Here is a 59,101-nt window from a genome sequence, read left to right as displayed (position 1 = left end):
TCCTTTCAATGACACGTTTATTCCAACGAGAAAAGTATGCAAGCAAAGCAACTCGAACATAATATAACTAAATCGTCACGTGGGCAGCAATACGCTGAATCTTCAGGTACGATGTTGTCATGTCCTCTGTCTTGATGCAGCATTTGGCCGAAATTGCTGTTTCTTGAATTCCGCCCCACGCCTGATTAATTCAATATGCACAGGACCATACAAAAGTCACGCGCTACAACTGCGGCGTTCCTGTACTATGAGTAGCCTGCAAGCAACAACTGCGAAAATGTTGATGGCATCAGCAAGGTATTTCGGCTCGTGGGGGGCACCTCTTAGTATTGGAAAACTCGCAGTGGGCCCGAAAAACCTCAAAAGCACGTAAAGATACGTCCTGTCAATGCCCGAAGCAAACATGAAAATGCATTTTGCTCGCAAGTAGCGTGTTAACGAACAGATACAAGGGACAGAATCTGAATCTAACGCCTGCTTCACAAAGTGAAGCAGGAGTTAACCACTCCCGATACGTGGTCCGATCTCGAAGTTAGTACAACTCCAGGCCGACCTGCGGCGGAGGCGAAGCAGGCGTTAAGCACTTCCCATACGTGGGCCGATCCCGAACATACTGCATTGCCGGTCCGACCCGCCGTTGAGGTCAAGGAGGTGTTAAGCACCCTCCATACGTGGGCCGATCCCGAAGATAGTGCAATGCCGAGCGGACCCGTACTGGAGTGAAGCAGGCCTTAAGCACTTCCCATACGGGGGCCAATCCCGAACCTACTGCAATGCCGGTCCGACCCGCAGTGCAGGTGAAGAAGGCGTAAAACACTCTCCATACGTGTGCCGATCCCGAAGATAGTGCAATGCCGGGCCGAGCCGCGGCGGAGGTGCAGCAGGCGTAAAACACTCTGCATACGTGGGCCGATCCCTAAGATTGTGCAATACCGGGCCGACCCGCGGCTGAGGTGAAGCAGGCGTTAAACAATCTCCATACGTGGGCCGATCCCGAAGCTAACGCAATGCCACGCTGACCCGCGGTGGAGGTGGAGGAGGCGTTAAGCACTTCCCACACGTGGCCAATCCCGAACATGCCGCAATGCCGGGCCGACCCGTGGAGGAGGTGAAGCAGGCGTAAAACACTCTCCATACGCGTGCCGATTCCGAAGGTTGTGGAATACTGGGTCGACCCGCGGCTGAATCTGTTCGCAGTCTGTTCGCCAGTAAGTGGCCCACATTCACAGATCACCTGGTCATCCTTCTTCACAGAGTGGAAGGGCTGTGATATTTTTTTATTGTCGCTGTCTCCTAACTAAAAAAAATGTGCCATTTGAAAGCCCGTGCAATAATTACTTAGCGAAAGCGTGTTAAGCAGGGTAATTTTACGTGGTATATTTATTTACAAAATAAAAGACAAACATAATTACCACCGACCATATGCGAAGACACCTTACGAAGCTCTTAAGGTATGAGCATTACCAAAAAAATTGTATAGTTCGTCCAGCAAGCAAACATTGCCTATATTCTAAAGTGAAGGACTTATACAAACCTATGGCTGAAACATGCCATGACATTCCAAAGAGACCACATATAAATTCTACTTAGTCTACCACCGAGAAAAGCTTGTGTGTAGTTTTTATTAAAGCCTGTTGTGAAGCTAACGCTTATACATGCAAGACTTCACTCATAAGTGATGACACATAAAATCGACATTCCTCTCAAACAATGAAAACATGCATGTGTTCGAAAGTGAAAGACTCGTTAGAAGGTAACTCTAGAATATATTTATTTATTCGTGAGGCATCACACATAAGCTTTCAGTTTCTCGTAAAGAAATCATGGTGTGCATTGTCAAGTAACAGATGTTTGTGTAGTAAATGCAGAAATACGAATGATTTTTCTATAACGCACCCCACAATATATTCAGTGCGTTTCACTCCATTGTCGTGTGTAAAACGCCGTATGCACATAAATCGAAGGCGACGTTCGACTAGTCAATCCGCCATTATGTTGAGCCTCGGGAGATGATGATGCACCGGGGACTATACATACCCATATATTGTTGTAAAACGTGGCACGATACCATTTACTAACGAATCCCGGCACGTAGGACAGACACGCGCCTGACCATACTCCGAAGGAACGAGGAAAAAAGCTGCTACGTCACTGGCACGCAGGACCATTGCATGCACCGCAGTCTGTATAATACACGCTCAAGATCTCTGGCACTCTTGGAAACCAGCGCATAGTACTAAACGACGCCTTGTGGCGTTCCTTTGCATAATGCACAAGTTCCCGTGGTTCGGTGGAATACCACGCAAAGCTGACTATATAAAGTTAGTTGTGTCTTCTCTGAACGCAAGATAAGCTGCTATACCTTGTTTAGCTGGTAAACAACAAAAACATGCGGGGCCTAAAGACGAAAACATATTTTAAAGATGGTTCTGAAGTACGGTTGGCAAAATTTCACGTGTAAGGAGGGAGGAGGCACGAACTCACGTGTGTTGCCACTTTTGTTAGACACAGTATTTTATCTAGTTAGACCAGGTGCATTACTTTTATTTCCGTATTATTTAGATTATAAGTTGACTCAAGGTGCCCTTCTTGCTGAGATAACATAGAATTTCAGACAGTAATATTATGACTGAGGTCATCATTATCACCAACAGACTATTCTTATGTGCACTGCAGGAAGGAGGCCTCTCCCAGCGATCTCCAGTTACCCCTGTGTTGGGCTGGTTGATTCCAACCTGCGCCTGGGAATTTCCTAATTTCATCTGTAACTCCAATGGCCCACCAGTTATCTGCCCTACGTAAAGAATGGCCTCCGTAAATCCGTTTCTTTCCCTTAATGTCAACTAGTAGATCGACTTTCGTGGTTTTCTCTCTGATCCCCACCGCTCCCTTTTTGTCTCTCAAATTCAATCCAAACATTTTTTCGACCCATGGTCCTCTGCCAAGTCCAGAACTTATTCTAGAACTTCTTTCTTGACCTACCAGTTTCCGCCCCATATGTTAGCACCGGAAGAATGCAGAAATTGTACATTCAACTTTTCATCGATAATTGTAAGCTTCCAGTCAGGATTTGATAATGCTTGGCATGTGCACTCCAATCCATTGTTATTATTCTGTGAATTTCGTTCTCGTGATCAGGGTCCACTGTAAATAATTTACCAAGATAAACGGGCTCTTTTACAGATTCTTGCGGTTGAGTGATATTATTATTTCTCCTTGCCTTGCTAGGCTATTGAACATTAACTTTTATTCTGCATACTAATCTCCAACCCTACCCACTCTTAGACTTACTCGGAGAAGGTCCTCAGTAATTTGTTGCAGTTCGTCTCCAACGTTACTAAAAAGAACGATTTTATCGGGACAGGGCGTGTGACGGCCTGTCCTGCTGCCGGTTTTGTAACATACACCAACTAGTCCAACAAAATATTATACTTAGCCGAATGTTGAGTTATTCACTGTTAATCCTCACTCCTAAGCCTTCCCAGTCTCAGAGCTTCAATACTTCCCTCCTTCTTTCCCTCTTCCCTTTCCCCCAATGCAGAGTAGCTGGCTAGAGGAACGTACCTCAAGCCGACCTCTCTGCACGTAGTATCATTAAGCCTTTCTCCGTCCCTTCTACGCATGCAGTGAATAGCACTGGAGAAATTGTATTCTTGCCTGACCCTTTTGTTGACAGCTAATTTTCTGCTCTCTTGTGGAGAAATAAGGCAGCTGTGGAATCGTTGTAGATATTTACCAAGATGTTCACGTGTCTCCTGTGCGCCTTGATTACGCAATGCCTCCGTGACTACTGAATTAAATGCCTTTTCCATAATCTATGAATGTCATGCAGAGATGTTGACTGTACTCCGCATATTTCTCCATTGCTTAATTGATGGCATGGCGTGTACGAGGCAATGAGAAATAAATATTTAGAAAAGGACTTTTCCGGAATGCAATGAACAATTCACAATTTCAAGTAAATGCACAAGTTGAAGGTGTCGATGTTTGTGAAAATACTTCTTGCATTTGCATGAAGGGTTTAGTGTGCTTTCAAACAAGCTGTGCATATTCTTGCAAGAGATGAAAAAAGCACAATGGGAGAGAATGAACAATTCTGAAACATAAAAAGGTACAATACTTGAAACCTTAAAAATTGAAAAACTTTATTGGTAATATTATGAAGCCCCTGTTTGTCAGACGCTCGCAAATCTGCAATGATATGCGTAATTATTAAAGTAGCAGGTGCAGAATACGTTATTTCGTTCCCGAATTCGATTACTGTTATCTTGTTGTGACACAGCACTTTTGGTAGTAAAGTCGCAGGTTAACTGAAAGAAACGGTGAGAAAGTAATCAGTACAGGCACTTAACATTACGATCGCTACGCAAGTGCGGAGCAACGTAGCAGGTATAGCACTGAACGATGAAATTTTTTAAACATTTCTGGGGCACGAACTTTGTTTGAAACATTCTTTTTTCTGGAATCTCCGTCGAAGACGCCGACAAATGTTATGTTTAGTCGAGTCTCTGTCTATGAAAGTCCTGTTCTTCAATTTGTGGTGTCAGCCGCCATACTAAACTTGCGAAACTCCAGCTGTGTTATATCGTTACGTTGCAGAAGTCACACATAAAGATCTAGTTACAATATTTGCAAGAGAGACTACGATGCTTAAACAGGGTGGCTGTCGAGACCGATTCCACCTCTACACGTCAAATCGTCTTCGTCTGACTAGTGCCACTCTTGGTTGCGCCGTAACATAACGCGACCCGGTACGCGACCTTCGCGCACAAGCTTTGCAACTGAGGTGGCAGATTTCCTTTTACATGATATCATCCTCCATCACGGCGTACCCCGGCAACGACTCACTGATCGCAGCCAGACTTTCTTCTCCCGAATAGTTGAAGGACAACTTCGCTCCTGTTCTGCCGACACAAGCTTTCCACCGCCTACCACCCGCAGACAAACAGACTGACGGAGCGGCTCAACTGCACGTTGACACAAATGCTCTCTTTGTACGTTTCTTACGACCAGAGTGATTTGGGCAGCAGGTTACCCTTGTAGACTTTCGCCTATAATTCGTTCCGTCACGAGATTGCTAGCTATTCCCCCTTTTACCTTGTGTTTGGCCGCCACACTTCATTGCCCATTGATACACTGCTTCCTTCCTCGACGAACGCTCCCACTGAATATGCTCAAGACGTCTGCACCCGGGCTCACACGGCACGCCGGATTGCGGCTCCCGGCTCAATGAGTCTCAGGCCGCGCGGCAGATCCGATACGACATTTGACCTCCGGACGTTTAACTCTTGGCTCCATTGTCCTCCTATGGACACCCTGCCGCCACGTCTGTTTATCTAAAAACACGATAGTGCGTCAGCTTGGCGATGTGAACTACGAGATCGCTCCGCTGTACTCACGTGTCCCTCACGGACGTTGTGCATGTGTCCCAGCTGAAGCCTTACTTTGGCACGAGTTCACCTCCCTTATAGTTAGCGCCGAAACGGTGCCTCTGCAGGCGGGGGTTATGCTACGGCGCAACCAAGAGTGGCGCCAGTCAGAAGACGATTTGATCTTTTGAGGTCGAATCGGTCTTGGCATCCATCTTGTTTATGCATCGTTATGTCTCATGTAAATATTATAAATACATCTTTATATATGACTTCTGCAACGTAAAAATATTACGCGAATGTGAACCGAGCAAAGGCCAAGGCCCCGTTTAGCTTGTGCCTTTCTGCAAGATATATCCATTATGCTTTCCGTCATAAACTCCTGTACCCACTGTTTACTATGAAACATTGAGAGGCATTTCAGCTAGAAGTAAATATGTTTTACTGGCATATGACCTCGGGAGATCCGAGCAGTGAAATAGATGTTTCAAGGTTTGAAATTCTTTTGAGAAGTTTCAAATTTCTGACCCAATTATTCTAGTTGCAAAGACGACTTAGCGACTAGTCAATGCCTTTGACACGCTTGGTTCCGTACAGCATCAGAATCCAGAACGTTCTACGAAATCTGCATTAGTAGTTTGCCATACCATCGCTCACGTCAATATTCATTCGGCTTCGTGTCTTCTCGTATACCATGCAAAACGTAGAGTCCTTGTGGCACAAAGCAGTTATGTTAATTTCGATAGGTATTTTACACAGCAGCAGTCTCCTAGTCGGCAAAATTTTATTCGTTGGTCGCAATACGTAGTTTGATCAAGGCGCAAATCAGGACTCATACACGCCTTAACAGTCTTTTTGCTAATGGCCAAATACTACCATAAACCAATAGTAATTAGATTAAATGAGGGGGATACATTTTGAATAGGGTACCTTCTTATTGCCGTCCGATTTTTCAACACCCGCGAGTTTACACAATGTGCTTTTTGTGCGCAAATGTACCGAAGAGGCCAATATATTGTTTATCCAAACATAGCTTCTGTAACGAAATTATTGGTCGGTAAATTCAGCCATAAAAACTCTTTGGCCTGGACAGGAATTTACATTTATCACGTTATGAACAACTTGCAGACTAGGAGTAAGTACTGGCGCACCAAGGTGTACGACCCTGTCTATTTCGTTTGGAAGCTTTACAACTCGCCTGATTACACTTTTTCTTACAGAATAAACTCAAGACGTATACGCAGCGCGTATTGCATTCAAACCGGTTTAATTTGTATATGTCTGCCTTCTCCCAATTGGTAACCTGCTTTGACTTGAAATAAAAGTTGGAATCACGCTTAATGTTGCTGTTAAGTTGCCCATGTCACGAGCGACTAGATAATATAGATTTGAAATTAGAGAAGTACTGGAACTTTGAAAATGTACTGAAGGTAGAAAAGAAAATAAAGAATCTCACCTAGAAACACGGAGAGAACCGATAAAACGCGCAGCAGCTGAAGCTGCGACACCGGTGGGTTGCACTCACAGGTGGCGGTTGTTGTAATGATGGGCGCCATAACCGTAACCACTGCTGTAACCGTTGTTTCCATAGTTGTAGCCGAAAGGATTGTAGCCGTAGAAACCGTAGCCGTAAGGATTGTGGCCGTAGGAACCGTAGCCGTAAGGATTGTGGCCGTAGGAACCGTAGCCGTAAGGATTGTAGCCATATGAACCGTAGCCGTAGGGGCTGTAGCCATAGCCATTAGCTTGTCCAAAACCTTGATTCCAGCCATGAGTTGGTGCGTAACTTCCACTCCAGACTGAAGGAAAACCTCCTCCTGCAACCATGATTAAACTCCAGTTTATTACACAAACTACAGTACAACGGAAGATAAAGGAGCTTACGGAGAAGAGAGGATGAATCAATACAACTACTGTATTGCGCCTTGAACTGGCATTCTTAACTGAAGTGCTTGAACGCCAAACTTAACGGGACTAATAGGTCATCTTAGACCGACAAAAGTTTTCTTTGAGAACTCTCTTTTCATTAACACTTTTACGACGCCACATATAGATACCCGAAAACAAGTGAGTGCGTATTTTCGATCAAAATGTGTAAAACAAAGCAACGGTAAGCCTAATGATCGAAAAGAAAAAAAAATATGTTGTGGTAACGTTTTCAGCAATAGCGGGAAAGCAGTAGGCGGTAAAGTGGAAGTGGGCGTAATCCCAAGCTTTTTATGGCTTCGTTCGAAATTTGTAAAGAGAGCCAGCGTCATGTGTACGTCATACATGTACATTTCACTGCTTTACATCAAATATGTGACATCACTGCAGCTGCAGGCCTTGCATCGATCTGCCTCCTCTCAACGTGCTTTCACATGAAAGCGAGTTACGCGCCAAACTGTTCTTGCTGATTCTGTGTTTCTACTCCTAACCATGAAATGTCACTTGATGCCTGTTATTATACATTTAGCAAAGAAGTTCGTACTCAATATCGAAATTCAGCGAGGTAATTAAAACAAACACATTCGGGTATGTTGCATGTAGGCAACATTCGCCAATGAAGAGATCACTTCCCAATAATAATTTGTTTATTAGAATAGAAAATAAAGGTGAAAGCTCCACGTTTCGAATTTCGCGCCGTAACCTCCGCGCTGGTCTGTCAGGTTTACATCAAGGATTTCAAAGGATTTTTCTTATTTGCAGCTCGTTGCGCTGAATAAATGCTCGCGAAGCTAGCCAAGTGCAATCTTTATCTCTTTGGGAAAACAAGACCAAGAAAGTACGAACTAGGCCCATGGAGACGCCATCAAGTTTTATGATGTCAAAGTGAGCTGGTGCGGGAACTTTATGGCGGCACCACTGCTGGACTTCAGTTTCCGTAACTTTTCAGGCTTAGTAAACCTCTTCTAATGCTGACGATGATAGGCACAGAACAGAGGACAAGGCACGGAAAAGAACGACGGAGACTAGTGCCGACTTCCGATTGAACTTCATGATGTAAACACGCATATATGGCCCTAGCACATGTGATCAGAACCTAAACTGGCGGTGCATGATCTCAAACCAGAAATGCGTTTCAAATCTTTCACGAGCAACACCGTGAATTAAGGCGGCGCACCACGTGGTATTTCGCATTGTACGTAAGAAAGCTTATTTTTGGACCCAAGGACCGAAAGTTCACTGACACCATCACCTTCGCAGTCACGGCTTCCATATCCGTCCTGGCACTACAACTTGCGAGCCAGCTATTACTACGCTCTAATTAAACGAAACCGCGCAGCCACATTGACTAAATGTAACGCAAAGAACCCATACTTCCCTTTCTGCATTTTGAGACTACGTTCCAGTAATCTTACGCTCAGGTATCTGTTAGGCAGCCTCCCTCGATGTCTCATGACATCGAGCCTTCCTCTCGATGTCATGCACCACGCCCAATGAGCAATCTACGAACCACTTTCTGTGTGTTGCTTTCTACATCTGAGATTCGTAATCTACGGAACACGTTCTGGTGCACTACTCAGAAAGTTTATCGGAGCCTAAAAGGAAACAACACAGAAAACTACGCATTCCATTCCATACCTACATGGTATCTCGCATAGACTGAATATTGGACGGGAGAGCAGGGATTCCTCTCGTTCTTTTAACTGCTGCTGGAAACCTTCACTCACCTTGTCCGAAAAGAAACTCCATTATCTAGAATGCGCAGTAGCATGTGCGACGTCTTAAGTTGCGTTGTTGCATCTCCAAGAATTTAGAGGCCGTTTAGCTTTGACATTATGCATCGAAGTTTAGGTCATAATCAGGTGCGCTAGGATTATATACATGGTGTTGCAGCGAACACTTTCAAAAATCATTAAAACTTGCCTGTGATAGATAACACAATTCTAGTTCATGAGCTGGTCTACGCGAATTGACAGACAATACTTGCACAATGAAATGAGACGCAAAATTGACTAATTAATAAAAAATTGATGAATTAAGTTTTTAACTAATTACATTGTGGCCCATATTGCAATTTACAAATTCTAGCTGTCGAGTTGGCAAGATGGATCCACTTGGAACTAATTTTCCAGATGACACCAGTTTCGAGATATAAATTTCAGAACATTGCAGCAAATTTCATTGGCGTTCCAGTTCATTTCTTAACAAAACGTCGTTTCATGCACTGAAGCACACAAGTAAGCACACATTTATGTTTAAGAACAGCGCTACCGAAGCAAGACACAGAAAATAAAAAGAGGGTTAAAGACAAGGCGCTGTGTGTGTCGAGTTCTCTTTTCTGTGTCCAGTGTTGGTAGCGCTATATTTAAACATTATGTAAAACTGTTGCCTATTTGATCACCAGCGCTGTGACAGTGCATTATTAACAAAAAATTTTGACCGCTGATTTCTCTTGTGATCAAACGAAAATTATTATTTTTAAAACAATATTTTACCTCGACCGCAATACTAGAGCTACGGGTATGTGTCTCACTCCCGAAACCAAGTACGCCATGGGCTTGCTCGGACGGCTCTCACCTCTACGCACATGCAACGATGAGTAATTCTAAGAAAGGTAACCATTTGGGCACTTACCCTGGCCTCCGAGACCGCCGCCGACAGTGCCTCCGAGCGTTATGGTGGCGCCCGGAGCTCCACTGGGACCAACAGATTCGACTCCACCACGCAGGTTCCCTATCAACGCACCTCTTGTGTTTGCAGCGCTCGCGGCACGTGCATTTGCTGCACGGAGTTCCCGATTTTGGGCGCTACCAAGGGCCACTGAAAACGAAGCAGGAGCATTACATTTGCATCACATGGTGGCCACAGAGACAGCATGCCCAGGAGCGTGTACGAACTGTACTATCCGGCTTCTTACGAGAAATCATTATGTTTAAGCGCTTAGACGACTCGTCAAATATAAGTGTGTTAAACTAAATAAAGAAACCGAGAAAGCGAACCTGGTTCCACTAGAAAAGTGTTCAAGTGGAAAGGTTAAGCAGCAACTCGTCGTTGTACCGAAGATAGTATTCCATACAACAAAGAATAGACAATTTGGTGGGATCGGCCCGCAACTGGTTCGGCAGCTCCATACCCTCTATATCGTTTAGTTAATCTGTCATTAGCCGTAAAAAGATAATCGAACCCCTCATCTGCCTCTATACTATCTTTGACAAACAAGTCAGGCAGTCAGTCCCTTCGAAACGCGCTAGGCCGAGTTCATGGTTAAACCTTCAGGAAGCAAACGTAATGACTGCATGGCTTTTCTCACCAGTAACTAAGAAAAGCCACGCGAGCCTTAATGACTTTCCCATAGTCGACCAACCTGGGAAGGCATATTGTAGCTTCTATTCTGTATATCGACTTTCCGTACTTTTGCCCTTTCATTTGTTCATTCAATCACTCACGCCCTTTTTGCGGTGCAAGATGGGAAACCGGACATCTGTTTGTTTCACCTCCCTACCTTTCCCTGTTTTATCTCTCTTTTCCATAAGCAAATATTTGTTTGTTTGTTTTTCGTTGCATGTATTTAAACACCTGACAGAAACCTGCTCCGAAAGAAATTGTAAAACGGATTGCTCAAGGCCTGCAGGTGCGAAAGTCAGTGGTTCCCGGACAAAGAAATCCTTCAGTGCGTAAAACATAGAAAATCTGACATCTTTTCTGTAAACAGAGTTGAACTCATTTTATTAGCCTGTCCATTCAAAGCCGGTCTATAAATAATAATGATTAATTATTATATTGGGCCTGGCGCATCATGGCTTTCGTCGCTTTTGCGCCATTAAACTCGAATTAACAAACTATTATACGCTTCTTTTATGCCCGTGCTAGTTTTATATCTTTTCTTGGCCAGTTCACTAATATACTACGTACGATTATCGTCTCCTTAACCAGCAAGCTTGCATATAGTTATAAGCGTGATGGCGGCATTACGAACGTTTTCGAAGCTTGCAACATCAATAACAAAAGTTCATAGTGCTGTCGGTTAGCCACATCACTTGCGATTATACATTATTTGTTCTGTGGTGAAGTGGGGGGGGGGGGGGGGAGACAGAGAGAGGGTCTTCGTATTTCGGAAGGTGGGTAAAGTGGAGGTTTACGGACATGCTTGTGACTTGTTACTTCATAATACTGTTGCCAATGAACTTTACTGCATGCCGAGTGAACAACCGATTTGGACCATACAAGTTAGCCAGCAAAAACAAATGAAGGTGTAAAACCTGCCGAAACAATTCGTCCTATGAAGTCAATATTGCCCAATGTCGCCCATCAACGTATTGTGTCACCTAGAAAAAGCAAAGTTTGTAAACGCAATTTCGACAAAAAAAATAATTACTGAAAACTATAAAGGCTTTAAAGGAAACATTCTCGGAAAAAAATTATGTTTTTCAAGAACTCGGCGTATTCTTTGCACGTACGCTTTGACGGCATGACGAGTGCTGGCGAGTTGTTACACAACGTGTCACACATAAAGCCTCAAAATCTTCTGGAGATCACTTGGTACTGTTGCCGCGCGTACTGCGATAATGTGAGTGGATTTTGCACTCTAAGGATAAGCATGCGAGTGCTTCTTCCCGTTGTAATCCGTCAGATGGGTGTTCTGATATAGAATGGAAAATACATTTGTGAATAAATAATTTACATGCTCTGGATGTCTATAATTAGCCACCCTGCGACGCCGCTGTTCTATAGGATGAGTCATTCCTCCCTGCCGCCTGTTTCGAGCCAGCATGAAGACGACGAACTGTTGGTTTAAATACACGCTACAACAATTACAGGGGCAGTAAAGTGGCTCATGTCCGAGTATGTCAAGAGAGCTCACAAAGAGATCTGTTTTACAGCGAAGCTGTATATGGCTAGCTGATTCGTCCGTCCACCCGTCCGCCTGTCGCCTGTACGCCGAAAACTCCTCCGGTGCCACTACATGAGCATGCGCAAAAGAAAAAAGAAAAAGAGAGGCACGCGATTTGCTGCGCCAGTAGTGTCCTCGCTACTCTCTCTCGCAGCCGAGCGCGTGCGCCGCAGTTTCTCCGGCTCCGAAATGGGTAGACCCCGCGTCAAACGTACTCCTGAGGAGCAGGCAGCTTTCGATCAACAACGCCGCGAGCATAACCGGGAAGGAGCTCGTCTACACCGTGCCGATGCTGCCGCCCGGAAACAAGCCCAGGTTCGTGCAGCCGAGCGCAAGCAGCAACTGCGTGCCGAGGATCTGGCAACCTACCAACCTATGAAGCGTCGGCATTAAGCTAGTGATAAACACTGGGGTTGCACGTTTCAGCTTCGCTGGTTAACCATCTGAACGGAGTGCTTGGGTGGTGATTTTTCTTCATATTAAACTTAGAGCTTTTGCGTTTAGCACTGCTGTCAGTACATATGTTTTTTTTTTCAAGATTGGTGATGCTCCAGAGCGACGTCGGAACACCCGCGAATCGTTGTCCTTACGGCAGCCTTCCACACGCATACTTTTCTTCGGTAGCCGCCTATATACTCAGCACTTGTGAAGGAGATCGCGCTCAAGCAGAATCATTTGTGAAAAAGCAAGACGACCTAACGTCTAAATGTTCGCAGCATTCCCCTTAAAGAAACTTTAGGAAAACGTAAACTTACCTCAAGGTTATCATAAGTACCTGCGTATACGTTGCTACGCAAAGTGTAACTGCTACAAACTAAAGATTTGAATACTCTTATGACCATAAAAAGGGCATTGCTTTGAACAGCGAACGAATAAGTCAGCACCTTCATTCACGCATGTTAAGACTGAATTGTTAAAGGAAAAAAAAAAGAGGTTTTATTTTCAGTGACTTTCTGCCGCAAGTAAAAATGATATCAAGACAGGAGACACAAAAATGCATGGAATAAACCTAATTACCTATCGCCGCCAAACTCTCGGGGTGATAGTTTCGGGAAGTACCAAGCGGTCGGAATTATTCTGGGTTTTGTTATATTACTTATCGCAGGTATGGTTTTGAACGCGCGAACGTGTAGACCAAAACCATTTGCAACCCTAAGTGGAAGGATGTTAGCCATTGGACATACCGGCATCCTTAAGAATATAAGCATTCTCAATGTTGTAATCGTAGAATAAAACTGTCTGGATGTTCACTGAAAAAAGAAAATGGCAAGCTCATTTTACCTGCTGAGAGAAGGCAAACGACGACGAAAGCTCGCATGGTGGCGGTGGTGTTCGGGAGTCAGGGGGTCGCAAATCTTTGGCTGATCCGTCTGACGAGACTGACAAAACCTGGAGCGCTGGCTCGCTTATATAGGGGAAACGCCTGCGTCGAAGTGGGATTTAATCTTTATTTCTTCGCACTGGGTCTATTAATTGAGCAACTTCGTTATATTGTGCAGAATTAGTTTTGCTTTGCTCTTGCGTTGACAGAGCAAGCGCAACCATTTTGAGCATTGGTACAATCAACGTTTGTCTTGTCACATCGTCGACTCACCACAAAACATAAAAACGGGTGCAGGAGGGGGGACTATCACGTAAGCGCCCGCTTTCGGGCCAACATCGCTCATGCTACATGCCGTACAGAATCTTTGTTTTATGTTGGCAGCCGTTGCATTCGGCATAGCAGATGCAATAGCGACTTATCAATAGCTTTCTTTTTTCTCGGTGTGTCGCATTTCAGAAAATTGTGAACTTTTCCTTTTTCTTTTCTTTTTGCGTTTTAGCGCAGTCTTACGATATCGCATTTCTACTTTCTTTCTAAGGAAATGTTCATAGCTTATGGACAATGGTGGTATGAATTTCAGATGTGCGTGCTTCTGTGACTAACTTTCTACCGCAATGAAGCGTATCCCTGCAAGCAACACCCCGAAAAGGCCACTTAAGTGCTTTCCCTTAACTTCTGTGCTTCCTTGCTTAGGTACCGCACTAACGCATTACAGCTCTTCCAGTAAATCTTTGCTGAATGTACAGCTAAACACATTCAGCCCAAATTTTTGACGCGACTTGATAGCCTGGTTTGCCAAGTCGCGCCTAAAAAGTGCCATACGGCTGCACTGACATCTGCTTGCAAGTTATATTCATTCTTCTGACGACTTGCAAAAAAGAGAGACTGCAGATTGAAGGGAAAACATGTGATTGCATCTGAAAAAAAGACATGTGCTACACCTTCTGGCGACGCGTCGCAAATAAATGCTCTCTTATTATTTTTCAGTATTTCATGTGCTTGCCTCGCGTATCACTGTGTGTCGTAACTTGTTCGCGGCAGCTGTGAGGAGCACCGACAGAGTCATGTTCAGATTCTTGATGGCCAGTAGCACTCGCCAGGTTCAAAGCTCTCCACAACGCTTTGGTGCCCTCGAGGCTGCTCAGCTGCCGCTCTGTAACGCTCAGCTACAATGTGATCAATTAGCGCTCCTCGTTGCTCCTCTAACTACACGGGGCGATGTCATCCAGCTATTTTTCGTTTCGCCTTCCTTCATCTGTGACAACTCCCGCCATGGCATAAACTCTGTAGTAGTAACCGGGCCAGCCTAAAACCATTTTCAAGCCTGAGCCAGTTGGACGTAGTGAGCACATAAGAACTACATGTAGTGCGTCTATTTTCGTAGCAAACACTAGGCCACAATAATTCTGCTTAGTGACAATCACTCCAACCGAACGTATTTACACGTTAACGGACGAAATAAACTACTGCAAGCGGTCATGCAATCGACATGTATAATAAAAATGACTGTGGCATCCGGAATACTTTCAGAACTTGCCCTGCCTTTACCACAGACAACTTCTTAGGCAATATAAATTGCAGCTACGAAGTACCTCACACAACAAATACAAAGGGCGTGTACGTCATATAACGAGCTAACTGAAGTGTAACTTCTGCACGAAAAAACTAGTTCAAACTGAAAACTGAAGTAACAGACAACAGCTTATTGCAAGAGTAAGCCAAGGAGTCCTTCAAGTGAAACATACTTCCGCTTTAAGCCCGAGGCCCTACGTTTGAAAGATAACTCAAGGCACACCGGTCTAGGGGCGCTATAATGTAAAGCTATTCCACATTTTTCTATTCTTATTCTGAAATCAGCCCTCCACGATTGGTCAAAAACATTTTTGGACCACCCCCACGTCACGAAAACCACGATAGCTCCCAATCTGACATGACGTGTACACACTCATTTTGCATGATTCGACCGAACAAAAGTCAAATTATTATTTATGGTTTGGCGACTTTTCGTCATTAACCATCTGCTATTGGTCAAAAGGTTTCAGGCTGCACCCACATCAACTGTCTTTCACTCGACATCACAAAACTGCGAAAACTAATTCCGTCAAAATGGCTTTTACGCGTTAAAGGTGTATCAATATGCCAAACGAAACCGGATTTTTTTCGAAATAATCGTATACTGCCCCTTTCCGAAAGGAATAGACGATGGGTGCCGCCGATCGCTCAGGCACTGGCTACACGCGCCTGCCGGAGAGCATGGACTTATTGCGTATAACAAAACCTTTTGCGTGGCCGTATAACGTTACCGAGCCCTTTCGGCACGTATACGACATCACTCTGCCAACTCTTCTTTGCTGGGGATCCGTTTTAGCGGCATTTTAAACTGTCGGTTGCACGCCAACGCGATTTTAGGCAAGTTACCGCAAGCGAAGTAAGGGAAAGCGGACCAATCGCAGACTCCGGCACCATCCTCTTCATCCGGTTATCGATTTACGGTGTGCTAGTTAAGCCCCATTGAAACCCTCTCCACTTGAGCGTGCTCCATCCTCTTGTGAGCCAATTAGACAAGAAAAACTGCTCGGTGTAGGCAATGTTATTCGTTCTAAAAGCAAAAGAAAGTGACCTCCTATAAACGCGGAGAGCGTTTGATTGGGCTGTTCAGGCAACGCTGCGTGTCACTACCCGATGCTTGCGACTGTGTGACGTAAGATTGTACGGTGGCACTGCTTAACACTAGGAACCCCTTTGCGGGCTGCGTGACAGTGCCCACAGAAAGAGTTCGTGTGTACGCGGGTGTTCGTGTAGTTTTTTTATCCTTCTCTCTCTCACCTATCGCATCCCCTTGCCGCTCCCCCAGTACAGGGTAGCCAACCGGAGATCATCTCTGGTTAACATCCCTGGCTTTCCTTTGCCTCTCTCTCTCTCTCTCTCTCTCTCTCTCTCTCTCTCTCTCTCTCTCTCGGCGGTTACGAAAACTTGACGTAAAGAGATTCGAATGAAAGCATATTGGAATAGTTTTACTTTATAGGACTCTAGATGTGACAACGTTTCTGTCATGAGCTGAGGTGGAAGAAGAAAAAGAAGAGAGAGAAGGAGGAAGAGGAACAAGGCTGACGTGGCCTGGAAGGAACGAGGTAGGAAATGGCAGAACACCGCTAGAGGAGAAGAAGGAAGAAGTCGGCTAGAACACTTGGCGAAGACGGCGCTGAACCAAGGAAGTCGACATTGAAGAGTTGGGCAGGTGGAGGACACTGGTGGCTCTGCACCAGTCGGGTTTGATCCTCCACGCCCGCGGCTGTGCACCATGGTCGCCAGCAAATGTTTGGTTCGAGGACAACGGCCCCGTCCTATGCTACGAGGACAACCTCGCCGTCACCGGCGACAACGCTCGACAAGCCAGGCCTATTCTACGGAGACAACCCTCAGTAGAAATGCCAGTAGTCCACCGAGCAATACGAAAGAACTTCACCGACTCAGACACTTAAGCGCCACATCGCACGTGACTTATTAGGACGTTGTGAGAACGCTTGAGACGATTTAAGAACTCGGGAAAGATATTAGTGGCAAGGAGAGAGGTGAAATTCATTGTAACTATCGTTGCGGATGTATGTAGATTTGATGGGGACTTACTGGTGTGATACGTTATAAATGTGTTTGGTGTCTTGGTCCAGATTCATGTCTCGTGCGCCGGTAGCCGTGACAGTTCCTGAGAAAAATAGGTAGCTGCGTTTCTGAATTCAAAGCCAACTCGTCCATTGCATGCGAAGACATACTTTGGCGCCTTCTACTGCGACTGCCTGAATGGCATACGAAGGTTGCGCGCCTCGTGTTTCGTCATACTGCCGGGGAACTTTCACCGGTTGTAGTAGTTTTACGCGAAGCTCTTGTTCTTTGTTTTGATTTTAGCGTTTTGTACACTGTGTCAGAAAATACGGTGCCTTCGCGTGCCGAGTTCGTCCTCTTTTTGGTCTACATACTATCGCAGGAAGTGAAAGCCTGGTATCGTCTACAGAAGCACAATGGTCGTTAAGTCCCGGTGGAAAGTTCTAAAGCGTGTTTCATCCTCATTATCATAATCAGCCGATTTTTATGCACACTGCAGGACGAAGGCTTGTCCCAGCGAGTTCTAATCACCGCTGTTTTAGGCTAGCTAATTCTAACTTGAGCCTGCAAATTTACTCATTTCGTCACCCCCTGCTAATTTTTGACCGTCCTCGACAGCGCTCTGCTTCCCTTGGCACACATTCTGTAATAATAATGATCCACCATTTATCTGTCATATGCATTACATGTCCTGCGCAGCTCCATTTCTTTCTCCTTATGTGAACTAGAAAACCAGCTATCCCCCTACACTCTCTAATCCACACCGCTCTCTTGCTGTCTGTTAACGTTACGACTAGCATTTTTTGTTACATCGCTCTTTGCGCGTTCCACAACTTCTATAAATACTCAACAAATACTGATGAATGTGTACAGGAGGAAGGCTGTGACAGTCGTTTCAATGGTAAATGAGCGCACTCATAAGGCGGAAGATCATGGTTCGGCTTCCACTTGCCGCATGTTCTTTTTTTTTCTTTTTTTTTACAGCGTAAGCTCTCACGGGCTCATTCGAATAGCCATTTCGCTTGGCGATGGTCTGTGCCGCCGGTGTCCATTGTCCGTAACAGCAATCACCGGGAATGAGAAAAAAAAGCCCAGTTCCACCCTGCATGGAACACAGGCCCACTGCGAGGGAGTCGGTTACTCTGCCGCTGAGCCCCTTCTTCACTTCTTAGCATGCTGCGGGCAAATACCCTATAAAAGCATCCTAGCGCACGAAGAGACGCGCGATGGGATATGCATGCCACGTACCATTGCATTTGTACATTATAATAGGTAGAATGCCATGTAGCAGTAGCACAGGTAGCGGTATGAGCCCTGTAAAGACGGTTTAAGCACGAAAAAGAAATTTGTGAAGATGCATACAAGAATCCTAGAGCAATATATATATATATATATATATATATATATATGTATGTATGTATATATATATATTGTAATGAAGAAGAAGAGCACAGGAACAAGGCCAGCCAGATCGTCTCTTCCATGCCTGCTGTGCAACCAGTGGGCCAGCCGGATCGCCAGTGCTTGGCACGAGTGTGAGCCGTTCGAGCTACCAGCTGTTCCTGCTCTGCGTCACCTGCCTCCTAGGTTACGAAGAGACGTTACCATCGGAACTGTTCAGTGCACCCATTACAATTGGTGGAAGGTGCGGGGTACTCAAGAACATCTACTCCCTGGAACTCCGGTCTCGGACTCTGCCTCCCGTCATGCCTGACTCTCGCCAGCCGACGCCGCCGCCACCCCCCGTTGCCTGCTCTGGCGCTGTCCCGCAACGCCATCCAGCGGTTTTCAGCGGTACGGACGAACAGGACGTCAATGACTGGTTGGCTACGTACGAACGGGTGAGCTTGCACAATCGATGGGATGATACCGCCAAGTTAAATGCCGTCATATTCTACCTAGCGGGAGTGGCTCACCTGTGGTTTAAGAATCACGAAGCCGACTTTCAGTCCTGGTCCGCGTTCAAGACCAGTTTCGCTGCAGTTTTCGGTCGCCCTGCCGTCCACAAGTTGCGCGCCGAGCAGCGGTTACGAGAGGGAGCGCAACAACCCGGTGAAACATTCACCTGTTACATCGAAGAGGTTCTCGACCTGTGCAAACGTGTGGATGCTTCTATGCCCGAAAATGAGAAATTAAAGCACATTTTGAAGGGCATCGCCGATGACACTTTTCAAATGTTGATCGCCAAGAGTCCGCGCACCGTAGCAGAGCTCATAAACTTGTGCCAAAGCTACGACGAGTTGAGAAAGCAACGCGCTTTGACCAGGCGCCCCTCAGTGGCTGACGAGGCCCTCTCTTCCATGACCGTCCTCCCTGATCGCTCCCCCCTGCTCACACAAATCCAAGCTTTCGTGTGGGAGGAAATCGCACGTCAGCTTTCTTTACTGCCCTTCGCTGAGCTACCCCAACAGCAGCCGCTGCCTTCACAGCCTCCTACACAGCTCGCCCCTACGCTCCGGCGGGTTATTGAAGAGCAAGTTGCTGAGGCCCTACCTATGCAGCATCAGCAGTACCCTGTCGCCGCGCCACTTACCTACGCAGCCGTCACCGCGCAGCCTCAAGTTGCTGAGGCTCTACCAATGCAGCATCAGCTGTACCCTGGCGCCGCGCCACCTACTTACGCATCCGTCGCCGCGCAGCCTCCTCGTCAACCACTCGTTGCGCTACATCCACGGCCGCTACCACCCGTTCGTCATCCCGTTCATCGACCTGCTCCTGCGTTTGCTGATCCTTGGCGCACACAAGACAACAGGCCCATATGTTATGCTTGCGGTATTCCCGGCCATGTTGCACGACTCTGCCGCCGCCGCATGCTGCACTCTGATGGGTTGGTGCAGGCGCCTCCCTACACCGACGTGCAACCTTTTCAAGACACTTATCTTAGTCGGCAGTCGAACAGGCCACCAGCCGAGCGCCCGGTCCTTCCACGTCGTTCGCCTTCCCCGCGTCGCCGCTCGTTATCCCCCTTGCGTCGGCGCCCTTCACCCACGCAAGAGGAAAACTAAGCGCCGCAGTTCAGGAGGCAAGAACTGCGTCGCCATCGATCTGTACATGTCCTCCGTTGTCGCCTTCGAACGTTGTCGATCTAACTGTGGACGGCCTCCCTACCGTTGCGCTCATTGATACTGGAGCAGCCGTGTCTGTCCTAAACGAACGCCTCTCTTGCGCCTTACGAAAAGTTACGACGCCACTTTCTGGGTTTTCTCTTCGCACAGCAAGCGCCCAGCCAGTGCAGCCTTCAGCAGCTTGCACAGCTAGAGTTGTTATTGAGGGCGTTCTCTATATTGTGGAGTTTGTGGTTCTTCAGTGCTGCTCTCACGACGTGATACTTGGGTGGGACTTTCTTTCGCGAAATAACGCCGTCATCAATTGTGCACGTGCTGAAGTCGAATTATCGCCTCTGTGTGACGTACCCCTCGTCGGCGCCACATCTCTTCCCGCTAAGCTAGTCCTTCGGGAAGACATCACCATTCCGCCGTACTCGTCTGCCGTTGTTCCCGTCTTCTGTGGCGGTGTCTCTGGAGGCACTGTCCTCTTCACTCCTTCGGAACTCTTCATAACCCGCAAAGATGTTCTCCTCCCTTTCGCCACGCTCGACATTTCAGCCGGACTCAGCGCCATCGTTGTCTGCAATCCGCTTCCTACAGCCCTGACGGCTCTTTGCGGTGAAGCACTTGGCCATGTTCAGCCTCTTGATGACATGTTTATAACCGACGTGCCGGACGCTTCGTATACAGAGCTCACTGACTTCTGTGCACTTTCCACTTCTGCTCCGCCATCAGGTGACTTCTTCACACCTTTCATTGCCGATGACCTTACTTCCGAGCAGCGCTCCCAGCTTCTTCACCTGCTTGCCCAGTTCCGTTCTTCTTTTGATGTCGCTCAGCCTACTCTGGGTCGCACGTCAACCGTGAGCCACCACATCGACACTGGCTCCAACGCGCCATTGCGGCAGCGCCCGTACCTCGTATCCGCCAAGGAGCGTCTGGTGATCAGTGAGCACGTGGACGACATGCTTCAGCGCGGCGTCATTCGACCTTCCAATAGCCCGTGGGCATCACCGGTGGTTCTTGCCACAAAAAAAGATGGTTCCATTCGGTTCTGCGTCGATTATCGCCGTCTCAATAAGATAACGCGCAAAGACGTATACCCTCTACCGCGCATTGACGACGCTCTGGACAGCTTGCCGGGCGCTAAATTCTTCTCTTCGTTGGATTTACGCTTGGGCTACTGGCAGGTCCCGATGTCAGCAGTTGATCGCCCTAAAACTGCATTCATTACGCCCGATGGTTTATACGAATTTAATGTGATGCCATTTGGCCTATCTAATGCACCTGCTACCTTTGAACGAATGATGGACACTATCTTGCGCGGCCTAATATGGAGCACGTGTTTGTGCTATCTCGACGACATCGTTGTGTTCGCCCCTGATTTCAGCACGCATCTTCTTCGCCTTAGGCAAGTGTTGACGTCCTTGACCAACGCAGGCCTGCAACTGAACCTCAAAAAGTGCCAGTTCGCCGCGCGCAAGCTCATGATTCTGGGTCACGTCGTATCACAAGACGGCATTTGCCCCGACCCATCAAAACTTCGCGCCGTGGCAGAATTTCCGAAACCAAAGACACTCAAAGACCTCCGCGCCTTCATCGGCCTCTTTTCTTACTTCAGGCGCTTTGTTCGCTATTTTGCCTCGACAATATCACCTCTGACACAACTCTTAAGTGGCGCCAACGACGTATCCTCCTGGTCTCCTGCATGCGACACCGCGTTCGTGACCTTACGCCGTCTCCTGACGTCTCCGCCTATACTGCGACACTTCGACCCCACCGCCCCAACTGAAGTGCATACCGATGCCAGTGGTATTGGCCTTGGCGCTGTCCTTGCGCAGCGCAAGTCTGGCTACTCCGAGTACGTCGTAGCTTACGCCAGTCGAGCGCTAACCAAAGCGGAACGCAATTACAGCGTCACAGAAAAAGAATGCCTGGCCATCGTTTGGGCACTCGGGAAGTTTCGCCCCTATGTATACGGCAGGCATTTCAGTGTGGTTACTGACCATCACGCCCTTTGTTGGTTATCCTCTTTAAAAGACCCGTCTGGACGCCTTGCCCGCTGGGCTCTGCGCATTCAAGAATACGACATACACGTCATATTCCGCTCCGGTCGCAAGCACACTGACGCTAACGCTCTGTCCCGCTCTCCGCTGCCTGCCGACGCGGCCTCCCTCTCCACCATTGAAGCGGTATCCTCGGTCGACATCGACACGTTCGCATCAGAACAGCGCAAGGATCCTTGGGTGGCCTCTCTTTTGGATCTCCTTTCTGGCTCGCCTGCATCTCCCATCTCCCGCTCCCTGCGTCGCCAGGCTGTCCATTTTGCTGTCCGGGATAAACTCTTGTATCGACGGAACTTCCAGCCCGCTGGTCGCCAGTGGCTCCTGGTTATCCCTAAGACTTTGCGTTCCGACATGTGCGCGTCTTTCCATACTGACCCACAATGTGCCCACGCAGGCGTTTTGAAGACGTATGAGCGCCTGCGGCAACGTTACTACTGGCGCGGAATGTTTACTTTTGTCCAAAAGTTTGTCCGTTCGTGCCCGCAATGCCAACGCCGCAAATCTCCGCCTCATCCAGCCCACGGATTATTGCAGCCGCTTCCGTGCCCTGCTCGTGCCTTCGACCGTGTGGGAATTGACCTGTACGGGCCGCTACCACTAACACCCGCTGGTAAACGATTTATTATTGTCGCAGTTGACCACCTTACACGCTATTCCGAAACCGCTGCTCTACCTGCAGCGACCGCCAGTGACGTTGCATCCTTTCTGCTCCATCGTTTCATTCTTCGTCATGGCCCACCTCGGGAGCTGCTGAGTGATAGAGGCCGTGTGTTTCTGTCGCAAGTGGTTGAAGCTCTGCTTGCTCAATGCCGCATAGTTCACCGGACCACCACGGCATACCATCCTCAAACTAACGGACTTACAGAGCGTTTCAATCGCACCCTTGGTGATATGCTCGCCATGTACGTTTCATCGGAGCATACAAACTGGGACATCATCCTCCCATTTGTCACGCACGCATATAATACGGCTACACATAGTACCACAGGATTTTCTCCATACTTTCTTCTCTACGGTCGCGATCCTTCCCATACCATCGATACGGTTTTGCCTTATACACCAGACGCGTCAGAATGTGCTCCCGTTTCAGCCGTCGCCCGATACGCCGAGGAATGCCGTCAATTAGCCCGAAAGTTCACCCCCGCTGACCAACAACGACAAAAACCCAATCGTGATGGCGACGCTACGAATCCGAACTTCGCTCCCGGTGCCCTTGTCCGTGCCTTCTACCACGCCTGGACTTTCGACAAAACTTCTCTCGCAGTATGATGGGCCATACCGCATCGTCGAACGGACCTCTCCCGTCAACTATGTCATAGAGCCGCTTACATCGACACCCGACAAGCGCCGCCGTGGACGGGATGTTCTTCACGTGCGCCGCCTGAAACAATTCTATGACCCGCTCGTCTCCACGTCGTAAGTCGCCAGGATGGCTCCGCTTTGGCACCGGGGGTAATTGTAATGAAGAAGAAGAGCACAGGAACAAGGCCAGCCAGATCGTCTCTTCCATGCCTGCTGTGCAACCAGTGGGCCAGCCGGATCGCCAGTGCTTGGCACGAGTGTGAGCCGTTCGAGCTACCAGCTGTTCCTGCTCTGCGTCACCTGCCTCCTAGGTTACGAAGAGACGTTACCATCGGAACTGCTCAGTGCACCCATTACAATGTATATATATATATATATATATATATATATATATATATATATATATATATATATATATATATATATATATATATATGTATATATATATATATGTATATATATATATATATATATATCAATATATATATATATATATATATATATATATATATATATATATATATATATATATAAATATATAACCTGGCAACGTTTAACGTTAGAACGCTATCTAGTGAGGCGAGTCTAGCAGTGTTATTGGAGGAATTAGAGGGTAGTAAATGGGATATAATAGGGCTCAGTGAGGTTAGGAGGACAAAAGAAGCATATACAGTGCTAAAAAGCGGGCATGTACTGTGTTACCGGGGCTTAGCAGAGAGACGAGAACTAGGAGTCGGATTCCTGATTAATAAGGAAATAGCTGGTAACATACAGGAATTCTATAGCATTAACGAGAGGGTGGCAGGTCTTGTTGTGAAACTTAATAAGAGGTACAAATTGAAGGTGGTACAAGTCTATGCCCCTACATGCAGTCATGATGACCGGGAAGTCGAAAGCTTCTATGAAGACGTGGAATCGGCGATGGGTAAAGTCAAAACAAAATACACTATACTGATGGGCGACTTCAATGCCAGGGTAGGCAAGAAGCAGGCTGGAGACAAGTTAGTGGGGGAATATGGCATAGGCTCTAGGAATAGCAGAGGAGAATTATTAGTAGAGTTTGCAGAACAGAATAATATGCGGATAATGAACACCTTTTTCCGCAAGCAGGTTAGTCGAAAGTGGACGTGGAGGAGCCCGAATGGTGAGACTAGAAATGAAATCGACTTCATACTCTGCGCGAACCCTGGAGTCATACAAGATGTAGACGTGCTCGGCAAGGTACGCTGCAGTGACCATAGGATGGTAAGAACTCGAATTAGCCTAGACTTGAGGAGGGAACGGAAGAAACTGGTACACAAGAAGCCAATCAATGAGTTAGCGGTAAGAGGGAAACTAGAGGAATTCCGGATCAAGCTACAGAACAGGTACTCGGCTTCAACTCAGGAAGAGGACCTTAGTGTTGCAGCAATGAACGACAATCTCATGGGCATCATTAAGGAGTGCGCAATAGCAGTCGGTGGTAACGCCGTTATACAGGAAACCAGTAAGCTATCGCAGGAGACGAAAGATCTGATCAAGAAACGCCAATGTATGAAAGCCTCTAACCCTACAGCTAGAATAGAACTGGCAGAATTTTCTAAGTTAATCAACAAGCGTAAGACAGCGGACATCAGAAACTATAATATGGATAGAATTGAACAGGCTCTCAGGAACGGAGGAAGCCTAAAAACAGTGAAGAAGAAACTAGGAATAGGCAAGAATCAGATGTGTGCGTTAAGAGACAAAGCCGGCAATATCGTTACTAATATGGATGAGATAGTTCAAGTGGCTGAGGACTTCTATAGAGATTTATACAGTACCAGTGGCACCCACGACGATAGTGGAAGAGAGAATAGCCTAGAGGAATTCGAAATCCCACAGGTAACGCCAGAAGAAGTAAAGAAAGCCTTAGGAGCTATGCAAAGGGGGAAGGCAGCTGGGGAGGATCAGGTAACAGCAGATTTGTTGAAGGATGGTGGTCAGATTGTTCTAGAGAAACTGGCCACCCTGTATACGCAATGCCTCATAACCTCGAGCGTACCGGAATCGTGGAAGAACGCTAACATAATCCTAATCCATAAGAAAGGGGACGCCAAAGACTTGAAAAATTATAGACCGATCAGCTTACTGTCCGTTGCCTACAAAGTATTTACTAAGGTAATCGCAAATAGAATCAGGAACACCTTAGACTTCTGTCAACCAAAGGACCAGGCAGGATTCCGTAAAGGCTACTCAACGATAGACTATATTCACACTGTCAATCAAGTGATAGAGAAATGTGCAGAATATAACCAACCCTTATATATAGCTTTCATTGATTACGAGAAAGCGTTTGATTCAGTCGTAACCTCAGCAGTCATGGAGGCATTATGGAATCAGGGTGTAGATGAGCCATATTTAAAAATACTGGAAGATATCTATAGCGGCTCCACAGCCACCATAGTCCTCCACAAAGAAAGCAACAAAATCCCTATAAAGAAAGGCGTCAGACAGGGAGATACGATATCTCCAATGCTATTCACAGCATGTTTACTGGAGGTATTCAGAGGCCTGGAGTGGGAAGAATTGGGGATAAAAGTTGATGGAGAATACCTTAGCAACTTGCGATTCGCTGATGATATTGCCTTGCTTAGTAACTAAGGAGACCAATTGCAATGCATGCTCACTGACCTGGAGAGGCAAAGCAGAAGGGTGGGTCTGAAAATTAATCTGCAGAAAACTAAAGTATTGTTTAACAGTCTCGGAAGAGAACAGTAGTTTCCGATAGGTAGCGAAGCACTGGAAGTGGTAAGGGAATACATCTACTTAGGGCAGGTAGTGACCACGGATCCGGATCATGAGACTGAAATAACCAGAAGAATAAGAATGGGCTGGGGTGCGTTTGGCAGGCATTCTCAAATCATGAACAGCAGGTTGCCACTATCCCTCAAAAGGAAAGTGTATAACAGCTGTATGTTACCAGTACTCACATATGGGGCAGAAACCTGGAGGCTTACGAAAAGGGTTCTGCTGAAATTGAGGACGACGCAACGAGCTATGGAAAGAAGAATGATGGGTGTAACGTTAAGGGATAAGAAAAGAACAGATTGGGTGAGGCAACAAACACGGGTAAACGACATCTTAGTTGAAATCAAGAAAAAGAAATGGGCATGGGCAGGACATGTAATCAGAGGGAAGAAGCTTGATCTGGAATTCCTCTATTTTCCCTCTTACCGCTAACTCATTGATCGGCTTCTTATGTACCAGTTTCTTCCGTTCCCTCCTCAGGTGTAGGCTAATTCGAGTTCTTAACATCCTGTGGTCACTGCAGCGCACCTTGCCGAGCACGTCCACATCTTGTATGATGCCAGGGTTAGCGCAGAGTATGAAGTCTATTTCATTTCTAGTCTCGCCGTTCGGGCTCATCCACGTCCACTTTCGGCTATCCCGCTTGCGGAAGAAGGTATTCATTATCCTCATATTATTCTGTTCCGCAAACTCTACTAATAACTCTCCCCTGCTATTCCTAGTGCCTATGCCATATTCACCCACTGCCTTGTCTCCAGCCTGCTTCTTGCCTACCTTGGCAGTAAAGTTGCCCATTAGTATAGTGTATTTAGTTTTCACTCTGCCCATCGCCGATTCCACGTCTTCATAGAAGCTTTCGACTTCCTGGTCATCATGACTGGATGTAGGGGCGTAGACCTGTACAATCTTCATTTTGTACCTCTTAAGTTTCACAACAAGACCTGCCACCCTCTCGTTAATGCTATAGAATTCCTGTATGTTACCAGCTATATTCTTATTAACCAGGAATCCGACTCCTAGTTCTCTTCTCTCCGCTAAGCCCCGGTGGCACAGGACGTGCCCGCTATTTAGCACTGTATATGCTTCTTTTGGCCTCCTACCTTCACTGAGCCCTATTATATCCCATTTACTGCCCTCTAATTCCTCCAATAGCACTGCTAGACTCGCCTCACTAGATAACGTTCTAGCGTTAAACGTTGCCAGGTTCATATTCCAATGGCGGCCTGTCCGGAGCCAGTGATTCTTAGCACCCTCTGCTGCGTCGCAGGTCTGACCGCCGCCGTGGTCAGTTGCTTCGCGGCTGCTGGGGACTGAAGGCCGGGGTTTGATTGTTGTATTCATATAGGAGGTTGTGGCCAAGTACTGCACCAGGGTGGCCAATCCTGCTCTGGTGAGAGAGTGCGTTACCGGTTCTGGTCACCGGGATCAGGCCGCACTCCAGACCTGTTTGTGCAATTTTCTCAGCACACGGTTTTTTTTTTAAATCCGGTGGAAAATTGCCGGCACCGGGATTCGAACCACGGACCTCTTGCACGCGAGGCGGGTGCACCCTATATATATATATATATATATATATATATATATATATATATATATTGTGTACCTGGTTAAATCAAGCTTGATAAGTGAATATGTCACCGTCGCGTTTTGAAGGGGATGCCAATGAATCATCATCATTATCATCATTAGCACCATATCGTGCCACTTGCCTTGCCATATGAGATGCGCGCCGCGTAGCGTCTATACTTGCGCTCTTTGCGTGGCAGTTGCATATTCTTACACCAGGTAGCACACTATGTAGCAGTTGCATATAGCGGCACACGTCAGAGAGAGAAGTCTTGAGGAAGAAAAGAAGATTATCAAGATGTATCAAAACTTATGCAATGAAAACATGCATGGCATACCTGTATAATTCAAGCAGGCTAGTTGGTTGTTTGTCACCGTTTCGTTTCAAAAGGAACGCCAGAAAATCATCATCATTATCATCATTATTATCAGTATTAGCATCGTGTCATTCCATTTGACACGCGATGGGACCATGGGACCGCGTAGCGTCCATACATACAAACTTTGCATTGCAGTTCTGTTATATGCTACGAGGTGTCCCGCTATGCAGCAGTTGCAGACAGCACTTGCATGCTGCATGTAGCTGGACCTGGCAAGGGCTAGGGGACTATCACCACCCCGCATCGAAGGGGATGCCGGTAAACCATCATTATCTTCGACATCACCAACAGCAACTTAGCGTGCCACGGGTCAAGGAATGTGACATGTGCGCCACGTATAGTGTGGGTAGCGGCAGCTGGATAAACAAAAAAGTGCGGCCTGCCGCGTAAGCAAGACCGCAATGGGAGCGAATGTCTCAGCCGTAGTTGCATTCTCGGCAGCTTGGCTGTGCCGAACGGGGCTAGCGGTAGGTGACAGGACGCTCCTGTTTCCACGGGCGATGGCACTCCGAGCGCGTTCCTCACGCATTTTTTACGCCGAGCCTAGACAACAGTCCCGGACTGGTGGCGCCGCGGCGGATGATGGCGTTTTTGAAGCACGTGCAGGCCCCACATTTTTCTATTGTTATTATTCAGCAGCCATTTCTGAATAGCTGTGTTTACTCTTCGGTACAGTTTACGGAGCATCCTCACAATGTACGAACCGCTGCTCAAGAAGCGGGTCGTATAACTACGCGCGCTGCTGCAACCAGGCACCATCGGCCTCAGCAGACCGCAGTGCAGACAGAACGACAAGCCGCTGCTCGCTGTCGACACCGTGCAGAGAGTTCAGTTCGTTCTCGTGAAAACGACGCGAAAGAACTTCGCCGCGAACACCCTGTAGTGCATGGTGCCGAAAATGGAGCTCCCATGAAACCGCTTTTCCAGTTACCGCTGTGGCTGTGCTGCGTGTTCAGCGCAGGCCTGTGACATCTTTTTCGTCCACGTTTATCTCTATGTTCCTTTCATTACGATTGTCGTCCACGGACCAGATACAAGAATGCCGGAAAGTTTAAGCACTGCGTGATAAAACTTTTATAAAACAAGTTACCTGGAACAAAAGTATCTTGACTTTCGTTTTCTTTGGCCTCCCGCTTCTGTGTTGTTGGCAACAAAACCGGACTTTGCGTGCGCGCGTGTGTGCGTGCGTGTGTGTGTGTGTGCGTGTGTGCATGTTTCTAAAGTAGTATAATTGAACTTCAAATACATTTATCCCCTTCGATAAAATGGGCTTTAGGGACCTGCATCCGCCAGGCTCTCGTAAAAATGTTATCGCATGGAAACAAAACACCGACGCTGCCTACAAAAAAAATTCCTAATTCAAATTGCGTTGACTGTCTTTTTCTGTTTAAAGCGAACTACAAAAATTTCAAGATATTGTGTTGCCTACTTTGCGGACTGCGCTCTTGAAGCTATAGCGCCATTTTTCTCCAATTTTTCCTACACGACATCGTTTTGGGCTGTGCAGACCATACAAAGTAACTCCTTTGCATATTCTGCTTGAAAGACGCGTACGTTGCAATGGGATGCTCTATTTGCGGTCTATCATCACACCCTTATCATTCAACCTGGCCCTCGCATTCGCAGGCTATTTGCTTAAGCTCTATCTTGAACCGCTTTTAACGGGTGCCGCTACTGCCGTACCATCTTTCCGTCCTTACCGCACCAGTTTTCTCTTTTGGGTTTTGTCGATCTCTTTACGCCCTTAAATTTTCAATTAACACAGGCCGTGTCTCACCTTTTGACTCTTTACTGTCTTGAAGACGACAATGGACAATTCGAAAAAGTCAAATTAAGGTGTAACTACTACAAGCGTTGACTAGCAACTACAATTTATTCAATGCATAATAAACCAACAAAGAAGTCAGTCCCTTTAGCATATTCTAAAGTGGATAACGGGTAAGTCTGTGCGTTCACGATACATTATTTAATTACTAGGCACTTTCATTCCAATGCGTTGTTACTTCCAATTGTTCTCTCCTACGAAATATCGTGGAATCGAGTGCCCTAATTAATTGTACATTAATTAGCTCTACCTCAATTACGTTGCCTTAATTTACCCCGAAGGTAGTGGGTTCGACTCTCGATATTCACGATGTCAATTGGAATGCCACTTGGAGATATGATCGGTTCGCCCATATCTCCATGTTGGATCGTGGGTTCGAGTGCTTTAATCAACTTCGCCTTAACTCCACAGGTCGTAGGTCTGACTCCCATCAGAGGTCGTGGGTTAACCCCACAAAGCCTGGACACCATTCCGTACGTCAAAGAAAATTCAAAATAGGCGTCAGCTTGCTCGCGGCCCCAAAAGAACACCGTGTACTTGAGAAGGGCAGTCAGTGGCTGGGCGATATCCGCAAATTTTTAACCAACCGACAAAAATAGAAACGTAAGCTCACGAAGCTGAGCCCATGTTTTGCTAAGCAGAGCACAGGAAAGTTCTTGACTGCGTGAATCTTACCAAGATCAGGTTGTATACCGGTAGCACTGACACGGTGGCCAAGAACTTTGACACTTGGCACTTGACAAAATGGCACTTTGAAGAGTTAAGTTGAAAGCCAGCCTTCCTGAAGACTTCAAGAAGAGCCGCCAAGAGACTGATGTGGCTGTCAAATGGAAGCGAAAATACGATGATATCGTCCAGATAATATGGGCAAGTGGACCACTCACAGCCCCTAAGGAGAGAGCCCATCATTCTTTCCAAAGTTGCTGGGTGATTAAAAAGTGCGAAAAGCACAACCTTAAAATATTAAAGGCCATCCGGTGCAACGAAAGCGGTCTTCTGATGGTCGATTTCATCAACCGCAATCCGCCAATAACCGGATCAGAGGTCGATTTAAGCGAAGTGTTTTGGTCTGTGAAGGCCGTCGAGAGGGCCATCAATCCGCGAGGGAGGTTACAGATCTTCTTTCGTAATCTTGTTTAGTTGACGGCACTCGACTCAAAATCGCCAGCTGCCATCCTGTTTCATTACCGACAACCGGAGATGCCCAAGTATTCGAAGAGGGTTCAATTACACTTTTGTTTAGCATCTTGTCTACTTAAGCTTGGATAACGCGGCGTTCTGCATGGGACACGCGATAGGGACGTCGGCAGATGACTAGCATCACCAGTGTTAATCGTATGGGTCACAATGGAAGTCGGTCTCCGCGGGCGATCCTCAAAATCAAAGACGTCGCGATAAGACACGAGGACTGGAAAAAGATCCGCATCCTGTTCGGGAAGCAGGTCATGAGCGATCATCTTTGAAAATGTGCCATGATCGAACGCTGCTGAACTGATGAGACAGCAGATGGCTGGAGACAAGGATGGAACATCCAATACAGAGAGGGCGGTATCGTCGATCGCAGAAGCGTTGCCGAGCGACATGCCTTCCTGGATAACTTGCGTACATGAACCAAAGTTTAAAATAGGAAGGAATACGCGGTTGCCGGCAATAATCACAATGGTATGACTCATGGCAACTGTGCGTAGCAGGAGAACATTCACATTAGGAGTCATCACATAGTCACGGTCAAGAGCAGTTGGGAAGAACATGAAAGGTATATACATGGCGGCTTGGGGCGGCAACCGCGCGAAGTCTGCAGATCATAAACGAGGCTCAGCTGATTTTGGAGGACAGCAGTGATTGGGCGACTCAAGTTGGAGGAGGCCGGCACTGCAGTCAATCAGTGCTCAATGGTACGATAAGAAGTCGAGGCCGCAGGTAAGTCATGGGAACACCGCTCAAGAACAGCCAATAAAACGGAAGTGTTGAAACCAGCAGCAGTTATTCAGCCAGTACACATGCTAACGATATTGAGCGTTGCTCTATCGGCGACCCCGATGACACGGGATGCGGCAGGTGTAAGGACTTTCTTCAGGTGGCTACGAACATAGTTACTCATTACCAAGATGGCTCCAGTATCAACAACCGCTGGGACATGTACATCGTCAAATTTTACATCGACTATATTGGGTCTGGGCGGCAGGGTGAGAGGCTTCGGCGGAGACGTCGACAAATGCAGCGTCACCTGCGGGAGCTGCATCATTTAGTTTTCCCGAGGTACACGCCCAGCTCGGAAAGACGGCGACAGGTGACGGGACGGATGACCTGGACGACGGGCGAAGACTTTGTGGAGAACGGGACTGGTGACTGCTCGGCGACGGTAAAGGACGTCACCATGTGTTCGTACCATCCGTGGCGTGCAGGTTCGGCTCACCTTGCGGCTGGAAGTGGCAAGAACTGCCATTTGGACGAGGTCTGTTCGAGAACGGCATCGAGGACTAGCGCTTGCGACAGAATTGGACGACGTTACCAACGCGGTGATAACTTAGGCAAATAGATCGGACATCCACTGTTCGCCACTCTGCCATGTTGCCAGAACCTCGAGGGACCCATTGATTTTGTATATACACGAGTGAAAGACGTTCGGTCGGCCGGGAATTGGCCATGTTGCAAACTGAATGTAGGCCGACATTGGCGAGTTCTTTGCATACAATAGCCTGAACAAGGGGGATCATAGGTGCACATGTATCGTTGACAGGTGGGTAGACAGCCGCAGTACACATCGCTCCCAGCTCACGGCGCACAATCTTCATCAGCTGCTCTGAAGGCTGCTCCTGCTGCCACGCGGAGCAGTCCTGTAGGTCTTCACAAGGCGATGTTGCAGCCGTATTGGCAAGCCGTGCGAACTACTGGTAGATACGACGGCCTTTCACCTGCTCGAAACGCTTGCACTCTGTGATAACGTCATTAATCGAAGTGCAGTTCATACAAATCAGTGGATTGAAGGCGTCATCGGCGATGCCTTTTGAGATATGGCCGACTTTTTCAGACTCGGGCATTTCAGCGCCATCCTATCGGCAGAGTGCCAATACGTCTTGTATATAGGCGACGTAAGCCTCGGCGGACGTTTGAATCCCTGATGCCAACTCTTCCCTGGCGATGACCTTCCAGCCCAACGTTCTTCCGAAGCGATCTCGCAGTTTCTACTTGCGCGTCTCCGAGTCACTGTGTTCTGCTACGTGATTCTGAAACCACATTCGCGCTGTTCTCGCCAAGTAAAAAATTATGTTCGTCAGCATCACTGTGGGATCCCGTTTGTTGTGACTGCTCATCCGCTCATACACCTGCAGCCAACGACGGCGCCATCAGTGCCGCAGAATATTCCCAGATCACTCGGATGCGTGGCTACGAGAGGCGACACAGTCAACACGGGCGTTGCCGAACCAGTCACTGTCTCCTGCGACATCGGTGAAGAACCGAAGCGGCGGCCACTGCGAAGCTCCGTTCTACGATGTTACCCCTTGACTCCACCAAATATTAAGAAAAGGAAGCCCGAAGCACAAGCATATGTATAAGGATTTACATAGGAAAAAGTTAGTGGTAAACGCGCAGGCTGGTAGAAAGGTCAAAGCTCCACTAGACAGTCTACCACTTCCTCTTCGTCTTGCTCCTGCACGCACGGTCCTGTCCAAATACAGCGTAGCAGTATAATCAACATTCTTTCACCTATCCATCTCAACAACCATTTACATCGACCTTGTCTTCTTTAGCGTCAACACATGGTTGATCCTCTTTTCTCTTAAAGTGGTAACCAGTTATTAAAATCCCAGACACACCAAGCCTGTATGAAGCTAAGAGAACCTTGTCTTCAAAAGCTGCCTGCTCTGATAGCACACGTACTACGCTACCTTTGTTCTACCTGCTGTAATTCGATGGTAGTAAGCCATCTTTGTTACAACAGCTGAACATGCCACTCGCTTCAGTGATACAACACGCGCAGTGTTAATAAAAGCGCGGAGACACGTTTTACTCTGTCATTTATTAGTTGCATAAATTTCATTTGTGCGGCACTGACTTTGGTGAAGAGTGAATATTGAGTTCTCTCGCGCCTACCAATGTTACCACGAATAAAGTAGTCGGAACACTTGTTCCTCAACTGGAACATCGCAATAGAAAGGCCACTGAAGTGTTGTAGCAACGGCAGTGTCATTTGTCTCTTGTTTTTGGAAAGTGAGTTTGTATGCCCCTGTAATATTCAACGTATCAGGTAAGCATACTGAGTTTTATGCATCAAATAGTGGCTTAAGCGCGACAGGCATAACGCCAAATCCGTAGTTTTCTTATGGATATGCTGGAGTGATGTTCCACATGGTGTACAGTTCAAAGAACAATCTACTAAATACAAGTCCTTTACTAATAACTTCTACTTTAAATTCATTTCGACTTTGTGCAAATGCACACTCCATGCCAGAAAATAAAGGAGATCAATTTGTTCCAATTTTCCTTGATTTGAAACGTTGTCTGGCCACAGTATGACGCAAGTTGACGCAAAAAGGTAATAGTCTGATCTGTTGCGGATGGTGTTCGACAGAAAACCTCTTGTGAGCTACATACAAAAGAACAGGGTGAATGCGTTGCTTTCGTCGCATCCGCAAATGCCACTCTGGGACATGCTCATAATTAAAATAACAAATATTTCGTCTTTTTAGCTTATATCACATTTATTGATACTTAGGAATATGTTCGACAAAATGGAAGCCAATTTAAAGTCGCTCAGTCTCAGCTATAGACATCGGAGAGACAAGTCGCCACAGAAAGGCCACTGGGGCAGCTATAAGATATCGTCCGTATGATAAGCACTACAGTTGCTTCACCGCGAATGTAGATGGTCGGTGCTGGGAATCTAGAATTATTTGTACGCTTCATTGTCCAGGGACGGTGATTAATATTTCACTTGCTGCTTGTGGCCTCCTTAGATTTTCCCGAAAGATCACTGTGCAGCCCCCATGCCACGCAATTTTTTTATAGAAGGTCATCCAAGGTGGCAGCCATTACAATCGTGCTGGAGTGCTTCCTGTAGAACAATTGCGTACAATTCACAGTAAATCTCTCCGCAAGAAGCATCTCAGAAAGTGCAAAGAACAAACGCTTCAGCGCATTCGCCTGTTTGAGGGAGCAATTGCGATCTCGGGCTCTGCGATGTGAAAGCATAATTCAGAATTCCAATTTCTCAGAAAACTGCCTTGATAACGCTTCGTTGGCGGTGTAAAAAAAAACACGCGCATGCGGTCGCACGTTCATAAAGGTTCATTTTGTTAACGTCTTGGCACGCTGAGGTGTCTTGAACGAACAAGAGGAATTGTTTTTTGCGCAAAAGTGGGTGAACCTAAAAAAATGCGCACTTTTCGCGATAGGAACAGCTGCAGGCATATGGAAAGATGCAACACTTGAAAAGACTTTGAAATTGTCCAACAGACCACAGGAACATATGTAAAGAAAAAACAATCGAAAGACGCCTTCCGCCTCGTAGCGTTTTTGTTTTTTTTTTACTCGTGTTTTCACGCTGTTCCTTTTTTTTAATCAGCATGAAGTTCGTGACAGAGCATGGGCAATATAATGTACGCTGCTTGAATTCTTTCTGAGTATATACGTCACAGCTTACAGCGTAAATTCGAAACGTGCTGTACACCACGTCTATGGTCCCTATAACGTAAAACTATTGCAATATGTTTTTATTCTAATCTGCTGACGACAAATTTGCGTAACCGCCGACGCAAGCATCGGGCGGTCACACGCAGGGTTGTCTGAATCGACCATTCAAACGCTCTCCTAATTCACTGGAGGTCACATTTGTTTGCTTGAAAAACTAATACCATCACCTACACTGAGCGGCTTGTCTTACCTAATTGGCTGACAAGAGGCGAGACGCACGCTCAAGTGGAGAGGCCTTCGATGGGGTCGAGCCACTGCACTAAAAATTGATAACCGGATGAAGAGGGTGGCGCCGGCGTCTGCGATTGGTCCGCTTTCACTTAATTAGCTTTCGATGGCTGGTTGAAAATCGCGGTGGCATGCAACGGCAGCTCAAGAATGACGCTAAAACGGATCCTCAGCAAAGAAGAGTTGGCAGAACGAGGCCGTAAACGTGCCAAAAGTGCTCGAAAACGTAGCGCGGTGACGCAAAGAGTTTTATATACGCAAATAAACACATGCTCTCCGGCAGGTGCGAGTGGCCAGTACCTGAGCGATCGGCGGCAGCCATCTTTTATTCCTTTCAGAACGGGGCAGCCTGCGGCTACTCAGAAGAAAATTCAGTCTTGTTCGGCATATTATTGCATCTTTATCGCGTACACGTCACTTTGACGCGACGAATTTTTGCGCTTTTGTGACGTTGCATGACAGGCAAGGTGAGGCGGGTGCAGCCCGAAAACATTTCACCAATAGCCGAGGGCTAACGGAGAAAAGGCGTCGAATCATAAATAACTATTTCTCTTTTGTTCAGTCAAATCATGCATAATCAGTGTGTACACGCCATATTAGATAGGGAGGTATCGCGGTTTTCGTGACGTCACGTGACAGACAGGTGAAGTAGGGGGTGGCCCAAAACGTTTTTGACCAATCGCGTAGGACTGATTGCAGATTTGGAATAGAAAAGCTCGGAATAGTTTTACGTTATAGCGCTCCATATTTGTAAAAGTATAATGAAATCTGCTATGAAGATATTCTGCGCAGTTTCTGCATTAATGAAAGAACGAAGTAGGCTAAAAAAAGGCAGAAGGCAATTTTTTTACCAGTAGGAAATGCATGAAATATCAGGTGTATTTCCATGCTGTTTGAATTCGCTATACTGTGAAAATAATATACTGAAAGCAATAATCACGTCATTCTTATTGGTGAAAATGAAGGGAGCAAGGTAACGCATTCCCGCTGCGCCTAAAACACGGTAGGGCGGAAATCACTGAAAATTCCTCGCTTCCTTCGGGCTTTTGGAGCTGCCACAATCACCGGAAATAAATGGCCTAGATACAACAAGACGTCTTTCATTCGAGAAACCTCGAAATTACAAAATTGAAATTACGTGAAAGACGCTCAGACAAGCGCACAAACACGCAGGCAGCTATCCTTCTCCTAGGCCTGGCACGTGCCTCGCGCCCGCTCTCCAGCTGCGCTGACCGGCCACAGTCGCCCTGCCGATTGCTGCCGCCGCTTCAATCAGAGTGCACGGCTGCGCATGCGCGATAATGCGCCTAATCTTGAATGGGAAATCGGCCGTCCCCGTGGCTATTTCACGATCACGTGGTGGAAGCCATCGGCACGTTCAGTTCACGAGACGCGGACGTGCTATGGTAGATTCCTGGTGGCAAACAAAAAAATAGAAAAGAACACACAGTACGTTTACGCGGACGGCGGCGAAGATGCGCACAAGTGCTTAGCTCTCAACGAGATGTTTATTGAAGGTGTAGCAACTTGTATATTTCAGAAATCACAGCTAACGGAGAACAAACATCGCATATTCCGACCACATGTAGCTAGCTATAACAGTCGTCACTCCTTTCGTTCCTACGCGATTCTGAAGTTTTACGTGTCAGAACTGCGATGCTATTATGAGACTCGCAATAGCGTGGTGCTTCACATTTATTTCGACCCCCTCGAATTTACTAACGTGCACCCAATAATAGTATACAAGTGTTTTTGCATTCCGCACCCATCGGAATGCAGCCGCTTCGGCCAGGACCGTACCCGAGACCTGAAGTACAGCAGCGTGACGCCATAGAAACCTAATTTTAGCAAGATATTCATATTTTATGGGTGGAAAATACATTTGTAGTTCAGTAAATATGAGAAATTTTAACAGTATGTGTAATATATGCTATAAGTTGTAGTACTAAAATCGCTTGTCACACCTTTTCCAATAAATACTTCAAGATAATGTCGTAGTCGTGTTGGCTCTGTAATCTTTGAGGGAAACTCGCATATCAACGGCCACAACGACATGGTGACGTCAACGACAAAAAAATGTCAACCACGAGACGAAAGCACAATGGCGATTCCATGACTGCGACACTTCGCTGACATCTAAGAGAGTCATGAACTGACTTTTGCCAAGGAACACTGAGAATGACTGCCGCATCCCTGCTGCAAACGACAGTTCTGCCTTAGCCCTGGGTTCGTCCCTTTTAGCCTTCACTCAATATTGTGTAAATTTTTCGTTGATATTGAACTTGCGCTGAAGCCATGAGCTTCGGTGTCTCTATGTCAAAGCTACTATTTGTGCGTGTGTGCCTACTCATGATAACGAAGAGTGCGCTTTACATGACAACTTTATGTTAATGGTACTCAAAGGAGGCTTAACGAGAAACTACCGCTTTTCGCAGTGAAGGAATTTCGCAGCGCGTTCGACAATTTATTTAGCTGCGAGGTGCATACAATTTTTATTGCCGGAAGTATGAATATAAAGTAGCTCAATCTTATGGAAATGCCCCGTCTTTTCAATGCACGAACTGTTTCTTTTGTAAGCGCAGCCGAACACCTGCTTTCCAAGCTTTTAGAGCAACTTCATCATGGCATACGTTGGTAGTAAGTGCTTCCTATTTCTCAGTCTTCATTACGTGCACTTGTGCAAGTTTTCACGTTGTTGCAGTAAAATAGGCAGTTTGTTAGTCAAGCAGTGCCTGTTACAAAAGACCTGGATGTGCAAATGACAACGCGTGCATTGTAGACCCATTTTTTGTTCTTTTGGTACTCTAATGCTTTGCGTGTATTGTAATCACTTTGTTTGCTGCATGTACGCAGTGCTAGATGAACAATACAGAGAAACAGACGCCATAGATGCTGACGGGTAACATGAAGGAGATCGAGGACAGCTACAAATACGCCCCTAGATAGCACTATATTAAATATGTAACACAAACATACGGCACCCCTCGCAACTGCACTTCTGGAAAAAGACCAGGGCAACGCACTCAGTTACCTTTAAGGCTAAGAAGCACTGCTATTTAAATCTGGCTTTACACATGAACCCGGCGATACAGTTGTGCATCGTGTTCCTCTTCTGTGGAAAAACGCTCCATAGATTTTCTTTGCGCACAAGAGGATGTGGTATCTGGTAATAATGGTAATTTTCACATATATTTTTTCGATCATGTGTGTATTAGCAATCACCACTTTCCTCGTCTGTGTGAGGGCATCTTTAGGAAGCTTGAAAGTTGATAGAACATGTTGCTCTTGGTTGTTGGTGTTTTCTTCCTAACAATCCATTTAGTGTACTGTGCGCCCATGTCTTGGGCAGCTAGCTGTTTGAAGGTCAGTCAGTATGCTATAAGTGGGTCTAATGATCATCTCTAGTGCTGTCTCATTTGCATGTTCCAATACTTAAATAGGTGTACGGTCGCGCGATTAAGAGACAGGACAAAAGAAGACCCACAGGGACAAACACAGCCCTAACTTCCAACAATGTTTATTATCAAAAACCAGGTCCTACTTACACACTCAGCCAACATGAATGACAGCCACGTAAAGAGAAAAACATTCAAAGCCAAACATTTTTATAAGTGATATCTTAAGCCATGGGCAAAAATTTCAGTTCTTTTTCAGAGACAGCTAATGACGGTTCGCTTATACAAGGAATCCCCCAGGACAGCGTTACCAACAAGCCCACATTGCAACCCTCTCGCAATTATTAAGTTAAGTTTTGTATATTGTGTTACTTCATTGTTTTCAGTGTACTTTAGTTTGACTACATCATAAATATTGTCTTACTGCTTTGTTTCCACTGTACTTTAGTTTCGCTACATCTTGAATGCATTGGGATAACTTTTCTTTTAATGTGAGCCATATGGTGGCCATCTGCCGGTGCTAATGTGATAGTACAAATACTTGCTGTATTTGTCAGATGATTGTCTCATTTCGTCTGCGGCAGTAATGGCCGTTAGCAACAGATGCCATTTGTCCCTAAGTGCAATATTTTCATGTTGCATGGGTTGTTCATAAGGATTCATTGAATGCACTGCACGATCTTGTTCTGGACAACTGCCTGTTTGAAGGAATGATCTCCATGATACTTAGTGGGTCTAATATGAACGTATTTAGGAGTTAGATTTTGTATTGTGTGTTGCTTGCTTGTTTTCACTGTACCTTAGTGGAATTGCAATTGAGCGCGTTGTGATTTATTACATTTTGCTATAAAATATCTAATGGGCAGTTAGCCTCAGTCTGTACCAGCACAAATATTTACTATGCTTGTCAAATCATTCCAAAGGTCATATTTTTGCAATGCTTAACTCGTGCCTGACTTTCTTGTGAGAAACATGTCAGAACTAATAAACATTCCCTCATGCTTGAAATACGTGAAATCTTTCAGTTCTCTTCGAATTTTTCATTGAATGTTTTGTACAAACTGAATTCCCTGCTTTCAATGAGCAATATTAAATATAATTGTGAGAGTAATAGGCTGTAGAACATACCTCTTCGCAGAAGTAAAAATACGCCCGCACTTTTCTCAATAACCTCTCAAAACGAAGTAAATATTCACCCAGGAAGCGCCACAAAAATTGGCTGGCGGATGTAAAAAATATACTTCCACATTAGCCCCAAGATACTCCAGAATGGGCTTGAAAATTCCTCTCTGAAAGAGCGGAGAAAAACTTGGTAACGAGGTAAAGAGATACTCCAACATCAGTACCAAGAAACTCGCGAATTGGTTTGAAATATAACTATCAGGAGTAGCCTAGAAAACTGGATAGAGGATGTAAAAAAATAATCCCACGTCACCTTTAACAAAATCCATAATGGGCTTGAAAAATTACTCAAAAAGGCGGGAAAACTTTATGAATGAGGCAAAAATATACTCCCACGTAGGTCCCAAGAAACTCGCGAATGGGCTTGAAAAATAACTCTCGGGAGTGGCCGCAAGAACTTTGTGCAGGAAGTGAAATTAGTACTACTGTTCACCCTAAAAACCTTCACACAGATTCCATAATTACTACCGTTTCTACACACATAAACTCAGTCAGCATGGGAGTAAATTTCTACCTCGACAGGTACGTAATAACGAAAAACCTAGAAACGGGAATGCGATACAAGACGGGTGGTTTACTCCCAGTTCGCGTTATTTTTTTTTTACTCTGTAGTCGCTAACAGGTATGCGTAGCCTTATTAACAATGACTTCCATCTCACTTAGTTTACTGGAAATACTACTGTAGCACACCTATCTTCACATAGCGATCCACCAAGAAACATATCCAATCGGCTAAAAATATGTATGTTGATTATGATAAATTTGCCAAAGGTTATCTCATGAACAGCTTCGATGTAGCAGGTGGCGTATTTCGGTACCGGAGAGAAAAGCTGTTTTTGTGTGTTCGCTTTCTAGAGCGCTATAACGTAAAGCTATTCCAGACTGTTTCTATTCCATTTCTGCCAAAAGTCCTGCACGATTGTTCAAAAAAGCTTTGGGTCACCCCCCCCCCCCCTCTTCGCTTGTCTGTTACTCGACGTTAAGAAAATCACGAGAACTCACCATCTCCTATGACATTTACACACTGATTACGCGTGATTATGCCGAACCCAAGAAAAAAAAAGATTTCTCTCTGGTTCTACGCCTTTCTAACCATTAGCCTTCCGCGATAGGTCAAAATGTTTTCGGGCTGCGCACACTTCACCTGTCTGTCGTGCGACTTCACAAAATTAACCGTTAGAACTCCCCATGTCAATGTGACAAGGACGCAATAATCATGCATTACTGTGTGGGACAAAAGCAAATGTTTTCCAAATAGCTGCAGATGACCGCGTCCGAAAGGAATAAAATGATGTCTACCCGTCGATCGCTCTGACGTTCGTTACTGGGAGCTGCCCAGGACAATAAATTTATTTCCGTGTAATTAAAAGCAGCTGTGAAAATATAACGTTGTCGAGCCCTTTCGGCATGTAAGACGTCTCTCTGCAAACTTTTTTTTTCGCTAAGTATCCGTATTAACGACATTTTTTACTCTTCTGTTGCACACAGCCGTGATTTTCCACCAGCCACCCTAACTAAACAAGGCCAATCGCAGGCGCCGGCACCACCCACATGATCAGGCCATATGCTTTCATTGCGCCAGCTCGGCCCCATCGAAAGCTTCTCCACTTCTTTGTGGTCCTCGCCTCTCTTCAGCCAATAATATACGAAAAATCTGCGATCGTAGGTAATCCTACTCGCTTAAAAGCAAACAAAAGTGACCTCCCGTAAATGAGGATAGCCTTTGAATCGGCGCTTCAAACCATAAATATAGAGTGCTTCCACCAGCAGTTACGTAAATTTCACGTCAGGAGATTGAATTATGAACATATCGGAATATATCGGAATAACGTTATGTGGCACCTATAACGCGGTGCCAAACACCTCAGAGCACTTTCATGAAGCGACTAATCTACGGCACCTAAACTTACGCAATGGGCCCTGTCGCCAATATAATTTTCCAGCGAAGCTGTATATGGCTCACATCCTGGGGTTCGTGGCATCTGTGTGCAGTAATTATCATCATGTGGGCCGATCCTTGTGATAGTGCAGCAAGGGTCCAAGCTGAATGGGACATACCCCTATGGGCTCGGGGACCTGTAACGCGCCCTTGAACTACCCTTGTCACACCTGGGACACGAAGAGGTCCCAGGCACAACGGACCTCTTTGTCCGTCTTCTTCCACAGCCGCTTCCGTTATACAAAAAAAAAGATAATCATCAGCCATGGCTGGAGCGTCGTTGTCTTCCACACCTGGCTCACTTGTGCCCCTCGGCTCAACCACACGAACGCGCTGGTGCCATTGCTGACGTGTTCGTGGTCACCGTTTTCTTCCATAGCTGGCTCCGCGGTGAAAAAGAACGGTGAGCATCAGCAATGGATCGAGCGTTGTCGTGTTCCACAGCTGGCTCTTTAGCGCCCATCGGCGCAACTACACGAACGCGCTTGTGCCACTGCTCACGCGTTCCTTGTCGCCGTCTTCTTCCCCAGCTGCCTCCGTTGTGCAAAAAACAATAATCATCAGCAATGGCTCGAGCGTTGTCGTCTTCCACAGTTGGCTCTTTGACGCCCCTTGCCGCAACCACTCGAACGCGCTCATGCCACAGCTCACGTGTTGCCGCTCATCAGCTCTGTAGCCACTCATCATTTCAGCGTAGAATTCCACTTCTGTCGTCGCAACGGGGAGGTCACTTTTGAGGTTTTATCAGCCATTCATTGTCTTACGTGACGCACACGTTTAATAGCAGAGATGATTCGAGAATGCGCATGCATACCTATGCTGTCTCAATGACCACAAATCACGACTATAGATGAGTTTGTACCTTCGTTCCGTATTCTGTGTCACCTCCGTGTTTTGTGCTAAACAGCTTCGCTGGTCCCCCACGTTCATGAAGTGGAATGGGTCATGAATTTTTGCTAAGGATAACTAAGACGGCCACAACCCATAAATGATAAGCAGACATGTGCCAGAGGTGATATGGGATTGAAGCTCTTTCGGCCATTTCGTTCGAAAAAAATTCTTGAGTACTTTCCAATGCGGAGCGTGGGCCGATGTAGTGCGTCATGTTGTATTTATACAGGGTGTTCCAGCTAACTTTAGTCAAGTGAAGCTGTTCAACGAAAAGAAAGAATTAAAGAACATGGCGCACGACACAAATATAAAGCATTGTGTGTTAGGTCGTCAGACCTCTGATGGCAGAACGCGGTCGGTCTTAAAATCATGCCACGGACCATGTTTTTTCAATCTTTCTTTTTGTTGAACAGCCTGGCTAAAGTTAGCTGACACATACTATAAGTAGACGCATATGCAAACCGTTCCTATAAAACAAAAATACGGTAAATGCAAAATTAGGAAAACTCTGCATCTGATGACTGCGAAAGTCTTCTATGCATTTCCTAAAGGCAACTCCGGCGATATGTCCATGACCACTGATCTTAGTAAAATTTTGGATATTTGTTCTCTGTTGCACTCTGATTAGCTGTGCCAAGCTTTATGGCTGCAAGACATTTAGTTCCTGAAAATGAATTTTAAAGATTGGTTGCGTTCCCGACTCATGATTTTCTATTGGCCACCTTGTGTTTGTGACGACAGAGACTACACCACGACTGTCGCTGAAATCGTCTTTTAAAGCGCCGCTGTCTAGTTCGGAAACTCTGTAAAAGCTCCTTGTGTCTTCAGGAGACATCACCAGCTTCGCTTCTCCTGTGTTAGCGCCGCGTGTACTGCGTGTTTGGCACGCGTTCTGCGTGATTAAGTTATGGAAGGAAGGAAATCAACTTTATTCGACGTCCTGCAGGCCACGAGAGCTTTGGGCTCTCATGGAGTGGGCGTCTCCCACGACGGAACCGGGAGGTTGAGTTTCCTGGCGGCGCCGTGCACCTGCTGGACGGCCCAGAGTTGGCGAGCGAGTTCTTCGCTCCGGATTGCTTCTTCAAACTTGCGCTTGTCCTGTTCGTAGTTTATGTGAGCTTGCGAGCACGGCCAGAGTAAATGAGATACGTTAAGGGATCTATTTCAATTGGTGCAATAAGACTTGTCGTAGAGCTCAGGCATGTAATGGTGTAGTCTGTTTTGCGTGGGGTATGCGTTTGTTTGTAGTATTCTGAGTGTAACCGCTTGAGCTCGAGTGAGCGTGCGGTGTGGCGTGCTATACTCTCTACGTTGTAGGTAGTAGTGTTTAGTGATTTCATTGTATGTAGTGGGGGCGTCCTTGTTCTCCGAGTGGTCGGGTGAAGCAGCGCGGTCTCTACGCGCGCGCGCAGCCTCGTGTGCCGCCTCGTTAAGGTTGGGGACGTCGCCAATCTTTGGTCCTAAGTGTGCCGGGAACCAGTATATGACGTGTTTCTTAATCTCTTTCTTTGTAACAATTCTGAGAGCCTGCGCGCAGACCATGCCCTTTTGGAAAGCTGTGATAGCGGCTATGGAGTCGCTGTAGATATGGCAAAGATCGTCGTCGGTGAGCGCAACGGCGATCGCAACCTGCTCGGCCTGTTCAGGCTTCCTTGCGATTACCGTGGCTGCATGTCTTGTGGATCCGCGGCCGTCCACAACCGCCACTGCGAACGCTTTGTTTCCCGCGTATGCAGCCGCGTCCACAAAAGCTGAGCGTTCGCGGTTCGCCGAGGCTTGGTTAAGGAAGAATTGTCCCTTCGCTTGTCATCTGCCCATGTTGTTTTCGGGGTGTACGTTTCTGGGCACAGGTCGTACCGTGATCTTGGCACGGATGTCCCGTGGGAGGTCCGCAAAGTCTTTTTCCATGTTTCCTTGAGCAATGCCTAACTTCCCTAAGTTATGGTAGAGTAGGACATTACGTCATTGACTCATCGTGACGTCACAGAAATCATATACCCGTTTCGCATTCGGTATCTCGTTTATTCGTTATTTAAAATTATTACTGAATCTTTAAGCAAATTTAACCACCGTGCCACTGACAGGGCTGTCAATGCCATTTGAAAATGACAATATCGTAATACGGTTGAAAAAACACCCGAGTTGACTTTTAAGCGTCCTCTATGACTTATAACGGCTGATATAAATTTTAAAGAATCGGATTATAATTAATTAGGTAGCTATACGCTACAACAAAATCTACTGCATCACAAGACGATCGCGAACACATAAATTAAATCTAATTATCTCATAAGTACCACAGCTTTAGTTTGAATCAAGTTATATGGTATTCACAGAACATTATTTAAGCGCCAGGCCGTCGGTGTCGCCACCTTGAGATTGAGTACGAATACTAACTTTTTTTTTCTCGCTGCAATAGCACAAACCAGCATCATCACGAAAAGACCATCCTGCCTGCACGTGAACTCTAGTGCTATAAATCAACGCTGACTATTGTTCTTGCGGTACAACGCCTCATCGACAGTGTGTTCATTGGCCTGGAAGCATAACACCTGCACAATCCAAGTATTGTTCGCGTTCGAGTTGTTCAAAAAAAAACTTATAACATCGTCCCACCAAGCCTTCCACTGCTTCCCAAAAAACAGCTGTCGTTTCCGTGTGTGCATGCTTGCCACAAAGAAAGTAGCACACTGTAACTCTTCTTTGTTCTAGCGGGCCTCGCATATAGCATTACAAGTGAATCTTCCTAAGGCGAGTTGCCGAGCGCCACTATGTCGCAGTTTCATAGGCAACCCATTGTCCTCCGGCCTTGAAGGATAACGGCTGCGGGGACCTTTGAAGGACCGTGTAGCACTCATTTGTTAACATATATCCTGATATTAAAGCGAACCTTTTTAGTGGAGCCCCTCGGGAGTTGGATGACTATGGCGGCTGCTGGTTGATACTGCCGCTGCGGTCTTTCTCACACACAGAACAGCGCTCGTATAACAAACTGCCTTCCGTACTGCCCATAAATATGTACCGGTGGGCGGCACTGTTCTCTTCGGTATTGCGCAGGCAAATGACAAACGGTACCTAAGTGTCGCCAGTGCCGCAAATACACACCTTGAAACGGACAATTACTCTATCAAGGACATACGTTCTATGCCTGCTATACCAATGCTTGGCGGATATGCTCAGTCGGTTTGTTACCGAATAAGGTGTGCCGCTTCTGGACTTACTGCAAAAGTAAACTTGGATGATCCCGTATAGACGGCGTAACGAAAAGAGAATCGATCTAGCATAAAATGAAATCGGCGATTGCGTGCATCGTGTGGCTAGCGTTGTCGCGCTTTCTGCGCATTGCAGATCTGCTTAAGGACCGTTCACTCTAAGCCGAGCTGACGCCGACATGAGAAAGGAAAGACAACCACACCGGTGACTGGCCGGCTAGTTGGCAGACTGTGTCGCTGAGAAGTATTCTTGTCACATTAGGCCGAGAAAGCCGGCGGCCCGAGCTAGAGCTAAAGCCGGTGCCGATTTTGTTCAGCGGAGAACCTACCTGCAGCGTATGGGTTCTTGCCCGTATACTCATACCTGCGGGCCCCAACTAACGACCCGGTCACGCTAGGCCGATGCGGCGCTAATGTTGCCCTCTCGATTTCGGTCCATGGATGGATGGAAAAACTTTAGTTTCGTCAGAACGCATGTGCGGACGATTCCGTGCTAGATGGCCATCAGCTCATGACTGACGGTGACCTAGGTGGTCCACTCCACGACCCTAGTCTCGACGACCGGGTCTGAGCTGGCCAACACGGCCTCTCTGCTCGAGAGAAGGATCAGGCATAATATCCGCCGGTGGCGGCGCTATAGTGGTCACAGGTGGCCAGTTCCTGGCACCATTTGCATTCCGGCTGAACGTCCGGGTAGATTTTGTTTAACACGTATGGGTTATAGAAAGATCTCGTCTGCAATCTTCGCCAGACGCTTTCCTGCGCCTTCACCAATTGCTTGTCCGGGGGCGGATAATTTCTCCGCTCAAGTTTGTAATGGTTAGTAATGTCGTGAAAGGACACCAGCCCATCTCTCGTGGACCTCCCCGGAATGTCCAGCTCACCTGCTCGGCTGACGAAACCTCGACCATTCATGTGAGCCGCCTCGTTCCCAGGGTTCCCAGAGTGTGCCGGTACCCAGACAATTTCCACCTCCGTAGTCTCTCGCCCGGTAGCCCGATTTAGCAATCCTGCCGCTGTGACAGAGACTCTGCCCCTCACCAAATTTCGGATGGCTGTTTTAGAGTCGCTGAAAATCAGGTCAGCTTCAGTATTACCTATAGCTAGCGCTATCGCCGCCTCCTCTGCAGTTTCTGAGGAGCGGGTTTTGACTGATCCAGAGGTGACTAAGCGTCCCCGCCCGTCCACCACCGCAACTGCAAATGCGTCCTTGTTCTTATACTCGGCGACATCTACGGAGACTGCCCCATTGTAGTTCCCGTACTTAGCATGTAAAGCTCTGGCTCTTGCCTTCCTGCGGTTCTGGTGATATATCGGATGCATATTTTTGGGCAAAGGTTTTATGTACAAGACCTTGTGTATTTCTCGCTTCCCCTTAATTTTTCGGCTGGATGATCAACTCCAATGCCGATCCTCTCCAATATATCCCTCCCTACTCTCGTATTGGAAAGCCTACTGGGTTGCATCACCAAGTGTGCCTGCCGCAGTTCTTCCAGGGTGTTGTGCAACCCTAATCCCAGGAGCCTTTCGGTAGCCGTATTGTTAGGCAACCCAAGGGCCGCCTTATACGCCTGCCTAATCATAGCCTCCACCTTGCCTTTCTCCGTCGCGTCCATATTCACATAAGGCGACGCATACACTATTCTACTGAGCACAAACGCCTGCACCAGCTTAAACAAGTACTTTTCCTTGACCCCTCGCTTACGATTGGCGATTCTCCTGATTAGACTCACGGTAGCATTGACCGTATTTTTAAGCCTTTCCAAGGCCTCCCTATTCTTCCTGTTAGTCTGCAGATACAGACCCAGGATCCTGATCGTTTGGACCTCAGCTACCGGTGCACCCCCCACTTCTGCCCATAGCGAAATGAAATGAACCGCTCTTCACTTCCTAAATACCGCACAAAGAATCGGGAAGCGTCTGATGTGGCGCAGGAAGCGAGAACCTGCTACCAAAATCAGTAGTGAGAGCCGTTTCCGAAGCGGGTCCGCTATCATGAGCTCGTCCCTGCGTGATGCAAAGCTGATTGTATGCCCAAACTAGTGTTTTGCAACATTTCATCGGCATTTCAGGTCATCGCTGTATTAATTTCCACGAGGACGGTGGTTTCCACCTTGTTTGAAGAAAACCACGAGCGGTGGCAAGTATAGAAAGAAATTCACCTTCTGGCGTCTTTTATCGAGCAAAAAAAGAAAACAAGCAATCATTCATAATGTATGGCCTCTGAGATCTGAAAACACATAATCTAAAACGCTAGGTTCAGCTTATATAGCTGTCTCTGTAAGGACTAATAAGCCAAGAAACCGAGAATGGATCTCGGAAATAGCGCCCAGTTGTCGCTAATTGTTTGCTGCCGAAACATCGCTACTCCAATTTAAAAGAAATGCGGGTGCCTGTTGGGAGCGATAGTAGGGAACAGTGCCGGACGGCGACTTGATAGATCCGAAGCGGTCGGCTTTCGTCTCTAAGGCACAGCCGTGCTCACTCCTCTATGGTCGTGTCGTCGCAGTGTGAAAAGAAAACCGCCCGATTCCCTAACTACGAGTCCGCTCCCGCCGACGCTCTGCCGACATGGCCGCGACAGATCCGTCAGCAGACTGTGGGCATCGGTGCATTGCGACATAGACGCCGACAGAACGGTGAATGCTGTGGCTAGCATTCGGCAGACCAAGATTAGTGTCGTGTCGGACTAGTGTGGTCGGGCATTTAGCAGGCAGGTAAACGCTAAGCTGCAAAACACACTGCAGAATACTAATAGTTTTAAAGCGTTTATTTCTGCGCTTCACGAAAGCTTCAGTGCTGTTAGATTGAAATATATGTGCCTAATCGGCATAAATCATTGATCACTGCGTTTAGCTCTAAATGTTTTAGTTGTACAAACCTAATCATCATTGTTTATCCAGGAAAACGATAATACAAAAGTGTATGCAAACAACTTGACCCCTAAGCATTGCGTAGCTGAGACGCATTCAGAATCTTCACTACGAAAAAGCACAAACGCCACATGAACAGGAATGTTATTCCAAGAAGTAAATACAGCCATAAAATTTCTTCGCCGGCGTGAATTTCGACTGGTGGGTGTAAAATGTTAACATGTTGGTGGTGACCTCGTGTATTCTATCTACTCCAATGATGCTAAGTATGAAGCATGAAAAGAATGGTTGTAAATAGCACTCCCAGGTATAACAAAAACTTCTAAAATCTGATAATAAATGGAAATCAAGTACGTAGTACTTGAAGCAGGAAAAAATTTCACATGAGGACTGTTAAATTTCATGCACCGATCAGCTCTTTTCTGTAGTTATATGATGTCGTTCACCATATGGTGTTATGCAGTGACAAATACGAACCCAAGGTAGAACCCAATAAGACAGTTGGGAATGCGAAACTCTGAAATACAACAAGCGCAGTGTCGGCGAGTCAAGTTACATGCAACATTTATATAACATCTATCATGCTTTGCTTAACTTATTATAGAGTACTTAAATGTGGCAACTCCATTGAAATTATTCAAGCAACGTGATCGCAGGTAATAAATGTTTGCTGAATGTGCAATAATACTAGAAGTGGTTATGAGGGGCATGTCCTCTTCAGTCAATGCTTACCCTTAAAAAATTGAGAGAAGGTACTTGGTTTCACCAAGCTTTGTTGTCTGGGTACTAAATCCTAATTGGCCAATTTTTATTAGCTCTTACAAATGACTGGACTGAACAGTAATGCGTGCATGTACACACAGTGTCATATACATACACCAAAGTTAAAAACCTTCCATTACAGCGGAAATTTATTTATTTAGAGTGAAAGAAAGCTATTGGGCAGGAACAGACACCTGGGGCGCATCAACGTCAAGCTATTTTGTTCTGTTGTTATTTTATGTCCGTCACTAGCCATCCATGAGTGCCGAACATTTTTCGACCAATCCCCATTTCGCTTGTCTGTCACGCGAGGTTACGGAAACCGCGAAAGCCCTCACCTGATACAGCGTGTACACAGTGAACAGGCATATGATTAGGCCGAACAAAGGAAAAGAAGATTAATCTACACCGCTTCCGCGGCCAATGCGAAATTAATGTGTTATAATTACATCGCACCTCGTCCAGGTCCCCAATACATTATTTAAGTTCTTAGTTTTTGCGTGCCGAAACCACGATTTGATTAGGAGGAAGATCATAGGGGTGGACTCTGGAAATTTCGGTCATTTCGACATCGTTAGCGTGCCCCGAATGCATGGGACACATGCGTTATTGCATCTGCTAGCCGCCTGGTTGGCTAAGCTGGTGGAGTGACTGCCCCGGAAAGGCGATGGTCCCGAGTTCGAGCCCCGGACCAAGACAAATGTTTCTTCAACTGCGAGGCTTTTCTTTCGAGGAACAAGTATGGGTTTCCTTTGCGGCAATTAGCTACGATTGGGTGGATGTCTCATTTTTCCTTTAATGATTACTTGTATCTGCCTTGCGGGTTTCCGCAGAACTATTACGTCAAACTCTTGCCTTTGCTTCGAGTTGTGGATAAATTCGACTTCGCCCTGCCATCTGCTAGCCGCTTGGTTAGCTCAGATGGAACCTCAGATGGGTATAGCTCCTGCCCCGGAAAAACGGTGATCCCGGGTTCGAGACCCGGACCAGGACAAATTTTTCTTCAAGTGCAAGACTTTTCTTCCGAGAAACTTATACGGGTGTCCTTTGTAGCAATTAGCTACGTTTGGGTGGACGTCTTATTTTCCTTTTATTAATTACTTCTCTCCACCTTGCGGGCTTCCACAGAACTATTACCTCAACCTAAATATTTATGTCCAATAACAGGGTGGAGGTGGTAGAGGAGGAGTGCAGCGGGCGTGCTTCTTCATTGGAAAGTGCATAGGGTAATTAAAATACACGAGGGATCCTCCAGCTCCTTGGAGCAAGGCATCGACTGTTTCATGGTCATTCCTACGTGCATACCATCGCAAGAAGCATCTGGCTCATGTTAGTGTACGACCTCTGATCACAGGGCCATCGACAGCCACGGCGGCGTCGAAGCTGCAGTTAAGGTAAAGTGCAGAATGAAGCATGCGCGTCCGGCATTACATGTTCTTAGTAAATGCAAGTCCGCTATGTCTTGATGACTGATCTAAGGCGTAGGAATGTCTTTTACCGTTGTATCCTATAAAACTGTTCCCTATAGACGTATACCACCAAATGTACGTAACTACCGACCATCGAGCACGGCTCATCACAGATAATTCCATATTCCTTCCATTATATTCGCTTACGCTTATCCATGTTTCCCACTCAGCGCCTGGTTCTCCGCAATCCTAGGGGCATGGTGAGCCTTAGAGTATGTTGCTTACTATCAATACGGTACTGATAGCATCGGCAAAAGTTCACCACTCATTGCGTATACGCAGTGCGCGCATTTTGATTAGGATTCCCAGTTATTCCCCTTCACTTCGAATGAAAGCCCAGATTAATGCTTGAAGCCTTTTCTAATATAATGGAAAGTGAAAACTGTTTCAAATCTCTTTTAGATCACTGTCTGCACAAAAAGAAAGAATACTCGCTTGGTGAGTGGGAAATTAATTAGTTTTTTTTTTCATTTTTGTATTAGCCCTCAGTGTCGTTGCTGATTGGTTCTGCCTGCGTGTAACAAAATCTCGTTGATCAGCGCAGGTTATGATTTCGTGCTGTGTGCTTCCGTTTAGCCAGAGCTGTGAATGTGTCGTCGTTTTAGAACTGCATTCTCAATCATATTGACGCCAGTAGCGCATCTTCGACAGGTATATAATTTAAAAGTGTTCGTGATATTTTGAGTAGACGCACTCCACATACTAATTCGATTTCATTGTCCTTGTGCCACGTGTAACATGATCATGGTCCTATCTGAGGGGCTTGCTAGACGGTCTTGTACAACAGCGAAAGCGTGGGTTCAACGATTCCCGAGTAGAAAATGAGCCACACAATTGTGTTCTCATAGTGGTCATTTATCCGGCACTCCAACTATTCCTCGAAGTTTTTATGCAGGACATTCAAACGACGATACCTACGCATTTCTCTTTTTGCAGAAGGCCTTGCGCGTCGAAACGTCGCATTGTTTCTCTTTTTTTTTCTCTGAAACAATGTCACAGCACAGCGCGAGCAGCACTACACTCGGTTTACCTGCACACACCTGTGTTTGCCCGAGTACCCGGTCGCCGTGGCAGGGGCTGCCCATTGTAGATTATGCTCCGCGTCGCTTTTTGCGACAATCAAATATGCCAACGCCATATAACACGATGTCTCGAGCACAACAGGCTATTCTGCGGTGACCTTGAGCGAGCAACGACGCAGCAAAGTAGCCCTTCATTGATGCGCTGATGTTGCGACCCCATCTTAATCCGCGCTCTGTGCAGGTGTCGCGCACTTGAAACCTTGTGGGTTTTAAAGCGGTCAATGGTTCTTCTGCACCCGGCGTTATGCACCGTTTGACGAAGCAGCCGTTCCATACAGGGTGGATGGGCTGTTTTCGAAGCGACAACCAGCCTTTTAGGCGCATTTCAATACCTATATAAACAGCGTGGCTCTTAAGCGAACGCGTCAACTTTGCAATCTGATAGGTGCGCTTCCTTATAATTTCCGCAAAAGTTCGGACGCGCCATAGCAGCACCTAAAACGATTTTCTCATTCATAATTTATTTTCACGCAGCCTTACGTTCACCGCTTGCACACCGCTTGCTGAGCATCAGTTTCATGTAAACTGCCACGAAGAAATCCTCTCGAGACGAAGGCATTAAAGAAGACAGACAGAAAATGCGCTGGAAGTTTTCACCTGCTTTTTCATCGTTGCCTCAATATTTGTTGCGCTATGCAGATATCCACATGAGTTATCGTTGTACCTGTCAAGACTGGTGAATTTTTGTAATATTTACGGATTCGGGCTTCTTTTAGGGTTTTACGAATGTCTCATCAAGCTTGGGGGAAAGTAAGTTCGGTTCATAAAAACATTTTGCTCTGCGGTTTTCAAACTTTCTGTTGGAAGTCTTCTGATCGTGAAAAGACGCCAGGGCATACTTAGTTAGATCAAGATTATACAGACAAGTTCCTAAAGCAGGCGAAATTAACAACATCGGCTTCACTGAACAAGTCAGCGATTTAAAAACAATGTCTTCCTTATCAGCCCCTCCTATTCCCACTTTGCTGCTGCTTCTGTTTTGCGTCTTAAGGTAAATTACGCTTAACAAAGTGCTTAAGCACCCCTCAAAACGCATGTGTTTATATGACACCCCGCCTCCTTTTCTTTTTTTATTTTCTTTCTGTCACTACCACGGGATTTTACAAGCTTTGAAATGCACAGGTTGGGTAACGTGTGCATCATCAAGACAGGCACTCTACAGCTGCTTTACCCGGCGCAATAGTCACGTGGCTAAGGCGTTGCGCTGCGGGCCTCCAGGTCACGGCTTCGGTACTGGCGTTGGCCGCTACATTTCGATCGAGGCGAAATGCAAAACACACGTATAATAAACCCAGGTGGCCAAAATAATGCGGAGACCCGACTACGACACGCCTTATAGTGAGATTGTTGTTTGGGTGCGAAAATATCCACAGAATTCTTTAAAAGGTGGTTATTGCATGGTGTGGAAGAATATAGTGAATTTGTGTTTAATGCGGAAACATTGTTTGAAGCGCATTGGAAGGTGGAAGTGATTTTGAGCCATTATTTTTAAAAAATGGTCGGAGAGACTAAAAAGGAAACCACAGCTGTGGTTCCAAAGTCGTACACACGTCTATGCTCCTTGCGATCTACAATGCCGGTAATCCATGTTGCTATCTTGCGATATGAGCAAAACGAGAACAAGGTGAAAGCTGGAGCCAACGTTTCGACAAGTGGCTTTCACCTTCTTCTCGTTTTGCTCATCGTCTTGAATTTACATCTCCCGCATTCCCCGTGTTTTCCCTGGATATCTTGCGATATGCAAGACAGGGTCGCTGGTGCCTAATGCCAGATTGAAACACGACAATCCTTGTGTCTGGTCAGCGCTCTCTTTTCTCCAGCAATTGTTGTGCGTGCCTTTCATATATTACTAATGCCTCTTGTTATCACCCCATTTAGACGGTTTTACGAGGAAAATAATACGATGCTTTCACATAACAAAATTTCAAGAAAGCGTGGAGGCTTGCATGGTTGACTCACGGTGTTTAACCTCCCAAAGCAACACTGTGGTTATGAGAGACGCTATTGTCTTGATCGCTCGGGATTATTGTTGACTACAGGGGATTTCCTAACCTTTGGTGGACAACTGAAGAGAACGGTTTGATTCATGTCAAACCGTTACATATATGTTCTTTATCAGGCATTCTCCACGAAAAGTAAATCAGAAAGCTACCGACAATTCTGCGCCGGAGGAGGAAGCCGGCAACTATACCAGATGTATTTTTTTCTAAGCTGCACCGAAATTAAAAAGAAATTGCTTGTGACAGATAGCACAGTTCGAACTCTTGAAATAAGGTACTCGATGAGACAGCCTTTGGTTTTAACAGAAATCAAAATGCTTAATTTTAGGGGCGAGTAACAAAATTGCGCTAATGAACATTTTAATTGCTTAATTTGCGGCATATGTGTTAACCTACGAATTGCAGCTAGTGACTTCGCAAGACGTATTCATTCGGAACGAATATTCAGGACCACACCAGTTTCCAGATATTAATTATCGATGTGTTCGACAAAATACATTGGTGGTCCAGTTACGTCTGTGCTTCACTGCACGAAACAACGTTTCCCTAAAAAAGTAACTCAAACGTAAACCCATTTCGCAGGAGACTTCGAAAATTAATATCTAGAAAGTGGTGCAGTCCTGGAAGTTCGTTCGAAATTCATTCTAATAATGCCGTAATTGAAACTAAGTAGGCCCGTATGACTCCTGACTGGGAGCTTACCAATGACGTTGAAAAGAAAAGTGTACAATCATTGCATTCTAATGTTCCTAACATCTTAGGCGGAAACTTGGAGACTGAAAAAGAAGCTCGAGAACCAGTTAAGGACCACGCAAACAGCAATAGAACGAAAAAACTATGTTAGGCGTAACGTTAGGAGACAGGAAGATGGCGGTGTGGATCAGAGCGCAAACGGTGATAGGCGATATTCTAGTTGACAATAGGAGAAAAAGTCCAGCTGGGCAGTTCATGTAAAGCGCAGGATAGATAACTGATGTACCATTAGAGTTGCAGAGTGGGTTCCAAGGAAAGGGAAGCGCACTAGAGGATGATAGAAAATTAGGCGGGCTGATAAAATTAGGAAATTTGCCGGCGCAAGTTGGAGTCAGCTGGTGCAAGGCAGAGGACATTTGAGATTGATGGGCGAGTCATTCATCCAGCAGTGGATATAAAAATTGGCTGATCATGAAAATGATTATGATGATTATGCTTTACGTGCGCAATCAGCCAATAAAATTTCTCGACTGCCTGCGTTAAAGGCGTCTAGCCTTTCAAGCTCAGTTAGCCGTTTCGAAGGCGGCGGTGGAGAATTATCCACCTCGGAAGCCAAAACTTCATCAACGAAGTTAACTAGCGAAGTGACGCAGTGCCATCTATGAGATTTGGTGAGAAGAGCGGATTTTTTCTCGACATTTCCAGCTGTAATATCTTAGACCTTTGTAAATCGTGTCAGTATTCATGTCATAAGAAAATCATGAGTCATACCATCATGTGACGGTGGATGACCAGCGAAGCTGAGTAGCACATGACAATGTGGTGACACAGAATATGGAACAAAGGTACGAACAGATTTATTGTCTTGATTGGCGGCCATCGTGACGAAAGGTACGCGCACACATTTATTTCCATACAGCCGCGTTCATTCGTGGTTCACATTCGTTATATAGATTTGTGTTGTCATTCCGCGATATACTGAGGCAAAGACCGAAATCACTGCACCGACTGGCAGCGGGCCAGTCCTTCTCAGAGGGAGAGACAGTCTGGGAACGGTGGCATGATGAGCGGCAACGGAGCCAACTGTGGAAGGAGACGACGACGGCGACGAACGCGCGAGGAGTGGCACGAACCATTGCTGATGATGATATTTTTTTGCTCACACAGATTTGATGACGGAGACAAAAAATGCATGGAGCCCTTGCCATAGTCAGCTTCGCTGTAAAATTGGGGTGCTGCTCTTGAGAACAGCATTGTGTGCAGGGATGCGGTCGAAGCTTTCTGCAAGGGTTTACTGGAATTGGGGGCGGGTCCAGCGGACGACGCGGCACGCATCAAAAGTGGTGCGAAAGCGCCGAAAAAGTGACGGTGTTACCGTCACCTTGTGCTGAAAGTGCGGCTGTTCCGGCTGCGTGCATTGGGCACGCCAAGCTCGCGGGGCGATTCATTGTCGCCTGGTCCACATGTCATCGTCTTCTCTACGAACCGTTGTTCTCGCGTTATTTTCAACGTTCTTTCTCAGCTTTCTTTGCAACCCGGCGGCGGGAATCAAAATGCAAACGCACTGCGTAGCTTTTAGGAGAGTGCTTATTGTACACATTGCATGCAAGCTGTTCGTTACCTCCGTTCAATAGCTGAGTCTGCGAAACGTGTACGCGTTGTTATGTTTTCTGGTTACTCGGAAGGACGAGTAAACCCCGACGAAGGAAACTGCAGTTTCGCACAGAGTAGTGAAACTCGATACAGCAGACTGAAATGATTGTCCGAGCTCGATGCAGCTGCGCTGGTGTCTTTGAAACGCGACACGCGTCAAACCGGTGTGTGGGGAAATTAATTTAGGGGAAGGCGACAATGGCGCCATCGTCATGCCAATAAAGAACGCTTCAGCCTCGAGCCCGCTCTGGACTCTTTCCCCCTATTCTAGCTCATTCTACGTTCTGCGTTCTATTCCACCATCAACATCATTCTTGGCTCATTCTCAATTTTTTGTACGTACCACCTTTGAAGTTCCCCGTCATAATTGATATTGCCGCCGAGAGCTCTCCACATGCCAGTTACGGGCACTCTCGTGAGGCACCTATCTAAGCGTCTCATCGCTAAAACCCATTACTCGTTGTATCACCATTAGACGAGCGCCAGAAACGCCTCGCGCATGGCGATACAGCGCGTGTCTCCCGTGCACGCGTTCACGGCAGCGCCCGAGTCTGCCGTCCAATGAGAAGCCACGACGTGGCTCTTGGACTTCGGGATGCGTGAAAAGTGCGTTCGGCGGAGAGACGCGGTTGACTGTGGAATAGGCTCCTGTTAACTCTTCTTTTAATGCGTGTGAATGCTTAATATTTAGTTTCCGGGCACAAGTTCGCCCACAATAAACCAGTGTGTTTAGTGTGCTTTATTGAAGAGTGCTACATTTCTGGTGGAGGTGCGGGGTATGATTGCAAGTCCCCAGTTCGTAAGAGAACGGAGCCCCGACCCTCAGCGATTGGAACCCAGGGAACTGACTCCGGTACACAAGCGCACAAGCGCCGCATCCGAGGAGACCCACCCGAATTCGGACCGCTTCCTGTTGCTGCAGCAGTGCAGGCAACAGTTACCAGTGACGGTGCAACCATGACCAGCCCAGTGGCATCGTCCCAGCTCATCGTGTACCCACCACGCACGCCCGAGTCCTTCCACAGCGATACGTTCGAAGATGTGGAAGACTGGTTAGAGCACTTCGAGCGACTGGCAGATTTCAACGGCTGGGACGAGACACGGAAGCTTCGCAACGTGTACTTCGCGTTAGAAGAGTCAGCGAGGGCGTGGTACGTCAATCATGAAGCGACGCTATCTTCATGGGAAGAATTTCGGCGACAGCTGCTTGCCACGTATGCCAGCACCGATCGGCGAGAGAAGGCAGAGCACGCTCTACAAGCCAGAAACCAGCGCACTAACGAGAGTGTGGGCATGTATATCGAGGACATGTCCCGTCTCTTCACGCGCGCGGATCCAAACATGACCGAAGAGAAGAAATTGCGCCATCTGATGCGTGGAGTTAAGCAGGAGCTGTGTGCAGGACTCATCCGCAACCCACCACACAGTGTTGCTGAGTCTCGCACCGAAGAGACAACCATAAAGAAGGCGCTGCAGCAGCGTGCCCATCACTACAATCGTGATGTCACCAGCGCACCGGTCGCTATCCTGTCAGCAGGTCCAGGCAGTAACACCGAAGCACTAAGGGAACTGGTGAGATCAATCGTAAAGGAGGAGCTTCGAAAGCTGCAGCTACCGGAAGCCACGCCGACAGTTTCAACTCTCGCCGCCGTCATTCGAGATGAAGTTCGCCACGCCATTCTGCAGCCAAGACGTGAGGAACCACCTGTTCATGATGACCAAACACCACCCGTACGTCGCGTGCCAACGTACGCTGATGTGTTATGTCAACCGACCAGGCATAGTTCTGCATTCGCGACCCCCAGCAGCCGCCAGCCGACTCTGCGCAGTGGACCCCTTCTAGCGGAGCTGAGGCCACGAAAAAGTGACGTGTGGCGTGCACCCGACCAGACGCCACTCTGTTTCCACTGCGGGGAAGCTTGACACCTTTACAGAATGTGCCCATATCGCCGAGCAGGTCTTC

General features: G+C 46.6%; 1 protein-coding gene across 1 annotated transcript; it reads right to left on the bottom strand.

Moving 5' to 3' along the window:
- Positions 1-6,831: 6,831 nt before the first annotated feature.
- LOC142591517 (uncharacterized) lies at positions 6,832-58,127 on the bottom strand. The gene is made up of 3 exons (XM_075703840.1): positions 58,031-58,127; positions 16,313-16,336; positions 6,832-7,108 (listed from the first exon to the last, which is right to left on the bottom strand). The coding sequence occupies exons 1-3, from the start codon at positions 58,125-58,127 to the stop codon at positions 6,891-6,893; spliced, it is 339 nt and encodes a 112-aa protein (XP_075559955.1). The 3' UTR covers positions 6,832-6,890.
- Between the last annotated feature and the right edge of the window lie 974 nt (positions 58,128-59,101).

This window comes from Dermacentor variabilis, chromosome 8 (assembly GCF_050947875.1).
Source record: "Dermacentor variabilis isolate Ectoservices chromosome 8, ASM5094787v1, whole genome shotgun sequence".
Classification (NCBI taxonomy): Eukaryota; Metazoa; Arthropoda; class Arachnida; order Ixodida; family Ixodidae; genus Dermacentor; species Dermacentor variabilis.
This window is presented reverse-complemented; position numbering and strand designations above follow the sequence as displayed.

Bases quoted from the DNA above. Each gene is read 5' to 3' on its own strand.
- LOC142591517 (XM_075703840.1), bottom strand. From the start codon at position 58,127: ATGAGCTGGGACGATGCCACTGGGCTGGTCATGGTTGCACCGTCACTG. The intron at 16,337-58,030 runs GTGGGTCTCCTC...GGGATGCGATAG, and splicing joins AGGAAGCGGTCCGAATTCGG to GTGAGAGAGAGAAGGATAAA. The intron at 7,109-16,312 runs CTACACGAACAC...GACAAGCTAATG, and splicing joins GAGAGAGAAGGATAAAAAAA to GCTATGGCTACAGCCCCTAC.